General features: G+C 33.4%; 6 protein-coding genes and 2 pseudogenes across 9 annotated transcripts; 2 read left to right on the forward strand and 6 right to left on the reverse strand.

Moving 5' to 3' along the window:
* Positions 1-2,921: 2,921 nt before the first annotated feature.
* On the reverse strand, positions 2,922-28,766 carry LOC100781347 (UDP-glucose:glycoprotein glucosyltransferase). Of its 3 annotated transcripts, none has more exons than XM_006580159.3 (37): positions 28,454-28,766; positions 27,252-27,698; positions 26,993-27,146; positions 26,134-26,305; positions 25,046-25,119; positions 24,228-24,324; positions 23,994-24,106; positions 23,772-23,887; positions 23,256-23,313; positions 22,623-22,775; positions 22,382-22,480; positions 22,143-22,280; positions 21,961-22,029; positions 21,198-21,286; positions 20,901-21,063; positions 18,848-18,982; positions 18,659-18,758; positions 18,476-18,570; positions 18,222-18,334; positions 17,869-18,079; positions 17,539-17,607; positions 17,208-17,353; positions 16,297-16,398; positions 16,025-16,172; positions 15,117-15,173; positions 14,895-15,025; positions 14,234-14,322; positions 12,748-13,091; positions 12,531-12,620; positions 9,231-9,295; positions 8,619-8,721; positions 8,343-8,501; positions 7,911-8,051; positions 7,732-7,775; positions 7,545-7,659; positions 3,930-4,082; positions 2,922-3,805 (listed from the first exon to the last, which is right to left on the reverse strand). In XM_006580159.3, the coding sequence occupies exons 1-37, from the start codon at positions 28,606-28,608 to the stop codon at positions 3,629-3,631; spliced, it is 4,884 nt and encodes a 1,627-aa protein (XP_006580222.1). In that variant the 5' UTR covers positions 28,609-28,766; the 3' UTR covers positions 2,922-3,628. The 3 variants fall into 3 exon arrangements, with proteins under 3 accessions (XP_006580222.1, XP_014631216.1, XP_040871483.1); XM_014775730.3 differs by having other exon boundaries at positions 22,623-22,778; positions 28,454-28,756; XM_041015549.1 differs by lacking the exon at positions 28,454-28,766 and adding an exon at positions 27,951-28,081 and having other exon boundaries at positions 22,623-22,778.
* LOC102666033 (probable Histone-lysine N-methyltransferase ATXR5) lies at positions 6,622-7,527 on the forward strand (annotated as a pseudogene).
* Positions 28,767-31,413: 2,647 nt separating the features above from the next.
* Positions 31,414-34,832, reverse strand: LOC100781895 (probable receptor-like protein kinase At1g11050; annotated as a pseudogene).
* A 1,176-nt stretch (positions 34,833-36,008) lies between these two features.
* LOC100814706 (putative transferase At1g60990, chloroplastic) lies at positions 36,009-45,905 on the reverse strand. The gene is made up of 12 exons (XM_003524960.5): positions 45,573-45,905; positions 40,794-40,895; positions 39,908-39,941; positions 39,737-39,810; positions 39,543-39,608; positions 39,372-39,436; positions 39,139-39,226; positions 38,999-39,064; positions 38,118-38,283; positions 37,290-37,373; positions 37,079-37,206; positions 36,009-36,769 (listed from the first exon to the last, which is right to left on the reverse strand). Exons 1-12 carry the CDS (start codon positions 45,792-45,794, stop codon positions 36,593-36,595), a joined length of 1,272 nt encoding a protein of 423 aa, XP_003525008.1. The 5' UTR covers positions 45,795-45,905; the 3' UTR covers positions 36,009-36,592.
* An 825-nt stretch (positions 45,906-46,730) lies between these two features.
* LOC100815227 (kinetochore protein NUF2 homolog) lies at positions 46,731-54,598 on the reverse strand. Its single transcript, XM_003524961.5, has 11 exons — positions 54,360-54,598; positions 54,051-54,269; positions 53,881-53,974; positions 53,619-53,798; positions 53,183-53,272; positions 52,761-52,868; positions 52,027-52,080; positions 48,047-48,161; positions 47,579-47,736; positions 47,403-47,498; positions 46,731-47,129 (listed from the first exon to the last, which is right to left on the reverse strand). Exons 1-11 carry the CDS (start codon positions 54,527-54,529, stop codon positions 47,028-47,030), a joined length of 1,386 nt encoding a protein of 461 aa, XP_003525009.1. The 5' UTR covers positions 54,530-54,598; the 3' UTR covers positions 46,731-47,027.
* A 3,383-nt stretch (positions 54,599-57,981) lies between these two features.
* Positions 57,982-60,658, forward strand: LOC100815756 (11S globulin seed storage protein 1). Of its 2 annotated transcripts, none has more exons than XM_003524962.5 (4): positions 57,982-58,227; positions 58,742-58,951; positions 59,479-60,205; positions 60,357-60,658. In XM_003524962.5, exons 2-4 carry the CDS (start codon positions 58,756-58,758, stop codon positions 60,508-60,510), a joined length of 1,077 nt encoding a protein of 358 aa, XP_003525010.1. In that variant the 5' UTR covers positions 57,982-58,227; positions 58,742-58,755; the 3' UTR covers positions 60,511-60,658. The 2 variants fall into 2 exon arrangements, with proteins under 2 accessions (XP_003525010.1, XP_006580228.1); XM_006580165.4 differs by having other exon boundaries at positions 58,001-58,227; positions 58,747-58,951.
* Positions 60,659-61,887: 1,229 nt separating this feature from the next.
* On the reverse strand, positions 61,888-64,938 carry LOC100816293 (13S globulin seed storage protein 2-like). Its single transcript, NM_001254203.2, is given in 4 exon segments — positions 61,888-62,329; positions 62,776-63,502; positions 63,902-64,111; positions 64,899-64,938. Coding segments are annotated over 3 exon segments (1,077 nt in total). The 5' UTR covers positions 64,098-64,111; positions 64,899-64,938; the 3' UTR covers positions 61,888-62,175.
* Positions 64,939-68,835: 3,897 nt separating this feature from the next.
* On the reverse strand, positions 68,836-70,142 carry LOC100816810 (probable 3-hydroxyisobutyrate dehydrogenase-like 3, mitochondrial). Its single transcript, XM_003524964.3, has one exon. The coding sequence runs from the start codon at positions 69,925-69,927 to the stop codon at positions 68,998-69,000; it is 930 nt and encodes a 309-aa protein (XP_003525012.1). The 5' UTR covers positions 69,928-70,142; the 3' UTR covers positions 68,836-68,997.
* Positions 70,143-71,700: the final 1,558 nt, after the last annotated feature.

Raw genomic sequence — 71,700 nt, forward strand, 5'->3', positions numbered from 1 at the left:
TACCTACTTCGAAGGTATGGAACCGATATGTGCTCATGTTGTACAACAATGCTACCGCAACATCATTGTGAGCTTTAGATTAAAATCAAACTCACCATTTGATTTTTTTAATAAATTAAAAGTTTTTATCAATTTCACTAGTTCGATCTTGACCATTACATTCAGTTTTTAACTGGATCTTTGAGGCTCTGGTCTTGCTGATCATCTAACCAGTTCATCGAATGGTTCCATCAGTCCAATTCAATTTTAAATCAATCATTATAATATATCATCCTGTAGAGAAGAATAAGAATGAATATATCAACTGTGATCCTCAAATTAAACTTAAAATCATTGCGGCTTTTTTTTTTGTCCTTTTCATATTCACTAGAAACAAATGTCTAATGTCATATACTAATAAAAAAAATTGATCGTTAAGCTTATTCCCATTAATATAATTTTTAGTTAATTAAAATTAAATTGATCGTTAAGCTTATTCCCATTAATATATATATATATATATATATATATATATATTATTTTCTGATAAATGAATATTATATTAATGGAGGTAAGCTTAATAACTTTGTCTTTGTTAATATATGTAATGTTTTTGTAATGACTATTATGTTCGCATTATGTTCTTGCTATTGACGTTCACACTTTGAATAACAATTTAAGGTTGACTTCAATTTTCTCTGATTTTTTGTCGTGTAGATTTATTTTCACCAAATCCTTGCACACATTAAGAATAGCCATTTGAATGGCTCGGTTTTAACGAAAGGACAATGCACCAAAGCAAAATCAAACTATTCTATCCGAAAAGACAACACTTATATATATTGCTTTTTCCCACAGTTTAGCTGATTTTAAGGGTGCAGGAAACCAAATCAAATATTCATAGATATTAGTCCTGTATTAAGAAAATTTCCCTCACTTATAATCTCTTTTTCGTTCTGAGTATTCAAGTATATTAGTGATGTTATTTTTGATATTGACTCATCGTCGTTCTAGGTGTGTGGCTAGTTCTACGTATAATTGATTCGATTTTACACATAAATTAAGACCATATTCATTTTATTTAGATGATCTATAACAACATTCATATGTAGATTTGTTTTTGTTGGTGTCCACACAATTGGCTTGTCTAGATCTTATATATGATTTCTTTTCTTTAACATTGTGAAGTCTGTTGCCTGGTATTTCTTATTCTTGTAATTGTAGTTCATGCGCACATCATATATACCAAAAATTGCAAAATTAGATACTCACGTTTTCGATAGTAAGATAATCTTTTTCATTATACAAGTGAGAATGATAAATATTGACTATTAAATCTTATTATAAGTTATCAAGATCAAAATATATAAATCACGTGAGTTTTTTTATATAAAAAAAATCATAATTTTTTAACTTTTTACATAACATTAAATCTTAATCATTATAATTATATAATTCAGATTTACTCTTCTTCTCACTTTTATATAAACATGACTTTCTCACTAGATATGTTCCTATATATAGTCAACATTCATTTATATTTTTAAAAGTATACATTACACTAAATTTATATAATGAAGTATCAGATAATTTTTAAATGATATTAAAATTTATAGATTTGACCTATTGAATAAGAATTTTTAATTTAATGATTGAATTAATAATGTTTAATATGTACAGATATTTATTAAAATTACTCTTACAATAAGTTGAAAAAGTTGCTTTTTTATACTATGAATAAACAATAATCAATTTTTGATTATTCTTCAAGAGATTATATTGTTTCATTATGAATGCTACAGTTATATTGGGTCTCTTTTCATCTCATAAATAATTTCTTTATTAATAAAACTATGAATGTAAATTAAAGTATTTTAAACAGTGCGAAAGTATAGAAAAAGTAATGGGTGAGTGAATAGAAATAAAACTGTTTTTTATAAGAAAAAATTGCACAAATTTAAGTCCATGAGTACAAGATTGTTTGATCATGAATGAAAAAGAATTCGAATGGATCATGACATCTAGACAGATACACAAGTAACGGAAAGAAAAGATTTAGTTCGCAGTAAAATATTGACAAAATTGTAAATTTAGTCCCCGAGTTTATCTTTAATTTTGAATTTGGTTTCTCAGTGATTTAATTCATGAATTCGATTCTCCTATTTTGTAAAATCGTACAATGTTAGTCTTCCAAGCCACAATTGAGACCATTAACAAATGATGTTGACTGCCACGTCTCATGTTCTTATTAGATATGTTCTAATTGATCAATGAAAACAACAATGTATTTCATCTTTCATGGAGTTGACCAATCAGAACATGACACGTGATAGTCATCATCTGATAAGAACGTAACACGCACGATTTTACAAAATAAAAGAATCAAATTCGTGAATTAAATTACTAGAGGACCAAATCCAAAACTGCTGAGAGACCAATATTAGACATTAGTGAGCTAATAACAAAATAGTCTTGGGTTGATCAGAATGCTGCACTTCAATGATAGGTAGTATACCAAGTTAATTCTCAGACATTGTTAACGTAGAAGTTCACTTTATTATCCTATATATTTGTCTTGTTACTTAACGTGTTTTACAATACATAAAAACATTAAATCCATTTAAGTAATATAATAGCATATTAACGTCAAACCTTTTCATCTATCTTCAAGTTAAATTATAATACAATTATTGATAGAATCATTTAAAAAATTAAAATAAAAAATATTTATTGTAATTATCATAGGAAAACTAAAAAAAGTTATGAAGAGTCCAATTTTACATATTCTAATAAAAAAAATTTCTTTTTTTAGTTCCTTAATCAATACTCCAAATACATTGATTAGCAATTTGCCTTAATAATATGATGTGATTATATGATAATAATTGATTTTCCGTAAAAAATTGATAATTGACTGGATAAGAGAAGTTGACAAATTCCTGTAGGTGCATAACTGACAATTAATTACAGAAAAATGCTATATAGCTATACAAATGATAAAATAAGACCATAGAAATTTAGCAGAATTCAGTCAAAGTTTATCAAGAGTCGCAGTTAGTTATTGGACATAAAAGCAGGAAAAATACATTCTTAAAAGAATTAGGGGTGCTGAGAGACACAGAATTCAGTCAAAAGTAACATGATTCTCTTATATTCCAGTCTGTTACCAGTGTGGGAGACACAAGAATAATCACCAAAAATTATGTTGATGCTGAGAGCAAACTTGTAACAAGTTAACACAATCACTGTAATACTTGACATTCCCAAAATCCAGCATTCTTCCCCATTGAATTAAACAAGTATCCTGGAAAAAAAAGGTGAGGGGTTGATTGCTGGTATATAACATTAATGAATTTAGATGGCCTGATAGGTTACTATGTCCACAGTCATCAAATTGAAGGTATGATTCAAATTCACTCAAATTTTACTCTAATCAAGATCTCCTTTGAGACTTTGGAATTGGGCAGCTGAGAGTGCAAATCTCCATTGCACTCAGAAGTTGTCATATTCGTGTTTGGATATGAATGCCGATATATCAGATGGGCACTGGTTAGATGGAAAGAAGTCATGATGCTACATGGCGACAAACTGCTGCAAGGATCATAGATTTCTTGAATAAATTTCAACTTGCACAGCATCTGTCCCTTGTTCATAACTCAGCCCTGGATTCCATGTCCTCATTCGACGAATCTTCACTATTCAAGTTCTTGGATTGATTAGGGGGCAGTATTGATTCTGATTCTTGATCATCGCCCAAGATTCGTGCTGTGAATCTTCTTGCCTCAAAATCCAGGTCTGGCCACTCAGAAACTATTCGTCTAGCACCCTAATGTTCCGAGATAAAGTAGTAAAAAAAATGGCCATAGAAGACAAAGAGGAGTGCAAAAACATAAGTTGCGATAGGAAACAAGTTTCCATGAACACAAAACTTAAAACAGAAAAACATTTACCTGCAGTTTGGGTTCTTTTGTCATGGGATTGTTGCACAGATCAATGGTTTTTGCCTTGTATTTTGTAGCATTACCACACCATGATTCACACCATAGCCACTCTTGCGGCAAAGAGAAAATTGGCACGGTATGCTGAGCATAATTAGGAAGATCCTAGACCATTTCAGGGAAAATTTTAGCAAAAAGGCACCTCAAACCAAAATCAAAAGCATGCATTCAAAAGAGAGAAGGCTAATGGGAAATACATTGGAAGTACATAAAGATTAATCTTCATAAAAAATAATATGAATCTACGATACTAGTAACTTGATTTTACAGTCCTAAGTATCCAATTTTAGCCCTTCATAAAATTTATGTAATTGACTCTTTTTCAAATTCTGAAATATTTTTTCAAATTTCAAATGGTAAGAAGGAAGGACCTGATTCCAACTTGCGCAAAAATTATATTGATTCAACACTAAGGTAGTGTTTGTACCAGCTTATTTTGGCTTTTTTTTCTCCTTAAAAGTAAAAGCTAGGCCAAACACTCTTATATATATAAAAGTCCTTAAAATTATAAGTAGCTTATTTTTAAGACTAAAAGACGAAAATAAGGAGCTTATAAAAAGCTCCTCGGAGTAGCTTTTTTATAGCTTGTGCGGAGCTTTTCTAGCAACAACCATCCTTCGAATCCCATCTACCGATCTTTCATGTATTTCTTTTTCTAAAATAAATTCTTTTCCTCCTTTCTTATATGTTCGTGCCCCTGCAGCTTTTCTGTGGAATAATGATGCTGCTTTTTTTTATTGTTCCCATAACATTGAAATCCTTATGCTTAACAATATATTTTTGTTGTTGAGAAAGTTTCCATAAGTTGTACTTTAGTTTGCAAAAATTATCACTGAAATAAAATTTTATTAATTGAAGTAATTTCAATTTTTTAATATATTTATTTTAATATTTTATTTTAATTTAATTTTATTATCATAAAAATGATTTAATATGAATTAAATTAATTTAACACAATATTTTTTTTTGTTTATAAATATATTTTGATAATTAGTTTTAATAAATTACCATACAACTTTTAACTTAAAAAGAGATTTTAAGTTAGAAAAGATAAAAACTTCCAAACAACTTTTACCTTTTTTTGAAGTTCTTATTTTAGCTTTAGCTTGAAAGTAACTTTTAAGCCCAAAAAAAGCCTCCAAACATACCATAAGCCTTGCCAACAAGGACATGCTGTACATGAGCAGTCTTTACTAGTAAATTTTTTACGACAGGGATCACATAATGTTTCCAACAAATACGGAAATACCATCTTGATCAATGGGTATAAAATACTGAAATAATCAAATTAAAAAAATTTCTATTTTCTAAATAAATTATACAACCTGTTATATGATCACTCATCAATAGTCACCAAAGGCATTCAAAGAGCATATCATAAAGTTGCTCCCTAGTTTTCCTTTCATTTTTGGTTAATGGATTGCAGAGGCTACATATTCTTTAAGAATTCACTTTGATAAGGCATATACATCAAAAGTTAAAACAACTATTCTTTGGCCCTTGTTTAAAAGCATACTGTTTTAGGTTAATCATTTTGTTTAGAGCAGTGTTACTAATCCTAAGTGGTTTAGAGATGGTTCCTTATGCCTCCATCTTATGAAGTTGTTGGAAAGTTACCTTAATTGCGGTCATCCCTATGCCAAAAAGGGCTACCTAAGGAGGGGCTGACCAGAAAGGCTGAGTTTAACATGGTAGAGTGCAGCCACTAGGATGCGGCTCTTATGGGATTGAGATCCCACATTGACTAGAGATAAGGCCTAAGCAGTGCTTATAAGGCTTGGGTAATCCTCACCTTGCAAGCAAGTTTTATGGGGTTGGGTTAGACCTTAAATCCAAATTCTAAGAGAAGTGTTGTAGATACTACATCAACTAGTGATAAGGCCAAAATAATGTATATAAGTGGGGGACAACACTCACCTTACAAGCCCTGGTCTTGTGGGGTTGAGTTAGGTTCAAACCCAAATTGTTAAATGCTATTGAGTGTATCCTAACGATTATAGTTAGGCCTACCTAGCCATTTGAAGGGTGTGTATTGGAGATCCCACATTAACTAATAATAAAGCAAAATTGTGAGGTTAAGTTAGGTCCAAACCCAAATTGTGTCCCAATTCTATGGGAGGATTTTAGGAGTTGCTTATGTCTTTCACTTAGACAAAAATGATGAATTGGGTATTGATACTCATGACCATTATAATCGCTATAAAGCCTCTCTCCCTTGGAAATATCACTAGTATTGGAGTTAGTTAGACTAGCTGCTTTGTATTAAAATCTATAAATACCCTAGGTGTGTATAAGTTGATTTGATTTTTTCTTAATAATACAATTTCCTCCATGAATTCTCTCTCTTTAAACTCTCTCAAATCTAACAAGTAGCAACAAAAAAAAAACCTTGCATTTACCACCAACATTGTATCTCACACATCCACACTTCTGCTTCTTCCTACCTTCCTGTGTACGATTGTTAATGCCACCGATAAAGTGAGCAATGTTTCCACATTTATCAGCTCAGATAACAAGACTTTGAGAACTTTCTCTCGAAAGAAGATAATTGATTTCTTCGAGATTTGGAGGGAGTTCTGGTGATGCTAATGACAAGTATCCTTCTTAGGATGCTAAGTGTTGGAAACATTCATGACCTCTGATATTACATAAGAAACAGAGGAGACTGTTACCATTTGTTCCTACAAAAGATCCTGCCCAGACCTTGCTTCTGCTTTAACAGCATTAAATATGGAATTCAGTGATCACCTCACATACTTGCCGGAAAGGCTCCTAGATCTGTGAATCAAGCCACACTAAAAACTGGTGGCATGAAGATTCTTTCCAAGGAAGACATGGAGACCATAGAACACTGCATTGCTATCTCTAAAAGAGGTGAATTCCCTCCCTTTATGGTTGTTTATGATTCATGTGAAGGTTATACTGTTGAGGCTGATGACCTTATCAAGGATATGGCAATTACTGCTGAATACATTGGCGATGTGGATTACCTTGACAACCAGGAACGTGATGATTCTGACAGTATTATGTCCCTTCTTAGAGCAGAAAGTTCTCAAAGTGTTGTTAGCTGTGCTGATAAACGTGGAAACATCGCTCATCCGCTCCCTTTATGAGTGGCATAAGCAATCATACACAGGAAGGTAGGAAGAAGCAGAACTGTAAATGTGTGAGATACAATGTTGATGGTGAATGCAAGGTTTTTTTTTGTGGTTGCTACTCATGACATTTCTAAGGGAGAGAGGCTTTATTATGATCATAATGGTCATGAGTATCAATACCCGACTCATCATTTTCTCTGAGTGAAAGACAAATACCTCCTAAAATCTTCCTAAAGAATTGGGATGCAATTTTAGATCTTTGAGAAAGGATTCTATTTATATTCTTGAAAATTTCAACTCATTGTTGTTGCATATTCAACAAGTTTTGATATAAAGCAGTCATTAATAATGCAATGGTTTTTCATGTTATATTGGGACTACAAAAACCAGTCAAACTTGCTTAACAACACGCTCTTGTAAGTAAGGATTCGTTTGCAGGTAAAAGGAACTATTAACTTGAACCTCTTACCTGATCCAAGTTGGCTAGACTATTTGGATCCCTGCTTAGTGTTTCATAAATAACTCTAAGATTATCTCCAGCTGCAGTCTCTCGGAACTTCTTCAGATCAACAACATATAAAGCACTGAAAACAGAAATTGAAACAGTAAGCATTGAAATTATATTTAGCAATAGAATATAAAAAGTAGCTACTAACCTAATATGGTATGGTTTTCCCTGCAAATGATCATTCCAGAAACCCTATGACACAGGGAACAAAGGTTAACAAAGATTTATAGCCAATACTGCATTAAAATTACACGGGCGTAACGGAAACCAAGATTATCATATAGATTGGAATTGAACAATAATTAGAATTCTGGCAGTGACATTTACTTGTCTCCAAAACCTATATCCATCCATCTCCTTATTATTATCACAAAATGGGGTATATGCCAGGGGTTTTCCTCTTATATCCATGTCATAGAGTACTCCCATGTCTGCCCTAACAACTTGATCAGCATCCACAAAAATGACCTGCATATATTGGTAGATTTTAGACAGATTTTCTTGTAAGGGATTTTAATTCTTCATTATCTTTGTCACAACATTGTTATTGGAAAAAATCCAAGTCCCACATTAACTAGAGATAAGCCCAAGATAGAATATATAAGTGAGAGACAACTCTCACCCTATGAGTCAGCTTTTGGGATTGAGTTAGGCTCAAACCAACATTCTAAGAGTTGTGTAGTCTGACATTGAAATTAATTGTGCAAAAGACAAAAACCAAAAGCATGGAACTTGATGCAGAAGAAGAAACTGTGATACCTTCTCCAAAGAAAGGGGGAAAATGACATCTAGGAATAAGATTTTATATGCCCAAATTATTCGCTGCTTTTCTTTCTGCTTATGCAACCATGTGGGCCACTTGTACGTGACTAGTTCATATTCAAAACCATACTCTAGGGCCATGTGTGGAATTAAGTCCTGTATGTTAAGTCAACCAAAATGGTTCAGAATGTCAGGCAAACTCATCATTCTACTTTACATTCCAATATACAAATGAATTAAAATGTAAGCATATAACTTGGGTGGATATATAACCTTAAAAGGAGGAGAGAGGTAGTTCTTTATGAACCAGAATTTAACTGGACGATGAGTATTCTTTAGAACACTTAGAATCATAATCTTCATAAAGCGTTCATATCTGGCAAATTGACAAGAAGCACATAGTGAAGATTGCATCCCTGATTACAAATAAAATACCACCAGGCTCCAACTAAATATGAAAAAATATTATAGAATCCAAGTATGGAGTTTAATAGTTAGCATGCATTTGCAAGTGTATAATGTTTATTTGAAAGATTGTGCTCAGTAAAACTTGCACAAGAAATTAGTGTCCCTAAATTTCCTATTAATTACAGGCACTTGAACCCAAAATTATATTCTGCAATGGAACCCCAAATCCCATTCTACGAAATCAGAATCAACATACATGATTGACCCCATTCCATGAAGAAGCATAAAACATCAATAAATGATATTTTCTGCTGTACAAGACAATTTTTCCAACATGATACGTCACATATAGTAATCACTGTTTAAATTTCAAAATAAAGGACTGAACTTGAACAAACATATGTTAAAAGGCAAAACTAAAAGGAAAGACAAGAAAGGAAAATTGTAAGAACAACTTAAAATAAGAGAACCACTTACAGGTGCCCAGAAGCAATAGAAACCATATTAATAGTTTTTCCATGCCGTCCACCCCTTCCTTTCTCCTATATGGGAAAAAGGTTCTATCTATTACAACTTTGGAAATGATAGGTACAAAGATAAAAATTGAAGGACAAAGCACAAGGTAAACACTTAATAAGGTTCAATCTGTTAGGGTGTGTTTGGATACGCGTTGAAACCAAGTTGAACGGAGAAATTGTGCATTCCAGTGTAAAAATGCCAAATCATTAAATCAATTAAAGCTTTAAAGCATAAAAGCAACATCAATCAGATAAAATCTTTTTATATAACATTAACTTAATGTACCAAAAACTAATAAGGTTTTCAAGGAAATATAATAAATGATGATTTTTGTAAAATAGACAGGCAGAAGATGTTAGGAAGTCTCACATCGCCTGCCTCAATTCTCGGGGTGCAACTTATATATCTGCTGGGCAACTTCACTTAGTGCCAATTGATTTTATTTCTACTCTTGGTGACATTAATTCTGTCTTCCGAGATGTATTTCTGTCCCTGAAACTTGCTCCTGATTTAATTTCGGTTGGGTAGTTGGTGGATAATAATTGTAATGTTAATTTCTCTCAGACTAGTCATTTTGTGCAGGATCAGGTGTCAGGGAAAGTGATCGTGAAGGGACCTAAAGTAAGAAGATTGTTTCCACTCCAGTTTACTTCTCCTAGTTTTTCCTCATTTTCTTGTACAGCTATCCCGTCCTCATTTGAGGATTGGCATAATAAACTAGGACATCCAAATTCAGTTGTTTTGTCTCATTTAATAAAGAATGGTTTGTTGGGCAATAAAACTCTTGTTTCTGACTCATCCTTTAAGTGTTCAGTGTGCAAACTTGCCAAAAGCAAAAATCTCCCATTTCCCCATAATGCTACTCGTGCTAACAAATGTTTTACAATTATTCACAGTGATGTGTAGGGTGTGTCTCCAATCTTGTTGCATTCCAAGTATAAATACTTTGTGATGTTTATTGATGACTATAGTCGTTTAACTTGGATTTACTTCCTTCGTTCTAAAGATGGAGTTTTTCCTATGTTTAAGAATTTTTTGGATTATATTGAGAACTAGTTTCAGACAAGCATTAAGACTCTGGTCTCATGCCTTTCAAGAATACCTACAACAAAAAGGCTTCCTTTCTCAGCATTCTTATCCTTATACACCTCAGCAAAACGGCATTGCAGAATGAAAAAATCGACATTTGCTTGACGTCACACATTCACTACTTCTTGTAGCCTCTGTCCCATCCAAAATTTGGGTTGAGGCTCTGTCGACTGCTGTCTTTCTGATAAATCGTCTTCCTTCCCAAGTTCTCGGGTTTGATTCTCCTTTCTTTCGCCTCTTTCAAGTTAATCCGGATTATATTGATCTTCACCCCTTTGGTTGTGTTTGTTTTGTCAACCTTCCACCTCCTGAATGTCATAAGCTAGGGGCCTAATCAGTCATGTGTGCGTCCTTAGGTTATAGTACCACTCACAAAGGATTCCCCATGCCATCCTCATCCGGCCGTTGTTTGCCACATCATTTGTTACTTAAAAGGCACTTCAACTCGTGGTTTATTTTTCCTACTGGGAAGCCTCTTAGTTTGGTTGGCAACAGTGATGCAAATTGGGCCGGTTGCCCTGATACACGAAGATCTGTCACAGGTTGGTGCATGTTTTTTGGTCCTGCGCTAATCTCTTTGAAGAGTAAAAAGCAATCACGTGTATCAAAGTCCTCCACTGAATCAGAGTATCAAGCTATGTCTATGGCTTGTTATGAAATCATTTGGCTTCGTGGACTCTTAGCTGAGATAGGCTTCCCTCAAATAGCAGCCACACCTCTCTATGCTGACAATACTAGTGCCATTCAGATAGCTACTAATCCGTTTTTTCATGAGCGCACAAAGCATATTGAGGTTGATTGGCATTCTATTCGAGAAGCATTGGACGCTCATGTTATATCTCTTCCTCATGTCATGTCGCAACTTCAGCTTGAGGACATCCTCACCAAGGTTGTACCTCGTCCTCGACATCAGTTTCTTAGCAGCAAATTGATACTTCTTTTTTTTTTTTGAACAGCCAAAAATATAATATATTAATTTGAAGATAGAAGATACAAAGTACCAGAGGTACTATAACAGACCACAGGAGGTAGAGCCTCCTGAAACAAACCGCAATAAACAGAAGCTGCCAACCCAACAAAAACCAAACAACCCATCCCAATAAGACAAACATTACTTAAAAGCTACTGCCATAGCTGAGGACCATTGGTGAAAAGGAACATGAAAATCCTTTTCCCACCCCCTCATCCAGGTCCAAGAGAGGAAAATTGTATTATCCACCAATTTAGAGATGACAAAAGGTTTATTGTTGAAGATAATGTCATTTCTAAGATTCCATATTGATATTGTAGCTGCTATCCACCAGATTTTCCACTTTCTGTTGGTGTCTTTCAGACCTGCCGTAGAGAAATGCTGGATGAAATTATCCAAAGGTCTCCAATGAAGCACTCTAGGTTCCTTTACCCATGAGCTGAATTCCCACCATAGAGGCATAACTTTAGGACACAAGAAGAAAAGGTGTGAGGCAGATTCTGCTTTGTCCTGACAAAAAGGGCACAAGTCATTATCAATAGTGACATTCCTCCTAAGTAGATTATCCTTAGTGGGCAATCTGTCCCATAGAAGCCTCCAAGCAAATACAAGGGCTCTAGGAGGGATTATGATGTTCCATAAGTGCTGGAAGCCAAGACATTGATCTTCATTAAGATGATCAGCTTTAATAGAAAGGTAGGCAGAATTAGTGGAAAAAATTCCTTTTGAGTCAGCTCCCCATAACCAAGAATCTTTTAAAGCTGTAGAAGGCCTAATTGCAGCAGTTTGATCAATAAACTCAGAAGCTCTTCCCATTTCACTATCAAACAGATTTCGCCTCCAAGAAAAACTCCATTCCCACCCAGATTCACTGAAGGTTCCCATCGTACCCAGATTCACTAGCAAATTGATACTTCTTGATCAGCCGCATCAATTTGAGGGGGGATGTCAATAAGGGATTCTGTTATTATGTTGTTTCCTGTAATCAGCAAATCTGTCTATTCATTGTATATTATTAGCTTTCCTGATATAGGTCGTATAAATTAGGAAATAGAACCATTGTGTCTTAATGGCTGTAAATGGGTCTGTAATGACAGTAAACAAATCTGTATTATTTATGGATGAACAGCAGAATGAAGGGAAAGCATTTGAGACAGAAATTGACAGAAAACTAACAGACAAGTAAATAAAAGACATACTTGTGAACTTTTTTCAGCCTTTTTAGATAATTTGTTGCCACCAATGAAACCAGAAGCCCATTCTAAGAAGTTGGAATTCAAGCCACTTCCCTACAAAAATCTCATGAAGATATCTGTTATGGATTGCACTAGCTTTAGCCTTTAAATAATAATGTTTATCATTTTATGCTTCAAAACATATGTTTTTAAAGAACAATTTTTAATAGAAAGTACTCACTTTCTTCTCATCTTGTGCGTTGTCATCAGGAAGGAGTAATTCCTCATGCTCCTTTCCCTTTTTTTTCAGTACTTCCATATGAAATAGTTTACCCCGTAAATCATTAATAGTAATGAGTTTTGATGATTGTTTATCATAACTTCCTTCACCATCTTCCTTTAAAATGTAAAGCTCGGAACTTCTTCCAGGAGCAAGCTGCAAGTACCAAACTCCAGGTGAGACTTTCATTTGCCAATATCCCAGGTTGGCCATCACAAGGGTGTCAACTAAATGGGGAGCAGTTTTCGTCCCAAGGATCAGCTGAAGTCCCCGAGGAGGATCGTGATCTTTCTCAGAACAATGACCTGATTAGATTTGACAAGACTGACAATAGATTAGTACACAGTGCTCATTAATGATTGTTAACATTGAAGAGAGGACAGAATTAGGAATATAATAATTAGAGAGATTTTAGGAAAATTGATAGAGCCTCTCTTAGTTGGTTTGGGTATGTTTAGTGAAGACCGGTAGAAACACCAATAAAGATGTTTAACCAGATGGAACATATTTCATTAGTTAGAGGAAGAAGGAGACCAAGAAAAACAATCAAGTCAAACCCTTAAGAGAGATTTAGAGGTAAATGGTCCATATTTACAGTTAAACATATGGCAGTAATTCATGGCCTCATATGATCCCTTTAGCCAATCCCACCTAGTGGGAAAAGGCTTTGTTGCTGTTGTGTTTTGTAAGCTAATCAAGGAGAAAATAGAAGCTAATGTTATAGACATAACTACACATATTAAACATCATAATTGCACAGAAGTGTTTAATAGAAATTTAACCAGTGACATGCCGCAGGTTCACAGGCTACAAATGGCTCTATTCATTTTCCCTTGCTGTGTAATGAGCAGAGTAGGTTCCCCATTTTCTTATTTCTTAAGTTGTTCTGCATTTGTTTCTTCATGAAATTGTTTGTTTCACATTTCAGTGTGTTGGGTGTGCCCTAGGTCCATGGATTAGATTTTGTTGACTAGCTTTAATTGTTATGGTAGAAGTAAAGAAGCCAAATTTTTTATGGTAATGTGCAATCTATGCTACACTTTGATGATTATGCTGGAGCATTATTTTTGTCTTTAAGGGATCCCTTTGGACAAGCATATTCTTTGGGATAAGATTAGGCATTTGAATTCTAGTAGTTGTAAAGCGCAGGGACTTTTAAAAGTGGTGTCAATTACAGGAATTTCTTGGCTGTTCTTTGCTTCATTTTTTTTGTAGTCATTTCTTGGCTGTTCTTTTTGTTTTTATTTTAAGGAGGGCCTCTAAAAGAAAAAGTTCTTGTATAACTTTTTTTCTTAAAAAAAGCGTTAATTATGCTAATGAACCAAACTACTACACAAATAGATGTGGCCTAGCATTCTAACAAGTAGCAATGATTATTTAGTAACAATAATATCACTAACACCAGGAGTCATCAGCTTGTATTTCTGATAACAAGATGCAATGTTACCAGTGAGGACAAGAGCTTCAAGCTCAAAAACTGCTTGCAATGTGCTTGTGTCACCAAGGTTCTCAAGAAGAATGTTATCCAGGTCATGGCTGCAGCATGAGAGATATTACTAAGGACTATTAAAATTCACAAAAAGTAGTCATTACATATAAAAACTCAGAAATGTATTACATAGACCTCCCTCAAGGCAAGGAAAAATCATATTTATTTCCCCCATTCCCGAAATATCAAAGGGAATGCCTTCGATTGCCAGAAAAATACAAAGCATTCAGAGTTTATAATTTAATTCAACAATTTAACTTGATTATTTATCTACCAGAGTTGGTGTGTGTCACTAATTATGAGACTCATTCAAGTTTAGATGCAAAAACCTTTATTCTTTTTAAATGTTCACCCCATTTTTACGGTATTAATTCAAATTTATAACATGCTTTTTTATTAACAAAGACAAGGGTACATTTGGACTAACATATAAACATTGGCATTAGAATGGTTTAATGAGTCTAACAGCTACTTAATGGAATAGGTTAGGGTTACTATAAATTTGAAATGAGGAAGAGCAGTGTAATTTATTCTCAATAATTTACTCTTCTCCAGTTACATTCAAACAAAAAATTGATAAAAATATCAGTAAATTAACAAATTCTAAAATAATACATACAATGCAATAACGGGCTCAACAAGCCAAGACTCAGGAACATCAAGATTCATGGTGAGAGTCTTAGACAGTGGCATGTTTGCAAAGAGTGCTTGTGGGCCATTTATTGCAGAGTCAGTGTTGCTAAAATCATCCTGCAAAAATCAGAAACCCTGTGAGACCTAACATCAAATACCATGTCTGGAATTATCTTAGAGAATTAAGAGTTAAATAAATAAGATATACCATTGTTGGTACTACATATCTGTAGTAGCTCTTCAGAGGAAGATCAGCAAGAGAACTCTGTCATAAGATGAAAAACAGCATTCAATACAAATTAGCAAATGTATAAAGAACTTGGCAACACATTTTGCTGGAGGAAAATTAAAAGAAATATATCTTGTAGAAAATCCCGCAAAATTAATGGATTGGGCCTTCACATTAATGGATCTTGCAAGAGGGAGTGCGATGGATATCACACTAATCAAGAGCCTTCACCTAACCAGTTAAGCATTTGGGAGAGTTGGCTCTTGGCAGGTTACAAGCTAAAAATTATTTAGAGTAGGAACAGATGAAGGATAGACGAATTAACTTCTACAAGCCTATTGATCATAATGTGAATGGACTAATACATGCACATTTGGTTGAAGTGTAACTATTGCATCAAGGAGATTTCTTTGGATAAGCAGCTACTTTGGGATAAGATATGATCAGACAATTGGTTTCTACTTGGTGTAAAACCGACATGGTTTTTGATATTAAGTTTCATTTACAACTATGTTGAGGGATTGGGTAGATTTGCTTTCTTTGTTCTCTGTTGTCTGTATTTCCTTTTTATTTTAAGAATGATTTTAACCTCCTGATTCTTTGTAATCATATATTCTGTGTCAAAAATAAAAGGCCTAAAACATAAGACTGAATAACAGAAGGACTTATGAAAACCAAATTAGGGGGAAATTCACAGTTCCACAACACAAGGACAACACTTTGGCTTGTCTCATCCAATCACAATGAGAGAGAAACAATTTTTTCCATCTTCTTTTTTATTCCAAATGCCTAAAAATAATCTTAGTGAAGGAACAATTTCAGTTGCGGAAAAACAATTATTATATAATTATTCATGTTTGCAGAACTATAGATAGATTTGAACCAACCACTGGATTCAGTACAATTCTCATGCTGGGCTGAATGTATTTCCACAAAACTCGAAGAATTCCAGACAACCTCTGGCTGGTTGGACTTAAAGGATCAAGAACCGCATCAATATGAATACTTGAATTTACATTATTTAGAATAATGACACTGCACAGATAAATGATGGAAAAAGAAATACTGACATCATATAATACATATAAATGAGCAATCCAGAAATGACTAAATCATAAGGAAAAAAATGTTTGAGTGCATTGTAACTGATTAAAATAACCTATGCTGATCATTCAGAATCTCAAAACGAGCACTTTCAGAATTCCGCTCCCGCATGGCCATTGAAGATGATAAGGCCATGACAATATCACTAATGAATTTGCTGCAAACGACAGAAGGCAACGTTACAGAATTGTTAAATATTCAGTAAACAGAAGTGATTGAACAAAAAATCTGTTTAAGTTACTATAAATCAGAGGACTTTTGACACACCCAACATTCTCCAAAAATTCCTAAGAACTCAACAAATCAGTAGTAGCAGAAAAATGTAACAATAGATAAGCTTGCACAGCACATGATACACATTATGGGAGTTTGCTATGTTAAAAGAAAAGAAAACCATCAGCATATTGTACTGAAACCGTGTGTCTGAATACACCATGGATGAGAGTTTATATAGGCTTATAGTATTAATTGCACATAAATAGAAGATATTCAGTTTCCTCTAAATCAGAGATTATATGCCTATAAACTACAATTATTACAACGAATTCAGAATATTATATTCTGATTCCCAACATGCTTCAAGTGAGCTATCACCTATGCACTTTTTAATTCTTTACTTTCTTGTTTCTAAACTTACTTTCTATTCAACTGATTCCCATATTCATTTGCTTGAATATAAATTCTGCAGAAATTGGTCTACAGCTAGCATGGTTTCTCAATCAATCATTGGGAAACAATACTTATGATTATCTCATCACTTTATTCTTTGTATGATCTGTGCACTTGCGTTGTGCCAGCAATGTCATGTACCACCTCACTTTTAGGCTTTGGTTTCCCAGACCCTCCCTCCAACATATTTTAGTTAAAAGAAAGCATGTCATGGGAAGGTGATATATGTAATGATCTATAGAGAAATCAAGCAAAAATTAAAGTTGAGTCAAACAGAAACTGCAAAGTTCAAGAAACCTTGTTAGTGTGTCGGGGTCAACATCATGCCATTCCACCTCTTCAATAATTTCCACAATGTGCTTTGTCCTTTGTTTAAATTCTATTGATTCCAGAAGATGCAGATCAGCGCTCAAAAATGAGCTTTCATCTATTGGATAAGTTACCTATTAAAGATAGATATTAAGGAAAGAACACAAGATTAATAAGGAAATTTAAGTATTGGTGAAAATTCATCGGCAAATTTTGAGAGAGAAGAGCAAAATTATATTTGTAAGCAAGCAATGAAAACAATTATTCATCAGAAATCAGTTATACTATGAAATAGCTGAAGACACCAAAACAATATTACCCTTCCATTAGTGAAGACAGCATTGGCACCAGATTCAAGCCCAAGCACCCTATACAAAGAATTCTGCACCTGATAACAAGACATCTAATTAATACAAATTATCATGATTAACAGACAAAAAAATATTAGTGAAAAACTCTGAAATTGTTTAACATAGTACAAATTAAAATGAAATACATAAAAGAGGAGCAGAAATGGAAAACAAAAGCAGTGGACAACCATTTCCTTCAGGTATTAGTATCAAATAGAAAAAGTAAAAGTATGAGACACAGGATAGGGTTGTTAAGAACTAAAAGCAAATGTCCAAATGGCAAGATAAACTAGAAGTACCTTAGTCAAATGCTTTCTCACTTCACCAGCAGGAAATTCTAGGAGGGCAGACCTATAGCCCTTAGATGGTAACCCATTAGCTTCACCAAGCTCGCAAACCATATCAACAAATGCTTGAGTGCTCTCAGCTTCCATAGGAGGTGAAAGGATGTAATTCTTCTCATATAGTGAGCAAAGCTGATTCAAGAAGTCCAATACATTCGTCTTATGACTGCACACCATGCGTTCAAACATTTGATATAAAAATGGTGCTTCAACTTCGGAAAGGAATTGACTAAATCACAGAATTGAAATTAAACAATCTATTAAAATTCAACCAGCTTTTGAATTAAAAGCAAAATCCAAACACATACCTATACAAGGATGCAGTGATTTCAAAGACCTTAACAAATAGGAGGCTAAACAAATTAGGACTCCGATTGGCATTAAACAGAAGACCTACACGAGCATTTTTGGATCCTTCTATCTGTAGCATTATGTTCAAATAACAAAAACATCAAATATGCTTAAAAGCATCAAATAAATTGGTCCAACTCATAATAGGCATTAAGCACAATAATTTAAAAAGAACCAAAAAGATTTAAAAGAAATGCATATTGGTATTAACCAGATAATGTATGCCTTGTTGAAGTAATTTCATCCCATTCCTTGAAGTGATATCAACAGCAAGAAGATGCGTCACAGCCTTCGTATCATCCATTGCTGTTTGGATCAAAACAATCCACATGTGACGACAAAAGAAACAGACTGAACAAAAGAAATTAGAGATTCTAACATTTAAACAACTTACTTCCAGGAGAATGCAAGTAGACAATGTCATTTAGTATAGATTCCTCCCCAAAAGTAAACATTGACAGAGATATGAACCTTGGTTTGCTATCAGAAATAATCTACACCAAAGGATTAGCATTATAAACTGGTTAGTGTATACCATTATAAAGGTTCCCAAAATTTAAATTATTAAATTATTTAACTATACCTTAGGATTATAACGCTGTATACCAGCTTCTGATAGAAACTTAGCTAATACATCAGTGTCAGACATTATTTGTCCAAAATATACTTGTTCCTGTATTCTTGGAGTCTCATCATTTAAGGCATTTATAAGAGCTTCCTGGTAAACACAATTGCATAGAAATAAGTAGAGGAAAAATTTATTCTACTAACACTCTGATTAATACATCACAGTTATACTAGACAAAGAAAAATTGGGCACAACGCACATGAAACTAAAGTTGAGCACATGTAGACTATCCAAAGTTAAACAACACACAAAGGAAAACTACAACAGTTTGGATAAGTGCAAGTAGTCAACCAATGATAAATATATGAAGGAGATCTTACAAATTCATAGATAGCAGTGAGTTTATTAGTGCATTGTAAGAGACTCATCTGCATTTTACTACATAAAGTGTACCCTGTGCTATTTATTTTATTTTGTTTTGGGTTGCCATCATTAAGAAAAAACACATATAAAAAACAAAGACAAAGAACTCATTTTACAAAGAAGACCACAATATTACTGTTAGATATTATTACAGAAAGTAGTATTAGAGATCAACTCTCATGCTTGCACTGTAATTTTCTTTTTCTGTTTTGGGCTTCAGTTAATGGTCTGGGCCAAGCTTATCAGCTAGCCCATAGTCAGCTTCTATCAGTTGTAGCTGATTTTTACAAGTGTCAAAGATGATATATTTTAACTACAGCAGTTTAGTATGGGATTATTTCCATTATTACTCATTATTTCGTTTTCTTATTTTGTAAACCTACTTTATTATAAATAAGAGTATTTCGTATGGTCTGATACGACAACACACAACAGTAAATAATTCTTACATGGTATCAAAGCATGTTATTCTTAATAGAGGAATAATGAAAGTCGTTCTCCATCAGGGACCTACTGTCCTCGGAGGACCTTTCTGCTCACTGCCCTTCTTTTGATGACCCTTTCTCCTTTCTTCTACACACCAAACAGTTTTGGTTCCATTATCACTGCAGTAGGCCTTCATTCTTGTGTGAACAGTACCACAAGCTGCTACAAGCCTCTATTGGCAGTCATCGCGCCCTCCTATCTCTCCGATGTGACCATACCCCCGGAGTCTCCACCTCCTGGCAACCAGCGTGCACCCTGTCATGTCGCCGTTCTCCAGCTCGTGTGCATCACCCACCAGCTAAAGATCTGTGCATGACACCTACCGCCACGCCGTCCACATGCACAACCAACTCAACACCGCCAACGCAACCCCACGCAGGGCCCTTTTCCAGTGAGAGAAGTTCACACACATGACGTGTGACACATCACACTGGAACCACATCCTTCCACCTCAGGGCGTGCTTTATTCAAAGGTGAACAATACCCATCACCACTACAGGCTTTTGTTGGTTGCCGCCGAGGTTTATTTGGCGGAACCCCATGATCAGAACCGTCTTTCGTTTCTGTTGGGTTTACCCCATTTGTAACAAGCTTGGTTCATATGACATATATGCTCCAGCTTGAGGGGGAGTGTCAAAGATATGATTTGATATGTTTTAATTACAGCATTTTAGTATGGGATTATTTCCATTATTACTCATTATTTTGTTTCCTTATTTTGTAAACCTCCTTCATTATAAAAGAGTATTTTGTGTGGTCCGATACGACAACACACAATAGTAAATCTTACAACAAGAATCAATAATACAGTTTATTTTCAGTTGCACAAATCTTTTTCTCTTTCTCTGAATTCTATCAGAATTAATGTAAAGAGTGATTATAGGTTGATTATGTAATTAGTGATATCATGTAATTACAGTAATCATGTAACTATAAATCCTTGTACGGTACTTATTACACTCTGTATATATAATTTTCTCTTTAATACACAGCAATTCAGCACGTTTTTCATTTTCTCTTTCTCTCAACACTTACATCTTTGCCAACCACCTTGTACAATATAAAATATTGTGAATTGAGAGCAGAATTGTAGAAAAAGTACAAAAAAAGAGAGGAAATAAAATTTTAAGGCAGTGGAAAATGTTAAAAAAATCATTACCTCAGTGGGATCAATAACAAGGCCATTCATCAATAACGAACATTGAAGCTTAGACAAACCAAGCTTAAATACAAACTTAGAGCTTTCTTGTGACAATTCCTTCAACTTTTGATTCTTATACAGCTTTAGTAATATCTCTTGAGGTGGGGACTTTACCTTTGATCTATAGAAATACAGAGAATATTTAATTCATGTTTAAAAGTAATTAGAATTCAATGTTACTGCTAAAAAATTGAAGCACTATATTAGTCAAATGTCAGAAGTATACTAATCAACAAAAAGTACTATAAAACTTACAATATTGTTTCCACAAACACTCCTTCAACATGGTGCAGTTCAAGAGCATCATCCGCATTGCCATCTGACTCAATACGTAATTTGTTAACCTACAAAATTGTACAATATAGTTCCTTTAATTTAATTGAAAATAAGATTAGTTTTAAATGTCTCAAAACAACTGCTAAAATGTGTTCCATAAAAATCTTAGATATAATAGCATCATCTATTCATGTATGCTAATTCTAACAGCATAAACACTTTTATTTTTATCAATATAAATAAAAACCTCCAAACAAACCTTTGAGATTTATTTTTCCCTTTTTTGTCATGTTAATGGGGAAGAGATGAAGCCACTTAAGAGGTTGTCAAATGTTATGCACTAGGTTCATGATTTTTTTTTAAATAAATAATTGAATTCATAGGAAAGTGATTATCTAGAAATTTGCATAGTGATAGACAAGGGGAAAGTTTAAAAAGAAAAAAAGACTATTGAGTCATAAGGCTGAAATTTCAAAGTTGAGTGAAATAAAGCGACTTGGAAGGTTCAAATTTTGAACTTTAATGATATCAAATAGATATGTAGTTAGTTTCAAGATGGGTGGAGTAAAATGAAAGTGCAACATCACATATTAACTGCATCTGCCACTTTTCTTTCCTAATTTTGGATTTCAGTCATGTGCTTCTGGCATATGAAGTTTTAACTTTTAAACCAGAGGTAAGTAAGGTCATGGAAAGACATTGAACTGAAGATGACACTAATGACTAAGTATCACACTCATACATTGCTCAAAAACCGGTAAGCCATTTCAGCACCATAATTCTCGTTGATATAACTGAAGAGACATATAATCTGAAAAGAGAAAAAAAATTATGTCATAAACTTGCCAGTAAAACTAAAACATATAGAAAAATTTCTCTGGCATTTATCACACACATTCCTGAACAACAAAAGGTAAAAATTACCGTAGTCGAAATATCTTCATCGCTGTGCTCTTTTGTAGCATGATTTTCTAACTGCATAACAAACTTCGAAGAATACAACACAATCCCAAACCTCACAGGAAAATTATTTTCATACAATGATATGATCATATCAATGGACTGCAAAATTCCAAACAATAAAGCATGTGACTAAGATTTTGCTTGGAAACATATAAAATGAATAATGTGAAAATGTTAAGCTTGAGGAAATAAAAACTTGCCACCAGACCACAACGGGTTGCTGGATCAAGAACAAAGACAGCATGGAAAAGGTTTTTACGGATGTAGCGTAGCTGCCCAGGGAAGACTGGCATCAAGAACTAAGCAAAATAAATGTAAAATATGTTAGGTTAGGCCAAATTTTTACACAAACAGTACTTCAGCCAGAAAAATCTCTAGAACACTTTGATTTTTATATTTTTTAAATAAAAAAATAAAGCTAATCCAAACACACAAATTCACCTCATCTAAATTGTTCCTCCACCGTTTATATTTAGCATCTTCTTCCAAGTTGTTGAGATAATGAACATGACTAGAATGAAAATCAACTCGAAATATACTGGACTCTGAAGGAGGTGAAGTCGAGAGCAATTTCTTCAAAGTGCCTTGAGGAATCTGCTAATAGTGAGAATATCAACAATACAGTTCAGGTGTATGTACATATCACAACTGAGTTTTATAAAGAGAAAAAAATGGTAGCAATTAATAGAAGTTTAAAAAAATTAAGGGCTTGTCCAGTTTGAGAAAACATTTATGTTTCCATAAATAATTACAAAATGCCACCTTGGTAATTATTTATGAAAATAGGAAATGAAAACCAAAACATTTTCTTAATCTAAACAGGTAGTCGTGCCATTTTTTCTATGGAAAAAATACAATTAACTTCTTCACCTCCCATTCATCTTCCCTCCTTTCAATACAAATTGTTTTCTTAGGAGACTATCCAATGTTACTTTTGAAAAAAACATTTTCTTAGGTAATATGCATCAGATGACTATTTTTCCTCTGTCAATTAATACTAGTTCAGTGAATCAGTTAAACAGAAATTAGCGCAGTAGTAAAAATATGACATAATGAAAATCAGATGGCATTCACCTTCAATTTTGAGAACTGATCAGCCAACAAGAGATCCTGATGGATCAAGTCAATCAACCTAATAAAAAATAACAAGAAAATAGTATCAGAAATTCAAAAATTTCAGCACTGCCAAACCAGGATCAAACCACTGCTAAATATTTACATTCTTAGAACCTAAAAACAATTCTCCCAAACAATAATTAGTTGACAAAGCATTTACAACTATATATCGGAAATGACTTTAATCCAACATAAAAAAAGGAATTCCATACGATAAGTAAGATACTTTGAATAGGCTCAACTCAAATAAACACAAAACCAAACCATAGGTATATAAATAGACCTGGGTTTGGCTCTTCCAATCTTGTGCTAAGTGCTAACTAGTTAAACGTCAAAAGAACCATAAATATGAGACAGCAAAGTCTTAATGTGTTGGAGGGGATTGAAAAATACAAACTCTAGCTATAATAGCGGCACAAACATGAAATACCACAAGATAATGTATAAATTATCATTAGGAAAAAAAGTTATTACAGATAGAGGTCAACATCTTCAACATTGACTAAAGCACCATTGAGAGCCATTAAAGACTTGCCAGGTGGGACCATCCGCTGGTTTGCCATTATTTCATCTCGAATAGAATCATCAAGCTGTCATGAGAAGCAGTTCCGTAAGAATAATAGACCTTTTTTTCCAAGGAAAATGTCTAAAAATGTGAGTGCCTAACATAAATAACAATTAACAAGATTACATTACCTTTGTGCGAGACAAGGAAGAAACTATGCTAGGGAAGTTTTGATTAATTTCCTGCATTGACTGCAGAGGATCCGAAGCTCGGACAATTCTCTGTACAGTTTGATGTCCTAGATCTGTTACCATCAAAAAGAGGGGGAAAAAACTTAGAACACTGTTCATTGAAGCCAACTGCAATAGGATTCAGCTTCCAATCTTTCCAATTATCATAGGAAAAGAGAAAAATATTTTAAATACCCTTTAATTCCCAAACATCAAGTGTGTCTGATACAGTTGATGACAATAGATAATCCCGAAAAGCCATGACCTCAGATGTTAACTCAGTTTTACGTTCCTGTGATTAAACAAAAACAGGTAAATTTATTGGTAACACTAGTGTCTGGATAATTTTGAGGTGGGGCAATGATTATACATCACCATAAATATGAATATACTTTTATAATGTTATGAAATTAACCAAAGCAAATAATGAGTTGACAGCCATATGGAAGCAGAAAGAAAAAAAATTAATCCCACAATGATTCAAAACTATGCCCTCTTCTCTGTTCATAACACCACAAGCATGCAAAAAGTGGGCAATGCCAAAGGATCTTAGATTCCTTCATCCTGCCAAAACCTTTCATATTAATCAATAAAAATATATCAAGCTGCAAGGCAGTGAGAAGGGAAATGGACACAACTTTACATTAGATCTCGCAAAGCACATAACATTATCATATTTAACACTTTTTTTTTTTTATCAGCAAAGATAATATTTTATAAATATAGAATGGAGTACCAGAGGTACTAGAATACAGCAATATTAGTACCATACAAATGGTTCCAGAATCAGACATACATAGTCTGTGAGGGAACCATTCTATGGATGCAGATAAAATTTACATTTAGTAGCCAAAATGTTCTATCCTCTACTGATACAAAAAAGAGAAATGCTAGCAACATAATCTCTAACGCACTCTCTTGAACACATCTTCTATTATTGGTTGAAATTTATTAAAAATTACAAATTTATCGTTATCACGTGTATGTCCAAAAACAAATGTGAGTTTACACACCAGAATTTTAGAGAATATGAATCCTCTGACTTCCTGGCTAAGATCTTCAGTTCGAGGATCCTCCAAAGTCACACCTGCAATCCTCAACTGTGCTAATGAGAGAATCAATCATTTAATCACAAGTAATCTTTCTTGATTATAAATATGCAACCATTTTAATTGGATTAGCAATATACAAAACACCAAAGCAATTTGTGAATCCAGAAATAATTTAACACTAAGAAGTGTACTTTTCAATTATCTATTTCAAAGTTGTAATTAATAAAATCTTCAAACCCGAAACTCATTGCAGAAAAACAAGATGGAGAATCTTTAATGAATGTTAAACTGATAAATCAATGCATTGAGGTAAGGTTGGAGAAGGTCAATGCTAACTAACTCAAGTAACCAGATAGAAGGACCATAAAGGGTAAGGAAAACTTCTTTAAACAGAAGAATTAGACCTTGAGAATAGTACATATTACCATGCAAAATGAATGAAAGGACATTGTTGGAAACTGCAACAAATCTATTGGGAATAGCTGAATTTAAAGCTTGGATTCATGAAATTTTAGATTCATGCAAGGTGCTTTAATTCAAGTACTTAGGTAGTTGCACTTGTGTTTATTCTTCTTGTAAATGTAATATGCAATTAATTAATTCAAAAGTGTGTGTACCAAATCTGCCAGTGCCAATCACTCAAGCATGTCACAGGTTACTTAGTCCAAATCTTCAATTGACATCGTAAAAAAAAAAAAAACAGAAAATGCAAGTCCAAAGAAAACTTACATGAAGAGGATTGTCAGGATCCAATTGCCCAATACCTTGCAATTGGGTCCTAACAAGGATTAATAAAATTATCAAATCCTAGGAATAGCAATGCAAGCATGGAGGTCATGAAGTCAAAGAAAATTAAAAAAAAGAATACTTTTATAATTTCTCTAAAAATATGACATTTTAAAAATTACAAAAATTACAAAGAGTAAATGATTGGAAAGGATGATCAGGCAATCACTATTTCATGTACTAACTTTCTTCTACAATTGACTCAATATGCAAAGTTAAAGAGAACTAGAAGCCTTCACTCAACATGTGTCAATCATTCTAACCTTTTTTTACCGTACTGTCATCCATGGCCTTATATTCCATATTCTTCAGTGCAAGTTCCACACCATAACCACCCAAGTTCACTGATTCACCGGCACCAACAGAACCACAATGATTGATTTTTGATTCACATCCAGCAGGCAACACTGGCCGTAAAACATACTTAACTTTCCCCTAAAAATTATTCAGTCAACATATTAATATAGTTGCATGGGAAATATATTAGATAAGCATTACATTTTTTTTTCAAATTCCAATCTTAATATATGGGACAACAATATAAATCTGTTTAATGATTTCATCATTTCACAACTCCATGCCTATTACCATATCTTCAAAAAACATTAGTGTTGCATACAACTAACATATTAATCTAAACTTCACTTAAAGAGATATATAATATCTAGGATATTATATATCATAGAAGATGGAAATCTCATAATTCAGGTGCAATTCAAATAATTTACATTACTTTTATCAGTTTTACACCTTTTTTTTCACATTCTTCTCTCCATTGAAATCTCCTGGGGTTTTATCAAAAAATGATTATGTTTACATGATTTGATACTTGAAAGCAAATGCATTTTGGAGGCTTGTACAGCAGAAAGCTACAATGATTATAATAGCTGCCAAAAACTACATCACATTATATTTCTAAAGAGTTAGGCAAACGCTCAGTTAAGTAAACAAAACTAAAAAGTTTTTATAGGAAATGAAAGCTTTTATTATATTGGGAATACAAAAATCATTTTACATGTGCTTTTTAACTAAATAGAAGCATTTAGAAATGCCTACAGGGCTTTGGTTAGCAAGATCTTAATAGTTAATACCAAAACAAGAAATAAAAGTTAAGGAATGTACCTCTTTGGCAGCTTTAACTAAAGCAACATGAAACTCCTTAAAACAATTGGTTCCAAGTGCACCGTAAAGGATAGCAACTGGACTTCCAACACTTAACTCATAATAGATGTGATCAAAATCAAATATTTCAGGTCTCGGAAACGAATCACCTACCCTGAAGGAAAAAGTTTACAATTGACAACAACATTGGCAAATTTAAAAATAAAAAAAAAATAAAAATAAAAAAACAGAAGGGCACTAACGGTAACAAAGTACTCACAGCTCAACAGAGCCCTGAAGCCACGCCAGTAATTCATGAACATCCAAAAACAAGTGTTCACCGGTATCCACCCAACAACATTTTCCTCCATGGATTTTCAGGTTTACACCATGCAGGGGATCTAATTTTCTCCTTTCAATCTTCTTTTCTGTTAGCAACTTTTCCTCAGTCTCATCATCTGAGTAATTTTCATCGCCTAGGGGAAAAGATGCGAGAGATTCCTCCGCTAATTGCTGGAAGAGCACCAGTCTAGGGGATGCTGATCTCAGCATAAGAGAGAACTCAAATAATGATTTTAATGGTTCCCTTAGAAGAGGGCGCCCACATTCCAAAATTTTCTTCACACAATCTTTAGCTGCTTCAGATCTAGCTGCATCCTTCTCAGTATTAAGCCAAATCTCAATGAAGTCCCAGAAAAGGTCCTTTTTTTCGTTAGATAATAATTCACTGTTTCCAAACAATAAATGGAAGTTACAACATAGAAATTTTACAATTGGCCAAAAATTGTAGACAATTTAAAAAAAAAAAGAATAGTGTATGATAATGTAGAAGACAGTGTGAGCTGCAGTCGAGTGCTGCATATGAAGTAACAAGGGATTCAACTCAGGGTTGAAAACAGCAATATATGTTGTACATAAGAACAAGAGGGAACGACACAACTAAAGTATTTCACACTCATCCTCATAAGTCATAACTAACCACATGATGTAAAGATAAATCTAATTCCCCAGTTCAGCTGAATATTTCCAGATCATGCTTCTGAACTAAGAACTTCAATCAAGATTTCTCCACGTGCCACTAGAACAACATCCTCCTATATGAATCATAAGACGTGCACCATGTGTCAAACTTAATAATCTGATAATCTTTTTGTCATCTAAACAATCTCTTCCAACCACAAAAGACTTCAGAAAGCAAAACAATCAGGAAAGGATCACGTAATGCTTCAAAATTCCACCACCTCACCCCCATACACTACTAAAATTCAGTTGGAAATTCTAGTTTTAGACACTACAGTCCATTATGTCATGCCTAACTAAAACACATGACAATAATATCCCCATTTGACACTCCTTTACACGCACGCATTCGTATAGTTCAACACAATTTGAACAAAACATTAGAAACAAGACTAATAAATAACACCACCCCACATTACAAAAACACATAAAATGTTTGAAAAAGGAAGAACAAGGACATACGCAGCTTCCAAAAGCAGGGGAGTTCCAGACCACTTAGCACGGAGTGCAGTTTGAACATTCTTGGGTCTCTGAGGAGTGTCAGCAAAGGCTGAACCAATATTCAACAACACCAACACAATGAGAACCCAACATCGAGATCTCCAAAGGCACCCCATTTGAATTTGTGGAGCGAGAATGAATGTGGGTTCAGAATTGATGCCCCATTTGCACGTGCGACAGCTGAGGAAATGAGAGGAGCTTCCAAAGTTTCGATCTTTGTTCTCACTTCGAGGACTCGCAGGTTTTTTTTTAATAGACGACCAAAGGCGACAACTGCACTAAGTACGTTAGTGCCGCGATCCCGTGTTACATCTTGGTTACTTTTTTTAGATAATAATTACATTTCGGATAATGCAATTTTAAAAATAATATAAATTAGAAGTTATTCAGAAAAAATGTAGTATTATATTGTGTATACTTTATATATAATTATAATATGTCAGTTTCTTAATTACTTATAAATTTTTTCCATAAAAAACTATTTAGAATTTTTTAAATAAGCTTCGGGAAAAATAAGAATTTTAACTTATAAATAAGTTTCAATTGAACTTTTTTTCATCTGAGCGACAATAAAAAGTTCTTCATGTTAGTTGAGTGTCTGATTTTTTAATGGATTACCCCACAATAATACCTACGAAATTCTCTTAATTTTACTAAGTGACCATTTCAGAACATAAATTTGTATTCGAAGATCCATAACCATATGGATAAACTTACATTAATCCATCAATTTGGGAATCAATTTGATTTCTTAAGATATATTGAAAAATAATTTTTGGAATTAATAATATCATCACGTTGGTAAGTTATTGTCTCACCAATTAGCTAATCAAATGCAAGTCTCTCCTCATATATTTACCTTTTGCTCCTCGGTCTATGGGGTATTAGTGCTCCTTTCGAGTTATTGTTCCCCATTAGATTCTATTAAGTATAAGAAATTGATTAAAATTTTACTTTAATTTTGATATATTTTTATTTTAAAGGTTTTTATATTATCAACTAAAAAAATATTCTAAAATATGATTTTTTAATAATTACTATAAAAGTTAGACAATTTTATCATATGCAATAGATAAAAGGATAAAAACTTAATAAATTTTCACTGTATTTTAATTATATATATTTTTTTCAAATAATTCAAAAAACATATGAATCATGTCCCTTGAATCTTTATTCTCCATACTATTACATGCTCAACTCATGAGGCTGAACTTTGATTTCAATTGCAAAGACAAGAGAGAGAAAAACATAAGAAAATAAGAAAGAATTTAAATTATGTTTTTGAACTCTCTTAAACCCTTTCGAAATTGATCAAAAGCTTTTTGAAAAACTTTGCCAACCAATGTAAGAATGAAAAAAGGGTTTTGTGAACTAGGGGGATGATTCAAATGCAACAAACCTTTTACAAAGCTTTGTTTTTCAAGAAAAAATGTTTATTTCATATAATAACTCCTTCTTTGGTTTGTCAAAAAAGACAATAAAGATAAGAATAGAAGAAATTTAAACTAAATGATTCATGGAAAAACCTTGAACTAAATTTAATTCTTGATTACTCAATAATTCATTTATAAAAACACTAATAGGTAAGAATTTTAATTTCTTACAAGGTTTAAATATGTTTTAGGTTTTGATAAGTTAGTATTTTTTTTATTTTAACTCATGTAAGTTGACATTTTTTTAATTTTAATTCTTATAATTTTTTTTGTTCATTTTTAATCTTTATAAGTTTTTTTTTTTAATTTTAATTCCTTTGAGACTCTAATTTTTTTCATTATAGTACCCATAAGTTTGTTTTACAATAATTAAAATTAAAAAAACACAAATTTACAAGGATCAAGAATGAGCATAACATCTCCTGAGGACAAATTAAAAGAATATAAACTTACAAAGGATTAAAATTTAAAAAAAATACAAGGATAAAAAATTATAATAAAAAAAAACATAAACTTACCGAGAACAAAAACATCCTTACAATTCAAATATTCTTTTTAACTGTCTCATCAAGCACTTAACTCTAGTATTCTTCAAAGGTCTCTTTAGGCTTGGCTCACCAAGTGTTTTAAGAAAAATGAAACTGAGTAGTCATCATCGCAATATTGAAATAAATACACAAACTGATAGCTTCAATCTCTCAACTATAGATTTACAACAAATGCGGAGAGAAAATAAGAGAGTTTGCAAAAGAGTGTTGAATACAATTTTTCAAGTAGTTCGCTACCTTCATCCGTGCAAACTTTTCGATATTTACAACATTCATGCTTGATAGACGTCGAGGGAAAATTTAGTCTAAAGCGCTTCAGTTTTAATCTGAATATTACATGCTTGATATTTACATCATTCATCCATTGTGCTAGGACTGCAGACTGAAAAAGATGCTTTATAGCACAACTTTCCATTCCTATGATTGACATTTCCAAAAGTCCAACTTGTCTCATCTTTTCTTTTAGTGTTAGGTGTCGAGCCCTAGACAATTTCTCTCTTTTAAGTCTTGTTTTATATGCCAATTTGTCTCTATTTGGTATGACAAATGACACTCTCAATACTTCAATTCTTCAAGATGGTCTTAGGACGATACTCTTATAAGAGAATGTTTGTGTATGGTCTAAAGATGAAAAACTTGTAGGATGATATTAGCATTTCGTCAAATAATAGTGTAAATATGTCTCCTGCACATTCAAGATAAAAATATCAGTATTTTAAATGTATCTATTCATCAAATTGTATTGCTTGTTAATTATTAAAACCATAGGGCATATTGGAAGTTCAAACTAACTGATTCTTACAACAACCTTGAACTACATTCAAGGAGTTGATTGTTGGATTTGGTTGGAGGATTCTTCACTGAAATTCACAGTTAAATCTACATATTCGGCATTACATAGATTGCATAGTGGAAGCGAGGAGCTGGACATTTTCAAAAGTTTGTGGAATATCAAAATCCCGCCCAAGGAGACATGTTTTCTATGGAGGTTATTTCATAACAGACTACCAACTAAGGTAAACCTCAATAGAAGAAATATTCAAGTGCAGGAAATAACTTATCATGCCCTTTCTGCCAAGGGTCAGAAGAAATACATCACATTTGTTTTTCTCATGTAAAGCATCGCACCTTATTTGGAAGAGATGGTTCAATCTTTTTGGCCTTAGCTCTGTTCTCCGACAATCTCCGAAGGATCACTTTTGGCAAAATGCCTATGCACTGCAGGACAACATCAAATTCTGGTGGCCAGTTGGATGTGCTGCAATTGTATGGAAGATCTGGCAGCTAAGAAATGCCATTGATTTTTGAGGATAAAATGTTTGATTTGGTGCTATTGTGGCAGCAGATGATGTTCTTCATTTGGTCGTGGTTAAAGGCTTATCGAAAGGACTTTGCGGTTTTGTTCCAGCAGTGGCATATGGATCCTGCTCTGGGTCTGTTACATGGATGATGTTATCTGATGATCCTATCATGTAATAGCATGCGGCAGTTTTAGTAAACTAAAAACATATGCATTTCACGAGTGACTGCATAAAAGTTTTGTATCTTCTTATATGCATTTCACGAGTGTACACAAGCACCATAAGATCTTAAGATCTAATGTCACCATGGAGTGAAAAACACGAGTAGCCACACAACACACTCATAAGACTTGGAATCCTATCCTTGACATTTATTATAAGGTTGATCCTAGAACTTCTACTCTTATACAAGAATAAAATTATTTTTTCACTATTCTTGAACTGTATATATTTTTGAAGGGAGGAAAAATTATTTTTATTTGTTAGATTTTTATTCGATTTTTACAGGTTTTAATAGATTCGATCAATTTTAGTAGCTCAACTAACATTTACAAATAAAAAATTATAACTGCATATCCATAGAGCTGTACCTTGGTCTAACTCTTTTCTTTAATTCCCTTAATCTCCTCCAGGCAAATATCTGTCATACATATCCCACAAGCAAAACATTTCAGCAAGAGGTGCACTCTTGTCTCAAATGGCATGGCCCTTGGTATCTTGTACTTCACATCCTCCAGCTTCTCCCTCATGAATGATCCACATGTTCTTGTCCAACTCATCAAGAATGGATTATGAAACATTTAACTTTTCATGAGCTCACAAATCCTCATCCTGAGCTCATCCCAGAGCAATCACCACTGTACAACACATAGTGCCCATGAGTCAATGGCCTATCTGGAATTGGTGGGACCTCAATATCCCCTTCTAACATCTTCAAAGCATTCAAAATTGTTGGCCTTGAAGCAACCATTACATGAGAACAAAGAATTCCAACCAGCAAAAACCTCTCCATTATGTTTCTAGCACAATTTTCATCTCCTAACATAGAAGCATCCAAAGCCTCTCCTATGTTTCCAGATTTCATCAATGACCAAACCCAATCTGTGATCTAGAAAACTGGTGTTCCTGATGGAGACATCTCAAGGGCTTTTCTTCCACACATTATCTCAAGAATAACCACACCAAAGCTATAGACATCACTCTTCTCAGTTAGCTGACCATAAAATGCATATTCAGGTGCCACATATCCGTGAGTTCCAGCTACTTTAGTATTTAGATGAGACATACTTTCACTGCTCCGTTTGGCTAGCCCAAAATCTCCAACTCTTCCCCTCATATCAGCATCAAGTAGTATATTGGTGGCTTTGATATCTCTGTGAAAAACTGCAGGTTGAACTCCAAAGTGCAAATAAACCAAAGCATTTGCCACATCCAAGATTATGCTTTTCCTTTGAGGCCAAGTAAGGGACTTCTTTGTATTTTGGTTGTCTAATTTGGTTGGAAAGAGATGGTCTTCAAGGCTACCATTTGGCATATATTCATGAACTAGATACCTTCTGTACTCAAAATTGTGGTTCTCATCCTCCTCATCAACCACACAACACCCTTTTAATGGCACCAGATTACGGTGCTTCAAGTTGCTAACAATCTCCACCTCGCTTTAGAACAAAGCGTCTCCTTGAGAATCTGATTCTTCAAGCCTTTTCACTGCAACCATTGAGCCATCAGGTAGAATGCCCTTGTAAACCAACCCAAACCCACCTCTTCCAATGAAGTTCTGAGGTGAAAAATTGTTGGTGGCCATCAAAAGGTCCTCAAATTCAAACCAAGTTAACACTGCATTTGGCCTCAGCCTTAGGCTGAAGCTTTGTTCCTGTAGATCAGCATAGGCTAGCAAATTTTCAACACTTCTTCTCTTGGTGCACCAAAAACAAAATCCTAATCCTAACAACATGATTACCAGGAATGTAAGTGAAGCAACAATTAACCCTAGCACAAGAGCACGATGGCCATCCCTTGAATCAACTTGTGAATTAAGCATCAAAATTAAAATGCAAGATATAACACCTATGCTTGCAGGGCCAAGCTCATTGACAACTCCAGCCAAGTAAAGTTTTGTGAAGTAAAAGCAATCTAGGGAATGTGAATCGTTACCATCAATAGAAAGAAACCTCTGCTGAACCTTGTCCCCCTCAGCCACACACTTTCTGCATTGGTTAGGATCAGCGAGGTCTGGTCCACAGGCATTGTTGAGCTGCGCTGTAGGACCAAGCCTGGTGTGCCAATCTTCTATATTTTGAATGTGAGCACAGATGTTTGGAGTGATGACAAATTGAAATGGATCAAAGCATGAGGAGACAAGGTTGTTGGGAAGTGAGAGAAATGTGAGGTTGGATTGGAAGTGTTGAAGACAAGAGATGGAGGTAGGGAGGTTAGGGAGCTGGAAAAGAGAGTTTTTCTTGAGGTTTTGTGCAAGTGTTATTCCAAAGAGGGATAGAAGAGTTTGGCAACAAGGACTTGTTCTTGTTTGGTATTGTGATGCCAAGGGTTGGAAGTTTTGGCAGGAAGAGCTGTTCCAAGGGACTGTTTGCACATAATTCATGGCCACTGGGCATGTTCAATTGTTGTTAGGGGAAATGGTGGGAGAGGGAGATGGAGAAGGTGCTGCTGAGCATGGATTTGATGCCACCATAAAGATCAGAAGAATCACAAAATTGGACTCCATAATATTTATGAGTTTGGTAAAGTTGGAAAATTTCTTTTTTATTAATCTAACATTTTGTGGCATAACTCACTTATATGTTGCTGTTAGGAACAATATGAAACAAACAAGACCAAGTTGGTGCCTAAAACCAAAAGGAGTTATGACAAATTCTCAGGCACAAAGAGAAAAGAGAAATGCAGGAAGTATTTTCGAGATCAACAAACCAAAGGATAAGATGTGAGAAGGCTTTATTTTGGCTTTAAGCAGTGGAGAAGCCAAGGGGGGCATGGTTTTACTGTGAAAAAGAAAAGGTGTCAAGAAAATTTCTAATAATGTTAGGTGAGATGTAATTATTGATTCATATTACAAGTTTTAATTGGACCGAGAGTCAAGTCCTTCTTTTAATAAGCACTCAAATTACATCATTTTTTTTTATCATACTCTATGTGTCTTGAAGCATGCTAAATTTTATTCTTGTGTGTGTATAATAAAGTAAATCATTCAAAAAAATTCTTATAAACTATATAGAAACATAAAAAGATGTTCATTTTTAAGTTAAAACTAACCTTTCAAAAAGAAGAAAAAAATAAATTATATTGATATAACTTATATTAATTATTACATTAATTACAATTTTTTATTAATTTTTATTGATTCAAACATTAAATTATATTTATATATTATCTTGATATTATAAAATAAAATAAAAATTAATCAAATTATTCATATATATATATGAATGAGGTATTTAATAATTTTAAATAAATATAATTTTTTGTATGTATAATTTTTGAAATTTTTAATTCAGTAATTTTCATATCAAATTATTCAATTAAAAAATATTGAATAGTATAGGAAAAGATGTTTTCCGCATGCAGTTTTCAACCAAGACACAGCACGTGAAAGATCCCTTAGATTTGTCAAACATGACATGAAGAACCCATGGATTGGATATACACAACAACCCCCTTCGTTCTTTACTTCTGTATTTTTTAGGGAGAAAGTCAGCATTTCACCGCTGTCGTGCTTCATATATGCATCTACTAGTTTATTAATATAAAATGTTGTTCATAACCATAAAAAGAGAAAAGAAAAAGAAAAAAAGGTTGTTCATAAATTAACAAGTCGCAGTTCACTGCTAATGTGTTTAATGTGTCTCTGAATGGAATTGAAGTTCATCGAACCGAGTAGTTGAAAAGTTAATCTTCCTTTTTCAACATATAAAACATTAAAACTAAAGAGTTAAGAATCAAGTTTTTTTTAATGTCTCTTTCGGCGTCTTTTCAATTAAATTCTAAAAGCTCGTTAAGAAATTTAAAAATAAAGAACCTTTACTGAGATATAAATTTGTCATAAAGAAATATTTTATAGAATAATAAATATTTAATTGAAGAAATATAGAAGAGAACAACGACAAAAAATAATGAAATTAATTTCATTCTATAAAACTATTGTCGTGATAGCAAAGTTAATTTAGTTAACAAATAATTGTTTATCGCTCGTTTATAACAACCGACTTGGGTCCACATGTGACTTCTAAAATTGGTATTCAGGCAAGCAAGCAAGCTTGTCAACCCAAATTGATATTCTTAATTAATTCAAGGTTTTGGCTAAGAATAACGTAGCAAAATTTTGTATTCTAATTCTACAAGATAACATTCCAATTTCTAAAGAATGAAGAGAAGCAGGTTGGAGACAAGGAACAAACTGCGTGTCAAAGGGCTGCTGCTGTAGTCTTAATTGGCCAAATTGGGAAAATTAGCCAAATTGGCGAAACGAAACACCGTTGGTTTAGAAGACATGGTCACAAATTGGGAAAGTTATTGAGACTCCTATGTTGAATGGACTCAGGCTGCTTCATTCTAATTCTTCTGGTAGGACTGTAGAAAGGTCATTCGAGAGTACCCTGGAAAAGGAGGCAGCCTCCAAGAAGATAAGAACAGAAGCAAAAGATGTATTCTTATCCAAGATTGGTGCTATTCACCACAGATGTACTAATTCGCCACAAACATGATAAAGATAACAAAAACACCTTCACTAACAGTTTAACTAATTTACTAGTATTATGCATCTGCTTCTTCAACAACACCAATAAGCGCCACCACACAGGAAGCTCAACTACCAGATGGTGGACGCTGCTGCAAAAGAAAAGGTACTTCCACCACTGTTCCCTTGATGTTGTCACCGACAATTACAGTGTCTCCTTCCGAAGCAGCTCGCCTCTTGATGTAACCTAATCCAAAGTGTTCAGATTGCTTCCTTCCAGATGTGTAGCTGGTTAACTTTCCAACCTGCAAAACTTGCAAAAACCATCAATTTTCTTCCAACTCATTCAAGGAGAATGTTAGGATTACAGAACGCAACCCAACATCACAAGCACTAGGCTACTGACTCAGGGAAGGGAACCACTATTAGTTATCCATTTTTTTTACAAGATGGTTCTCCAGAGAAACATTGTAACTGGAGTTTTCACCACGTACCTGTCATCTGTAGTTTCAACTGGAAATTATGCTGTGCAAATTTCCATCTTCATCTTTAACAAATACATAAGGATTGAAGAAAAAAATAGTGAACATTTTTCAAAAGAAATTATATAGCACCTTTTTCCCATCAACTGTAATAATGCTGCCAGGTTCTGCAGCAGCAGAAAGATGAAATCCCCATAACCTCTGCTTGATTCCATCATATGTTATGAGCCTAGATATAGTCTCCTGACCTTTGTAACAACCTGAAAAATTCATAATCAGAGTAATTACTCAGCAAGTTTCAACTTTTATGCAGATGAGTAGTGGCAAAAGAACAGTTACACACCCTTGTTTAGAGAAACCGAGTTCCATAGACAGGCCTCCAGGACATTGAATTCATTTGTAAGCTCCATTCCGGGAGTGGGCCTTCCTAAGAAATCAAGTTATGATCAAAATTAGATAAAAGAATCATAGGGCGTGAAACTATATACACACACAAAAAAAGAAAAAATTACTCACACTTCAAAAAAATTCCCAGTTTCATTATCCAATAGAATATACCATTCAACCCAAAGACAAATATTAAATGCTTACAAATCTTCTAGTAGCTATTAAAACCAGTCATTCATTTTTTGGTTTTACACAAATATCCTCCATAGGAAGAAATTTGCTAGACACACGATCAAACACAAAAAGAAAACCTCTCCCAATAGGGACTGAAACTGTAGTTCACCACATTATGGGGGACTATCTTCCACTACTTCCAACCCTCATTGGTAATACTAGCTATTCTTAACAAGAAGGAAATTGCGCACTCCACAATTGACATCTAACTGCAATTGTATTCTTTCTTGCACCAAAAGTCAGCAAGGGCTTGAAGCATTTTTTACATACACCGGAAGAATTAAGTTGAAAATAACATGATGAGAATTCAAGTAATGTCATAATTCCTAATTCCAGTGTGCAACTGTGCAACCTCAATTTTCATCAGCGGAAAATCGGATCTTGGGGAAAAAGAACAAAGATTTATTTATGCCAGTATCATTAGTCTCCAAGACTACTACTAAATTACAACAGAAACAATATGCAGGAAATAAGTTAGTATGCTATATTATTCAACAGTAGAAACCAAAGCAGACATCAAAATATGCACACAATCTAAACAATTCAGTACCTCGAATAATCCGTAATTTATTCCATGCATTAGAACCCATTGGGATTGCTCCTTGACTAAGAATAGCTTTCCAAATGGATGCAGCAGCGGCTGGAGACATCAATAATGAAAAACCATCTTCCGAAATGATGTTTCCAACCCCTATAGTTATAGGCTGCTTATCAACCTACAAATTACAATACAAATATATTTGAGAGAATTTGTTCACGATAATAACAAAAGACTATGCAGGTCTTTAAGCTTTCAACAAAAGGGATAAACAATTGAAAAAAAAAATTACTAGGTTTTGGTATTGCAGTTGAAAGTTTACTACTTTGGAAGTAACACATATACACAAGAGAAAATGCTAACAATACACTCTCAAGCACACTCTTTTTAATACACTCTCTACTCTTGGCTAAAATTTAATGAAAATCACAAAAATTGTGTAGGTCCACTCCTTATTTAATGAAGTTCATTCGTAATTTTCTAGTTTTCCATAAATTTTAAACAATAAGAGAGATGTTGTTAGCACTCCTCTTCAACACATTCTAAATTTTGAAGTTATGTAAAAGATGCAACCACAATCCATGGGAACTTGTTGCCAAAAACAAAAGTTGCAATTACAAAAATATATGCTCATCAAACAACCAAAATATGCATTTGTGACAGCAAGAAAGTGATCCGTGAGAAACAAATACATGAAGCTTAAAAATAGCAAATAAGACATGATTGATCATGTAAGTTGTTTTTGGACAAAATAAATAAATAAAGCCATAAACTCATGCAGTCATCATCAAACACACAGGACCAGTTGTATCTTGTAGAGAGAAACAGGTGATGAGAAAGACAACTGGTAATTAGTACACATACTTCACAAAAGCCAGTTTCATCCAGCTTACATTAAAATGTAGATGTGTGCCATATGGTTTTCCAACAAGATCACCAAGGTTCAAGTTCTCCATCACCTGCCCATTCATTATACTGAAAATTACCAACTCTGTCATTCTCGACACAAAATAGGTATAATAATGTAACTTACTTGGCCACTTTTGGGTCCCACCAAAACAAAAAAACTGGTTTGCTTAGTTATGTCTTGAATCTCTACCTTATCAGCAAAAAATATGTACCTTAAAATCATTACATGTAAAAGATTTAGTTCATGTATTTGATAATATTCATCAGGAAAGACAACTATTTGGTTTCTCTCTTTATCCTTTTAGTTTTACTTTTGTTGGTAAATCCTTACATAACAACTAACAAGAAATTACCTACTTGTTCAGCATTTCAGTAATGGTTGTACAGGTCTCTGGTGAAACCACTAATGTTATCGCATTTTTCTATCAAAAACCAACAAGAGAAAGTGGTCAGCTACATGATAATTAATTATATTGTAGAAAAGACAAACAAATGAATTTTGTGAGAAGGATAAGAAAAGAAAATCACCATGAGCCATGCATGTGCGATATCTATCGTTCGAGCTGTTGGTGTTACAAAAACAGTGTCACATCCCTAAGGATTTCAGTTAGAGATCCAATTACTTAATCCTGTATTATAATATGAAATATAAAAAAGAAATTGACAAGAACTTGCCAATAACACATAATGCAGAAACAATGCTACTTTCTTTCAATACATACTTGTCCTTCGTGTAGAGATTCGAAGTTTGCAGTACTCTGGTTGTGAAGGAACTGAATGCGATCTTCTCCACTGACTTTGTTTCAGGTGAGCCAAAACATTTGCACGTAAAATTAAGAAAACATTGAAATATGTCAAGGACCAACTCTTAATAGCCTAAGAAAAGCAAGTACCTCTTATCCGACCAAAGTGTGAAAGATCCACAACCTATGCCATTAGATGTCATAAAGAATTAATTTAAGCAAACAACTAAATCCTACATTATCTAACAATATATTAATATACCTGTATAAATTGGTAAGCATGCAATTATAAGACTTCAAATTTGTATTAGCTTTTACAAAACTTGAAAGCAGGCTATTACATAATATTTTGTAGAAACTAGAATTACAATTCAATAATCTACAACCTTGAGCTAATCCAAGCCCACAAAAGTACAAAGTCAGAAATTGAAATAAAAAATAGTTTAGTGTGTTTAAGAGTCTACTTCAGTACTCCGTCTGAAAAAGAGAGTACTGTAATACTTCTATTTTTTTTAATTACAGACTGAATAAAAGAAGTTCGAGCGTAAGTAATAGAAGTTACAGGTTGAAAAATTATAGTCTGTAATTTTTATGAGTTTGTAACTTTTATAACTCAAACCAATAAATTTTATAAGATCGTAACTTCTATTACTCAATGTGTAACATTTGACATAAAGTCTTCAATTTCAAAAAATAATACAAAGCCTGTATCTTTTACCACTTAATTGTAGCATATGATATAAAGTTTACTGCAATTTCAAAAAAAAAAGAAAGTACATCACTCCTTTTTTTAGATGGAGCACCAAAGTAAACGAGAATTAAGAGCCAATGAAATAAGCAGTGAAGATTTACCATATTTTGTTTGGCCTATATCACAAAGCATCTCTAGAACCATAAATAAATCAATTCAAAGAAGTAAATAATTAGAATATGCATTGATTCTTGTGGTTTATATTGTTTCTACCAAATGAAGTTGTTCAAACAGAGCGAATGAGAAGCTACAGGCGTAAAAAAACACATTAAATAAATTACATACCACAACCCCATTGTCCACAGCAGCCAGTGCTTCATCATCATTATGAAATGTCTCAATGATCCCTTCACCAGAAATCTCTCCGCCTGCAGTTTTGACAGTATCCTGCAATGAGCAAAATTAATAATTTGGCAATCAAAAAATTGCACTTAGCCACCTGATTTCTCTTCTCCCGAGCAATATCATAAGAGTATTCCAAAAAACAAGAGTTATAATATATTTTTAGTCCTTACATGGTACACTCATTTTAATTTGGTTCTTATATGACATAAACTTTCAATTCAGTCACTACACATATCCTTTAAATTTAGTAATCACTGTCTGCTGTTGATATGATATTGTCTGTCGGAGGTATAACACAATGAAGTGTAGAACCAAATAAAAAATGTAGGGATCAGAAATACTATATTTTTTTGTAGTGACAATCATTTTCAACTCAATTCCTAGGCAAACTTCATCATAACTCCATACCAGTCTCAGTATGAAGTGGCAAAAAACAGCAAGAACAACATTGAAATATATTATACAAATAGAGACTAGATTGAAAGCCTTTTACAATTAGGAACCTTGTAAAAGCAAAATTATCTGTTTTTTCTTTTAAAAAAATTGTAAAATCGAGTTCACTACTGCCATAAGTTATCAATCCCAAATAACAGTGCATAGTGGCTAATTCCAAAATTGCTATAGCAGCATGGCCACTATTCTGAATTTTTTTACAGTTTATACAATATATATCCATATAAATTCTCAAAACTGATAAAAAAAATTACTCAAAATTCATGACATTCATAGTTAACAATAAATATTCATAGGAGTCTTAAACAAAACATACAAGAAAATACCAACAAAAGTCATGGTAATTAACCACTATCCACTAACCAGGCAGTTTAAGCCTCTGAGGTTTGAAGTAACTAAATTGTCTAAACGTATTCAAAATATAAGTTTTCTAGATATGAATTATCAATCATCATCTTCTAAATATGCAACATCTCCTCAGTCTTGTTTGATGCCTAGTGCATGTTGAAGTCTCACCCACACCAGCTAAATATGCAACATCTCCCCCAATCAAGTCGTTGTTACAATCAAAATCCAAATCATCTTCAGCATCCTCACCATCTCCTCATTTCTCTCACTAATCATTGTAATATTGACGTACATGCTCAAAAGTACTCCAATTACGCTCAAATCCCCATGAACTACAAGTTAAGCTCAGTACCTTTTTTTTTTTGGAAGGCAAAAGATATATATATTATTAATAATAGAAAAACTAGTACCAGAGGTACTAGAGATAGATACAAAGCACCAGAGTGCTGCCCTCCAAAAAACCCATCCTAAACCATGAGATTAAGGAAACCCATCAAATCTATCCAAAGAACTTCGAAATATTGGAAGACCAGTGGGTGAAGCTAGTATTGAAATCTTTATCTTTAGCCTTGAACCAGGACCAAAGAAGGTAAATGGCATGATCCATGACTTTATAGGGGTCGAACGGGCTTCCTTGGAAAATCAGATTGTTTCTATGGTGCCAAATAGAACTAGTCAAGGCAATCCACCAACCACCCCTAATATCCTGATTTACAGGATCCCCAAAGCCTTCACAGAATTGAGTAAAGTGGCACTTTGGATGACTTGGCAGGGGGCCTACTACCCGGATCCATCTCATGGATTCCCACCATAAACCTTTTGTCAAATTACAATTGAAGAAAAGGTGAGCCACATCCTCCAGAGCAGTACCACACAAAGGACAGTTTTGGTCCTGGATATTAATGTCTCTTCTTAGGAGATTTTCCTTGGTGGGGAGTCTATTTTTAAGGAGTCTCCAACAGAAAACTGTTGCCCGAGGGGGAATTTTCAATTTCCAGATTTGCTTATATATCTTCCCATCTGTGTTTGCTGTATTGAGGTTAGTGCAGACATTGTAAGCTGATTTAGTAGTGTAGTGACCATGGGGTTCAGCTAACCACACCATAGAGTCTTTACTATTCCTCTGAATAGGAATGGAGCTTATTTCCTCCATGAACTGCACAGCTATATCATTTTCATGATCGAAAAGATTTCTCCTCCACCTGAGGTCCCACTCCCAACTATCATTAATGAAGTTGCCCATGCTTGAGATGAAGGAGCTTTGCTGTCTACTAATCCGAAAAAGCTGATTATACTTTTGCTCAAGAGTGTAATCTGCCCCAAGCCACCTATCTGTCCAAAATTTGATACTTTCCCCACTCCCAACCTTCCAAGTCATATTCTGACTGAAAATATTAGGATCCGACTGCTGGTAAATCTTTCTAATATCCCTCCACCAGTGAGAATGGCCCCTCTTGTTAGACTGAAGCTGGAACTCTGACCAATCCCCATATTTAGATTTTAGGACTCTGACCCAGAGTTGCTGCTGACCAGAGGCAAAGGCCCAAATCCACCTTCCCATTAGAGCTGTGTTAAGCTCAGTACCTTAATGGCATGCTTTTGAAGATTTGGAGTATGGAATCCAAAGTTCCTCCACAAGTCAGCTGTAATGTGTGCAACACCTTATTTATTAGGGCCACTAACTTAAATGAATTGTTATGAAATTAAATTTTAAAATAAAAAGAAATGCAGTTTTGCACTTACCAGGAGCTACTGTAGTCCTTTGCCTTATTGCCACTTTAAACCCAAAGAGGCCTTCTTCCCTCTTATACATAGACAACTCGCTTAAAATCTTATCTACAAGTTCGTTATTTTCACTAAGCCTCTCAATGCACCTATAAAGTCCTTCCATCACTACAGGATCAAGATCAAGTCTTAGATTTTTGTAGAAGAACTTGGGTTTTAGAAAATGACCTGCTGCATGCAATGGATGATTGAGTTGACATTTCCATCTTCTATCAATGATTGCAAATATTTCTTTGTACTTTTCTTCGTTCCCTTGAAAGAACTTTGAATTGTCTCCTTGGCTCTATCCATTGCTTTATAAGGGTAACCCATTGCAGGCTTTTTCTCATTATTAAATAGCCTAAGCACATGCACAATAGGCCGCATAGCCTTAAGGATGTAAACAGCATCATTCCAAAATGAAGGCATAAGAACAATGTCAGCTGCCCTCTTCACCTCACAGCCTTTAGCAATATTAGTTTTCATCCATTCATCCAAAGTGAACATTCTTCTAAGATTATTTTTCTGATTATGCAGCCTCTGCAAAGTAAGAAATGAAGTAACAAACCTTGTCACTCCATGTCTAACCAATTCCATCTTGTTTGTGAACTTTCTCATCATCTTCAAAGCCAATGCGTGGTCGTAGGTAAAACTAAAAAGATAGATGCCTCTTTGTACTGCCTTTTTAACTTCAGCCATCTTCCCAATGTCCTTTAGCATCAAGTCTACGCAATGGGAAGCACATGGAGTCCAAAACAAAATGCTCCCTCTTGATTTCTAAATTTTCCCCAAGACCAAAATAAATAAACTTAAAATGAGTAACAAACTAACAATTAACAATTAAAATTGTGAAATTAATTAATAATAATTCTTACAAGCTAACATGAAATTACTTCAATTGTTCATGATCACTTGCACCACATTTTTTTCTCCAATATCCTCAACAAAACTATCCAAGAGCTCAAATAGTCACACCTGAGTCACCTCAGTCTTCATGCACCTAGAAGCATCAACGCTCCTCACAAACATTAATCCCCCTTGGACAATCAACCAAAAAATTAATCAAGGTTCTATTCATTCTATCTGTCAATGCATCTAACATAACTGAACATCCATACACTGCTCGTTCTTCTTCATGACTCTTAAGCAATCCCTTTGTGTATTCCAACTCCTTTTTAAGGACTGGACCTCTAAACACATGGCAGCTTGGAACCTTTAGGTAAGGACCATAATTTCCAATAGCCTCAATCATCAACTTGAAACTTTCCGATCTCACAACATTAAAAGGAATCCCATTTGTAACCAAGAATCGTACTACAGATTGAACAACTCTTGCTCTAGCTTTCCTGTCAGAAGCACCATTGGTTACAAACTTTGGCATTTCGGTCGCAGCAGGTAAAGAGACCTCACCTGCGGTTAGAGGCCTTGTCCCTCTTTAGAGATTCGAAATTTCCAACATATCTTCCGTCTCATGTTGCAACTCATTCCCAGCAGGTAAAGAGACCTCACCTGTTGTTAGATTCCTTTTCCCTCTTCAGAGATTCGAAATTTCCCGCATTTCTTCCAAGTCACGGTCCAGAAACTCATTCCCCGCAGGTATAAAGACCTCACTTGATGTTAGATGTCTTTTTCCTCTTCGGAAATTCCAAATTGCCCACATTCTTCCATGTCACGTTCATGCATCTCATTTCCAGCATGTAAAAAGAACTCACTTGAGGTCCTTTCCCTCTTCGAAGATTCCGAATTGCCCGCATTACTTCCATGTCACGTTGCATGCATCATCTTCCCCTTGTTGAGGGGAAGACGCTGATGCAGACCCTTCCTGTTGCGAGGACGTTGCCATGACTGAGAAGAAACAGGCACGAGTCGCCGAACAGAAGAGAAAAGCTCGCCGAGAAGAGAGGCAAAGCTAGGTCGAGGCTGAAAAACCTTTTTCGCCGGGTTTTATCAGCAACGGTGAAATCCCTAAAATAGCCACAAGAAACCCTAACGTGAGGGCTTTTTCGGAATGTTACGGGTGCGGCACGATAGCGGCGCTACACTCCACGATTCCGGCGACGCTGAATCGCGCGGCGACGGCGCTGTAGCGATGCTATTGAGAAGCGTGGAAAGCAAGAAATAAGTAAGGGAAGTTTACAAGTGCTGGGAAATTACCAGGAAGTCATGGTCGATGGGAGGAGGAGAGAGGTCGAAAGGTGAGGGCTGGGCACCAATTGACCAAGACATTAGCTTTTTCTTCTTCTCCTTCATGAGATGGTGGTGGGACAAAAACGCAGCGTTTCGGGGCAATACAGAGAGACGCCATGTTAATGCTTGGTTTGGAGGATGGTTCAACCAAGTTGCAGCTGCTGCCACCGGCACCACCGTTGTTGTCATTTTGGATTAGATAATGGACGACAGAACAGAGTCTCTCTCTCCCACAAACACTACTCTGTCGGGATTTTTTTCTTCTTGGAACCCGTGCACGGTTGTTTTTAGTATAAAAAAAAGAGCGAGGGAGAAAAAAAAACAATAATATAAAATTTATAAATTTTATAAAATATAAGGTGTCGGGAATGCAGTAACACATTTTATTACTTTTTTTGTGATTTTCTTTTAATTATTATGAGAAAGTACATCCAATTAATACTTGTTCAATGTCATTTATATTACTATGAAAAAAATTCAATTACAGACTAACACTACTAACTTGGTTGATTTTTTAATAATTATTTAAAGAATCATATTAATAATGATTTTTCAATTAATTGATAGTATGAATTTTTTTTTATGTAAATGTATAATTATTAAACTCATCTATTATTAACAAGTTGGCTAAAAAGAAAGAGATTAAGATGTCATGCTAATGCTTGATTTTGAGGAGGGTTCAACCAGGCTGCTAGTGGCACCATTGTTTTCATTTTGGATTAGATAATCAATAATAGGCTTTGTCTCAAACATGTATTCTGCTTTGCACCGTGGACAATCCAATTTTAAAATTAACAAAAAATGAAAAATACAAAACAAAAGTAAGCGCATGAGGTAGAGAAATTTGACGACGGAAGATCCATGTTCCTTGGAGTGTGTACCGTACAAGTGAGAAGAAAAAGAGTAAACAAGAGAGGATAAAGAGAAAATAAGTTAATAAATAAATATTTTAATTGCAAAATTAAAACCTTTACCATGTGAATTGCACAAAAAGGAAGAAAAAAAGTTATGTTTAAACATTTGTTTTTTTAGGAAATAATTGAACATTTAATAATCAATAAAATATATTAAATTCAATTAAATAGAATAAAGAGCAATAAAATAAAAATTAAATAGAATGATACATTACGCATGGCAAATTTTCATTCAATTAGAGGCATATTCACATATAGAGCAAACCATCACAGGAAACAACACATTGATTCAACTATTGGGCTAAGAATGGAAGAAACAGGGTGAACAGAATAGGCACTACACAATTCTGCAGCAAGATGTCGATGTGATTGAGGCATAACCTCTGCAAAAATTCTTCCAGATTTTTCATGCTAACATGTACTCAACTAAACTATGCACTCTAGCTGTGTCAAATAAATAAATAAACACTCTAGTATAATTTGATTTTTGGTAGTAGTCTATACATGATTAAACCGGATCTGAAATGCCAAATCCACCTCCTTTAGTGGCCCCGAGTCTTCTTTGCTCAGATTCAATCACGCGTGCAATCGGATTCGCATAGTTGTGAAACTGTGACAATTCACACCCAAAAATTCAACTATTTCTCTATAACAATAAGCAAAACACGCATCATCATGCAATATTTACAACCAACATTATAACGCTAAGAGCAAGGATTGAAGCAAGTCCATCAAAAAAATTAAACAGTAAACTAAAAGTAGAGTTCAAGCGAAAGTTGTATAGGCCAACTTTAGAAACTTTAATTTCTCCTTCATGGAGGAAGTATGGGTGCAATTTGATTAGATCACACAGGTTTCAAGAATAGGATAAATGGCTATTTACCGCTTCTACTAGCTCTTCACATTTGCGCACTAACAGTGCCACTTTAACTGCTCCAGCTTCTTTTACTGATATAATTTTACTACTTATGGCATCCACCTGTCAATTGCAGATAAGAAATAACAATTTATTCATTCACCACATATAATTGATATATCATGAACCTTAAGAAATGCCACCTCAGATAAAACAGCCTCAACATTTTTCTGCCTTGTTTCTGTAGCAGATCTCTTAGATTCAACATCTGATTTCGTACTACTTAAGTATTTAGTTGCTTCTTCCCACATAATATTGGACTCTTTCTCCAATTGCTTCCTCGATTCTTCCATCTGCTCAACTAAGGAAAAACAAGTCGAAAAAGTTGGAGGTAAAACATGCTAGTAGTAACAAATATTCATGCTTAAAGAGCAGTTCTATGTAGCATGAAAGTTTTCAACAAAAATCATTAAAAAATAATGTGGCGTACAAATGTGCTGGTTTTCAATCACCAAATGCTATTTAAAAGGAAAACAAAATTATTGGACAAAAATCATGCAGGTTACTTGTGAACAGGTTTTACAGAATGTGTTTCGTAAAAATTATCATTACTCATTCTTAAACCATGTAGCCAGAAATGGAGACACAGCAATGCTTGCACAAGAACATACCTTTACTCTGTTTTTCAACCAATTTGGCCTCAAGTGACTTCTCCAATATTTCTTCATCACTAAGTTTAGCCTTCAATGCTTTAAGATCCTTTTCAATAGATTTAGCAGAATTTACCTATAGAAGGCACAACTGACATCAAACAAGGTTTTGAACGGCTATAATCTTTGAAGTAATGTAAAGAAGTGCTTCTTGCACATGAGTGTCAATTGAGAAATTTCACAAGAAAAATGTTGTTTCCATTAATGTTGCAACAACTTCCTCTGCTCCACCGATTTCTAATTTGGACACTGCTCAAGCTAATTTTGTGCAACAGATTTTGGATTAGAATTCTATTTCTAATCAGAGTCAGTCCATAAACTACTCTCAAACTTAAATAAATCTGAAAGTAAATCTGAGAGAGAACTAAATTGAGGTGAAAGAGTATTGTATTCAACCCAAAGAGAAAAGGAGCAATACAGTTTATATAACAGTTACAGATATGTAACTGTCAACTAATTTGAGTGTCAGTCAATTTGCCAAAGATAATTCTGTATATTTTGAATTTCATCCTAATGTTTGCTTGGTGAAATCTCAGGTCTCCAATAAGATACTTCTCAAAGGAAATCTAGGTTCTGATGGACTGTACAAATTTCCCAGTTTGCTGTCAAGTTCTTCATCTACTGTCAAGACAAGCTCTCCTAGGCCTAGTTCTATTTTTCCTAATTCTGTTGTAAATTCTGTCTCTGTAAAATCCATTAATTCAAGCACTTGGCACTCTAGGTTAGGCCATTCTAGTGTTGATGTTCAGAAAATTGTAATGCAACTTTGTAAGATTCCATTTATCAATAAAACTGAGCTCGACTTTTGTTGTTCATGCTGTCTTGGTGAAGCTCACAGATTACACTTTCCCTCTTCTCTCACAACTTATAATCAACCTCTTGAACTAATTTTCAGTGACCTTTGGGGACCAGCTCCCTTTGTTTCCTCTACAGGGTATAGCTATTATGTTACTTTTGTTGATGCGTATACTAGGTATACCTGGATTTTTCTGCTTAAAACAAAGTCTGAAACACTATATGTTTTCAAACAGTTTCAAGCTATGGCTGAAAGGCAATTGAGTCTACCTATTAAAGCTGTCCAAACAGACTGGGGGAGAGTTCAGACCTTTTACTGCCTTTTTACAGCAATTAGGTGTAACTCATAGGGTTATTTGCCCTCACACCCATCATCAAAATGGTGTGGTAGGGAGAAAACATAGACACATAGTTGAGCTTGGTCTCACTCTTTTAGCTCAAGCTCTTCTTCCGCTTACCTATTGGGATCATGCATTCTTAACCAGTGTTTATCTTATCAATAGACTTCCCACCTCTTCCCTTAATTTTGATATACCCTTTGTCAAATTATATAAACAGCAACCTGATTTTCACTTTCTTAGAGCGTTTGGCTGTGCCTGTTTCCTCTCTTAAGACCTTACAACAAAAACAAGTTTCAGTTTAGGTCCCAAGAATGTGCTTTTCTAGGGCATTCACCTGGACACAAAGGATGCAAGTGTCTTTCCTCAGATGGAAGAATTTACATCTCTAAGGATATTGTTTTTAATGAATCTAAATTTCCCTATCCTAACCTATTTTCATCTTCTACTTCTTCACACTCTTCTTTAGAGTCTCATGTTCCAATCACCCCTATCCTAACCTATTTTGTGTCTGTATCTCCCACAAAATTATATAACTCTTCCTCTTTTGCTTCTCCAGCCAGTACCTCACAAATGTCAACTTCTCTTCCTCAAAATTCTCTTTCACTCACAGTCAAGTCAATCTGCCCCCCTCCTTTCAGTTGACACTCAATCAGAGTCTCAATCATCTACTGCTATTCATGTAGATGAGTCTCGATCATATACTACTGTACCTGCAGATTTTTCTGTTCCCAGTTCTGGCATACAGCAACTACCACTCCTTCCCTCTATTCGTCAAAATACTCACCCAATGCAAACCAGATCCAAGTCTGGAATTGTGCAACACAGAATTCATCCTACTCTTCTTCTTGCTCACATGGAACCTAAGTCTACCAAACAAGCCTTGGCTGATCCTACATGGCTAGCTGCCATGAAAGCTGAATATGATGCATTGATTAAGAATGGTACTTGGTCACTTGTTTCTTTGCCTCCTATCAGAGTTCCTATTGGCTGTAAGTGGGTTTTCAGGATTACAAAAATCCAGATGGTTCAGTAAACAAGTACAAGGCCAGATTGGTAGCTAAGGGATTTCATCAGCAATATGGAACAGATTACACTGAGACTTCTCTCCTTGGTTGCCACCTATGGTTGGCCTCTTCAGCAGTTAGATGTGAATGATGCTTTTCTTAATGGCATTCTTGAGGAGGTGTATATGCAGCAACCTCCAGGTTTTGAATCTTCCACTAAATCCAAGGCGTGCAAGCTTCAGAAGGCCATCTATGGTCTCAAACAGGCTCCTAGGGCCAGGTTTGATAAACTAAAGGAGACTCTACTGAAGCTTGAGTTCAAATCCAGCAAGGGTGATCCTTCACTCTTTGTTTACTCCAAGGGATCATCCACAATCTACATGCTGTATATGTTGATGACATCATAATAACAGGGAATAATACTCCTCTATTACAGCAACTCATTTCTAAGCTAAATACAGTATATTCTCTCAAAGACCTTGGATCCTGGGATTACTTCTTAAGGATTGAAGTAAAGCATTTATCAAATGGCTCTATTGCTCTCACTCAGAGCAAATATATTAGAGACTTACTCGCCAGAACCAACATGTCAAATGTCAAACCCATCTCTTCCCCTATGGTAACTGGTTGTAAACTCACTAAGAGTGGTCCTGATCCTCTTTATGATTCTTATATGTATAGGTCAGTTGTAGGAGCACTTCAGTTTGCTACTATAACTAGACCAGAAATAAGTTTCTCTGTAAACAAGGTCTGCCTGCCAATTCATGAAGGAGCCCCTTGAGCATCACTGAGTGGCAGTTAAAAGGATCCTAAGGTATCTAAAAGGCACTCTCTCATGGGGTCTTCATCTAAAACATGCTTCTGCCCCTTTTTCCATCAATGCCTTTTGTGATGCAGATTGGGCCTATGATCCTGATGACAGGAGGCCCACATCCAGTGCTTGTGTTTACTTTGGACCTAATCTAATCTGCTGGTGGCCAAAGAAACAGAAACAGTCAGTTGTGGCTAGGTCCAGCACAGAAGCAGAGTACAAGAGCTTGGCCTTGGTCACTGCAGAGGTGTCTTGGCTTCAGTCGCTTCTAACTGAACTTGCTCTCCCGCACAAGCTTCCTGTCATCCATTGTGACAACACAAGCACTGTATCTCTTGCTCATAATCCGGTTCTTCATGCTCATACCAAACACATGGAGTTAGACTTATTTTTTGTTCAAGAGAAGGTTCTGAACAAGCTGCTCCGAGTGGTTTATGTGCCAGCTATAAGTCAGTATGCTGACATTCTTACCAAGGCTTTATCCCCTAGCAACTTTGAAACTTTCAGGGCCAAGCTCACAATGTGTGATCCTTCAATCCTTCTCGGTCTCACCCACCATGAGCTTGTTGGGGAGGTGGGGGGATTATTAGAGTTTCTTACTCCACTAAGTAAAATGTATTGGTTTTTTACTTAGTGGAAATTGTCAACTGCAATCTGTTAGAAGTTTGAGCTGTAAGTTTCTGTTAGGTGGTTAGAAGTTACTAACTATAGGTTCTGTTGGTCCCTCTATATAAGGAGTTGACAAAGACCTTTGTAACTTGGCTTGATATTTTTCTAATCAATGAAATCAGTTTTACAATTTCTATCAGTCCATAATAGATCTCACATCTCTAACTCTAAGACAGCACTCCAATTATAAGTTCCATCCAGATTTTTAAAAAAAAAAAAGCTTCTTGCCACAGTATACATGGTGAATTGATAATAAAATTTCAATCATTATGATAAACGCCAGAGCAGAGGTCAACTAAGATAAGAAGAGTATGTTAATACCTGTTCTTGTATATCCTGCATCAGCTTGTTGTGTTTTGACATTTTCTTGTACACCTAAGAAAAGATAAAAGATAAAATGATCTACATTCAAGGACAAAACATCATGAATTTATCCATGAGTTATGGCTGTTTACATTGTAGCTTGCCTTCTGAAATAATGAGTAAAAAAATGTCCAGAATATCAGTGCATAAATTATTCAAGTATTGTAGATACGACAGAATGAACCCACAGTATGCATGGCAAATTCCATCAGTCAATCCACATTGGCATTTGATCTTCCAGTCAATATTCAAGGGAAAATTCAGCTTGCATAAGCCCAATCCAGCTTCAGCAACAGCACCAACTAATTGACAACTTAGTTCATACATGTGCCATAAGACTCAGTAGCTCAAGGCTTCACAAAATTTGAATTTATGTTGCAAATTGCAATTGCATCCTAAAGTAAATCTCAATGGAATGTTTGGTTGGAAGAAAACAAAACAGAGTGAAAGTAAATACAAATAACTACATATTTTCTTTTGTTTGATTAGAGAGAGAAAATGAGAAGAAAAGAAGTTCAAAAACAAAAATTCAAAACTTCCATTCCTTCCATTTTCCTTTTAATTCCAATTCAAGATCTCTAATAAAAAATTTGCATATATGTGTGATGATATAAGATCACTTTACCAAGACCAAAAAGGCTAAAATGCAGATAAAGGGGGGATAAAAAAAGACCCAGTCTTTGACAAAATACCTTGGAAAAAACTTCAACAAGGGCAGTCTTCTCATGAAAAGCTTGCATTGCTAATCTTTCAGCATTCCTTGCCTCCTCACGAGCTAATTTCTTTTCCTCTAAAGCCCTCTTCATGGCAAATCAGAGACAAAATTTACATAAGTACTGGCAGAGAAAAATGAGTCAATGTTTTCCATAACTAGTACCAAGTCAAATTGTGGAACTAACAGAAGGAAGATAGTCCAATAATGGCCAATATAATATTCACACAAGCAGATTGTTTGGAGAGAAATGCAAAGTACGCCACATTTTTGTAGCAAAAAACATAAATAAAACCAATTAACTTTGATTATGCCTACAACATAAGAGAAAAATAAACAACATGACTGAATTTGGATGGCTAACGACAAGGGAGAACCAAATAAAAGAGGGGGGAAAAATACCTGTACTTTATCAGGTGATTGACTGATTTTTGAACGTAGATTTGCATTTTCTTGGACATTTTGTACCAATGTAAATTCAGCATTTGAAATCTGGGATACAAAAAGGAATATAGAATGAATAAGAATTAACATAACCCATACATCAAGTAGTCAAATTTTCAGTAGGAAAGGGAATTGATGTTAGTTATTAGACCAAGAAAGGAATCTCAATCTCCAAACTAAAAACAGTGCTAACAACAGTCAGACCATAATGTAATATGCACAAGAATAAAGACCTACTCATCAAAACCAAAGCCATGTCCAGTGTCTACACGAATGAGGAAACACTAATATCCAACAAAATATAATTAATCTGCTTAAAACATAAATTTCCAATTGTCACAAGCAGAAAACAAACACCATGTCAATCCATTATTGGTGAAAGACAATCACTGACCTTCTCATCCGTTTCCCCGGTCTTCTCCTTCAACTTCCTCAAAGTACTTCTCAGAGAACTCTGGTTGCTGTTCAGCACCGCAATCGTTTGCTTGAGCTCTTTAACTTTGGCCTCCACCTCCTCAACAAGAGGCATCTCCCTCTCCTTCGCCTCATTGCATTCCGAAATTTCCGCTTTCAACTAAAATAAAAAAAAACAGACGCTCAGTTAAAACCTCAAAACGAGTTTGACATTGAGATTGAGATGAGATTCCAATACAAACCTGCAAAATCCTATTCTCCTCCAACTCCGTTCGCTGCGCCTCTAGAGCGTTCACTTCCTCCACAATTTCCGAGACGGAGTTCATTCTCGCGTCCCTGAGGTGAAAAAAAAAACGATTAGGTTTTCTCTCAGCGAGTCAATGATTAATCCAAGAGGTTAAAAGAGAGTGACCTATCGAGACAAAAATTGAGAAGAGAGCCAAGGAAGAGGTCGGTTCGGTGAGGATCCGGCATGAGAAGATCGGCGAGGGTGAATTTGCGCGGACACTCGAGTGTCGTGAGAACCTCGTTGATCTGGTTGTAGAGTTTCACGGCGCGAACGGAATCCAGGTGGAAATCAGGGTTTTCAAGATGCTCTAGGGCGTGGAACTCGAGTTGCTCGTTGTCTTCCCTGCGGAAAATGAAAAGAATAAGAATCTGAGCGAGGAATGTAGAATCGAAGAAGGTGCGAAAAGAGAAGAAAATAGAAAGAGAGAGAGACTCGAGGAGAATGTCGAGATGAATGAGGACGCGAGTGTAGAGATCGGAGATGAAATCAGGGTTAGGGTTGGTGAAGTCCTGCTCGGTCACGTTCGCGATCTGCAACTGCGCTAGGATTGTGACTATTTCCGGCCGCCGTAGCCTTGGGTACTCGTAATTCGACTCCGCCATTTTCTTCTTCTCCAAAGTCCAAACGCAACCTCGACTCGAGAGAATTCGGGCTTCGACTCATACGAGACGAGACTATATGTACAACCGCGAAATTGAATTAAATTGAAAACAAAATTAGTCGCCATTTTCCCGCCCAGGCTGATTCAACAAATTCTCCCAAAATTACAAGGAAATTACTAAAATTGGATTATTGTAAAATATATGGGAAATTGTATTGACCTCTTTTAAGCTTTTTTTTAAGAGGTAGAATACCACTTTTTTTATTCTGAATGAATGAGATAAATTAAGATATTGTATGATTCATAAAATTAAGTTTTTATATAAATAAATTTATTTCATTTTATTCATAATAAGATATGTAAGTTAAAATGTAATCAAAGATATTGATGTTAACTTATGATCTTGTTGACTTTGCAAGGGAGTTAGTGACATGATTTGTTAATCTTTGAATTAAAATAAGTCAAGTTACTAGTTAGAGATTTATGTCTTTTTAATTAAATAGGTCGAATAATAAGTTTTTAAAAAATATTAAACCTAATGGACTGACTTATTTAGTAATAATTTTTTTAATAAAAATATTATTATTAATATAATATATAATATTATAATTATTTATGAAATAAAAAATTATTTTACTAATATGACAATTTAAATGATTTTAATATTTAAAATAAATTGATTATTTTAATGTTTGTCACATTTTGTGGTTTAAAATTATCTTATTATTTTTAATAAAAATATTTGTTTTTATTAAAGAAAGAAATAAATGAAAATGAAATCCATCCAATTTTTTATAACATAGAATAATAATAGGTAAGTAGTTGTTTCACACTCTCATATTTAAACAAATACTAATTTTATTATTATATAATAAATTTTTACACTTTTTATATGAAATAGGCTAATGAGACAAGTTGAGGCAAAATTTAAACCTAAAAATAAGCTCAAGGAAAGTAAAATGTTCAAATTTTGGGTATAAAAATATAAAGTAAGTCATATCCAACTTGAGTAGATCCCAACTTAGCTTTCAACCCGTTTTCATCCCTTCTTGTCTCCTTACCAAACTAACCAGATAGTTTGAAAAATAAGAAAGCCTATATTTACAAGCTGAAATAATGGTGTCAAATTCAGTGCTGGATGGAACATCGCTGTTGAAAGCATCCATGACGGTCTTGCAATCTAACTCAATCTCAACGTTAGAGACTCCAAAGTCTGATAGCTAACTAATTGTCTCCATGAAATCAATATCCTTCGCCTTTTGAGCTGGGGGAACTCCATTGTACAGATAAATTTGAATCTTAGGTTATAACTCAGTGGGCAACCAAACCCTAATAATATTCGAGCATCCAAAGAAAACATGTTAGTCGTGATTCGCATTTAGGACAAATATTCGGGCAAGAGACACCCTTTGCTAAGGTAGACAACCCCGAAGAATTCTCCATAGAATTCTATAATTACCAGACAGTTTCATATTTCTAGTATCTATAATTACCTCCATGATGTTGTGTGGTATGCGGATTTGACGTGTAACATCTAGTTTGACTCAAGTTCCAATTAAGCTTGTCATTTTCTAATATAAAATTAAGTTGAACACTTATTTTAAAAATATTAATATTATAATAAATTTATGTGTGTAGTATTTAAATTTATGTAACATGATAAGATTCATAAAATTAAAATAAGCAAACCTATTTAAACAAATATATACTGTGAATGCTCTTAATATTTTTCTTTAATAAGAGTATTTTCAAGAATTGTCATTACTTTCATATTTGTTTTTCTTAATTGTTTATCTCTTTTAATTTATCCCTTTCATCTTTATTTTTAGATTTATCTTTTATATATATATTTTTTAAAAGATCAAATAGTTAAAAATCACGTTTTAGCACAATATAAATCAAGGTGTAATATGTTTTTAGTCTCTCTAAATTTTTAAAGTTTAGTTTTAGCATTTATAAAAAAAAATTATCTATTTTTCAGTCTCTAGTTTTGAATTATATGTTTTTTGTCTCGTGCTATAAAAGTGTTTTTATTGAAGAAAAAACAAGAAAAAGAGATAATGAAATTAGTATAAATATATGAAAAATATAGTAAAAATGCATTGTTGAAACCATTCACTTTTTAATTATCTCCTTTTTTATTTCTATTGTACCAAATAAATCCAATTTTATCCATTTCCTCTATTTTTCACTTCATTTCCTCCAGCCAAACAGGCAAAGGTGTTTAAATTAGAAAGAATATTGTGCCCATATATACTCAACTCAATACAGGTCTAAAATAGGTTAGCTGTAAATTTAATTTATAATAAGATCAATTTGCTTATATTTAATTTTATAGCTGTGAATAATTGTTGATTGTTCTGAATGTTGTGTCGTTTTATATATTATCCATTGATGATGTCACTATGACATTATTTATAATATATCAAATCTCTAAAAAAGACTATCAAAACAAAGAGTGAGAATTTGATTAGCTTCCAAATTTCTTAAAAAATTTGTCAACTATTAAAGATTTATTAATATAAAAAAGATCTGATATGATATGGTTTGCCCCAAAGGAGGAAATATTTTATTCCTTAATTAGGTAACTTTCATAAAAGTAATGTTTGGTGAAGACTTGTATTTAGGTAACTTTCGTAAAAGTAATTCATGTCTGATGAACACTTGTATGCTCATCTAATATCTCATAAATACTATTCAAACTTCATTATTCATGTTTGATGAACACTTGTATGCTCATCTAATATCTCATAAATACTATTCAAACTTCATTACCAAGCAGATCTTAGTGGATTAAATATAATATGATATATATAATTAATGCATAACGTAACAAGAAAAATAAACCCATATATATAAATTAGTGTTTATAGAAAAAAGTAGAAAAAAAGATATCCATGAATCATTTCCTATTTTATAATTAAGCATGTGTGCAGTAATGAAGTCAATCTGACAAAGTCAAAAGATATACCAATACGTTATCGAGAATGATACGTGAATATTACAATGAATACTATTTTAAGATTGGAAGACTTTTTTCATCTTTTAGCTTAGCGACTGGAGTGAAGAGATATTGTTTATGCTCGAATCAAAACAAAACTCAATCTGAAGACCACTGTTTGAAGTTGAAATAAATTATATGTTAGTTAATGTACATGAGATCTAATTTTTTTTGGATAAAAAATAATTTAATATTTTTTCAAATAAAAAATTATATAAATTTTATTTAAAATGGTAATAAAAAAATTAAAAACAGTAAAATTTATAAAAATAAAATAGGTAAAATTAGTATCAATTTATTCTCTCTTTTATCTTCTACTATTATTCATATTCATTTTATTATAAAAAAATTATCTTATAAAGATAACATATATTTTTTATGGAAGTGAAGAAAATAATTATTCAATAAAAAAAATATTTTGTGAGGACAATTATTTCCATTACCCATAATGTAGATCCGCCACTGTCCCTAGTTCCATATATATTTAGTTTGGTGTTTCCTTCGTTGGTATTTCTCTAACAAGAAAAGTGATATCCGTTTTCTCTTCTCAGCCAGGTCGTTGAGATGCACCTAAACCCCTTATTGCTGAGTTCGAATTCGCTGCTTGTTCATAGTTTCTTTCTTTGATTAGTTATCTTCAAATACAAAAGACGGATTGAGGGAAGTCCTCGTTGTATTTATTCTCCTCTAGATCACAGGTAAATACATGGCTTACTATGAATTTGTAATTATATGTTCTGATATTTAATTTGTTGTAAGATAAAGTGGTAGTAATTATATATATATATATATACATATATATATATATATATATATATATATATATATCTTTAGACGTGGAAATTTCTAATATTGATTAATGATTAGATTTGCATGATACAGAAAGTTAAGAAGCATAAGTTAAGTTCCGTAAGTTTAACTAAGGGAACTAACCATGTATCTTCCTAGCTTTTGAGATTATCAACCTAGCAATACTATTATAACTTTTCGTTTTTGTAGACACACAAGACATGAAATTTATAATTTTATGATGTACATGTAAACAAACCGCGGCTAAATATATACGTTCTAATGAATGCCTAATTTTATTTCAATTAGTGTTTAAATATCTATCACTTCTGTAAATTAATTTTTGTGTTGGAGTGGTTTATTTAGCATTACAATTTCTTTAAAATAAGTGACACTACTAATGTTTTATGATCATGAGCAAAGGGAAGATTAAATCAATGGAGTTGGACTTAACACCGAAGACGGCAGAAGCATTGTTTGAGGGAGATGGTGGAGGTTACTACACTTGGTCAAGTTCTCAAGTGCCACTCCTGGCTAAGAATAATGTTGGTGCAGGTCGCCTTGTGCTTCAGCCTCGTGGCTTTGCCCTTCCTCATTATGCAGATTCATCCAAAATTGGTTATGTCATTCAAGGTCAGACCCGTAGATATCATCATATCTTTTTTATTTTTTAATTCTAATTTCCCCTCCCATTTCTATTACAAGTTATACATACCAGTTTAATTTAATATTCACACACACTTATGACATACCAACCACCAACAAGTGGTTGGTGGTTTGAATAAATTTGGGCTTGATTTTTTTTTAGTAAGATTTTATTAATAAAAGAGATTTCATTAAAAATAATCTGACCAAGCGATCAAAATATTAGTTTAATTAGTCTCATCCATAATATAATAGTATTATGTATTTAATCATGTAATAAATTTAAATGACTCGGGATCTTAGAATCTTAGAATGTAAGTTTAGGTCTAATTAAACTTCAAAAATTAATTTAAGGTATAAAAATTGTTCCTAATTTATATATTTTAACTTGGTTCTATTTTTAGTTGAGATGAAACTTAGATTTTTTCTGAATATGGTGTTAGTTTTCTTATAACTTTGGTGATCATCGCTGTCTCCTATTAAATTCCTCAATTTTATGGCACACATGCATGCAGGGACTGATGGCGTAGTTGGGATGGTACTCCCCAACACAAAAGAAGAGGTGGTTTTGAAGCTTAAGAAGGGAGATGTTATACCAGTGCCTATTGGAGCTGTCTCGTGGTGGTTCAACGATGGAGACTCTGATCTCATCATTGCTTTTCTTGGAGAAACTTCAAAGGCTCTTGTTCCTGGCCAATTCACCTATTTCTTTCTAACTGGGGCTCTAGGACTTGTAGGAGGCTTCTCTAATGAGCTCACAAGCAAAGTATATGGTTTGGACAATGATGAGGTGGAAAAGCTCACAAAAAGCCAAACTGGGGTTTTGATCATCAAACTAGACAAAAGTCAACCCATGCCTAAGCCACAAATGAACATGACCAAAAAGCTAGTCTATAATATAGATGCTGCACGCCCAGAAAATGTTGTGGAAAATGCTGGATTAGTCAAAACCTTAACGGAGAAAGATTTTCCTTTTATTGGGGATGTTGGGTTAAGTGTGATGAGAGTGAAACTTGAACCGGGTGCTATTAAGGCACCCTCATACCCAACCAACCCTACGGTTCAGTTGATTTACATTGCCAGAGGAAGTGGCAAGATTGAAATTGTGGACTTTAGTGGAAAGAGTGTATTAAACACTCAAGTTGAGGCTGGTCATTTGCTTGTCGTGCCACAATTCTTTGTGCTTGCTGAAATTGCGGGTGAAGAAGGAATTGAGAGTTACTCCATCGTAATAACTACAAAGTATGACTTTATACAAAATATATTCATTTAAAAATCCAAGAAGTAGCACATGGCATGCAATGACATTAAAAATGATTGATTATATTACTTTAAAGTATGACACAGTATAATTAAGTGCTAACAAAATAATGATTGATTATCTTATTTACAGGCCATTGTTTGAAGAATTGGCTGGAAGGAGATCAATTTGGAACGCCTTTTCGCCTACACTGCAACAAGTGTCTCTTAACGTGGATTCTGATTTTCAAAAGTTTTTCATATCCAAGATCAAGGAATCTACCAATCTCATCCCTCCTACTGTTTAGTTCGATGCGTGTGATGTACGTACTACCGTATTTGTCTATGTATAATTTTCAGATGATGATGATATCGATTTAAGAAAATTCTAAACTTTTATCTTTCTAAAAGTTATGCCGTTGTATTGCTTTTGTTTTAAAGAAAATATTTTCGTCAGAATACTTCTTTAAGTTTTATATATCGAGCAATAAATGAATGGAAGGATATGAATGTGTTGACCCAATAACTAATTACAATCACAATTTCTTTGATTGAAACAACAATTATCAGGTTGAAATGTTGAAGTTTGTGGCCACTAAACTTTTTTTTCTTTCTTTTCTTTTCTTTTTCTTTATTAAATTACATGTAATTTTTATAGGAGATAATATTTTATTCAGTATTTCATACCTAGGCTTGCGTGTACACTATGTTTTGTTGTGAGGAAAAAAAGTAAGAGAATGAAAGTAAATATATAGGTGAGAAAAGAAAAAATAGAGTAAAAATTAAAGTTTTATTAAAAAGAAAATAGAGTGAAAATTAATTTTTTAAATTAATTGATTTTAACAAAATAAAATTATTTATTTATTTTATCATTAATATTTTATTATTATAATTATATAAGAGGAAGAAAAGTCTAACTTAATCGATTACGGTGGAAACATAATCGATTATGTTTCCTCTTGAGTCTATATATATATATATATTTTAATTTCAGACTTATTTGTGCAGATTTTTTTTTAAAATGGGTTCACATACTTTTAAAAAATTTGCCCTACACTATCACTCTTATAAGTTCCAAACAACCAACATTTCCTTATTTTTACTCTCTTCCTTTATCCTCCTCTCTATTTCCATACACTCTACCTAACACAACCTAAATCCCCCTTTGCTTCCCTCGAGCTTGTAGCTTGCTTCCGACTTCCCATTGTTCAATGTTCACCATATCTCCAACGGAGAAATGTTACACGAAAACCTAATAACCTTGCTACTACAGAAATTATTTCCCAATTGGACAATGACGCTGGGTAATTATATTGATGGTGACGAAACCCTATTACCTCGATAAATGAAGGAAAATATATTCATGTATTGACCCGGCCAATTAAATATATATTTTCAATCACAATAATTCCTTTGATTGAGACTATATATAGCTATTTATCACGTTAACGATTGATGTTTCTGGACCCCTCTTGATCAAATTATGGATCGATCAGATAGCAAATGTTCGAAACACTGAGTAGCCTCAAAACGATCAACTTACTCAGCTAATTGAATAATACGACAGGTTACCAAGTTAAAAATGTTTCTAGACTAGAATAAATATTTTTGACAACGATGTAATAATAATCAATCAAAATAAAAATCAAAACGCTTATTATAATATTCTTGAACAAGACGAAATAATTTAGGAAGTATCATTATCAACATACATTTAGCACAGTTGAACACGTGCCAAATTTAGAGAACAAAACCTATTCATCTGGCTAGTTTAAGACACAGACTTTTCTCCAAAAGCAACTCACAGCCAAATAAACACTCAACATCACAACAGATTTTTCTCCAAAAGCAACTCAGCCAAATAAACACTCAACATCACAACACAGACTTTTCTCCAAAAGCAACTCACAGCCAAATAAACACTCAACATCACGCACTGAAAATACATAAATATATGCAAAAACAAGTGCAAACTAAGTAGTGGGAGGAATGAGATTTGTGGTTTCCTTGATCTTGGATATGAAGAGGCTTTGAAATTCTGAATCCACGTTAAGAGATGCTTGTTGCACAGATGGTGACAAGGCGCTCCAAATTGATGTCCTTCCACCTAACTCTTCAAATAAAGGACTGCAAATAATGCAACCAATTATTTTTCTATGTACTTATAGTAGCACACAGTTTTTAAAGCATTATTAACTAATAGTTTTAATGTTATTAAATGTCACCTGTTACTTATTGTATTCTTGCATGGATTTAATTAATGAATTAAATAAGTTTGTTATACTTGTAATGTATCTATTTCTTAATTTATCACCTCAAAATTATTTTATTTATTTATTTTAATATTTTATATTTTTTAATTTTTAAGGTGATAAATTGAAAGAATGTTACATCATTAATTAAGTAATGATGTAACGAATTTAGATTAACGTTAAATATCAAAAATAAAAATTTAAAAATGTTAGGTAAATTATTTTAAGTGATAAACTTAAAAAAATATATCTTACTGATATATAAAACATATTTAAACTTTAATTAATTAAGATCATAAGATTTAAAATTTAACAACTTACTTTGTAGTTATGACAATAGAGAAACTCTCCATTCCTTCTTCCCCAGCAATTTGTGCAACCACAAAGAATTGCGGCACAACAAGCAAATGACCAGCCTCAACTTGAGTGTTTAATGCACTCTTTCCACTAAAGTCCACAATTTCAATCTTGCCACTTCCTCTAGCAATGTAAATTAACCGAACCGTAGGGTTGATTGGGTATGAGGGTGCCTTAATAGCACCCGGTTCAAGTTTCACTCTAATCACACTTAACCCAACATCTCCAATAAAAGGAAACTCTTGCTCCGTCAAGGTTTTGATTAATCCAGCATTTTCCACAACATTTTCGGGGTCTGCAACATCTATATTATAGACTAGCTTTTTGGTTATTTCCGTTTGTGGCTTAGGCAAAGGTTGGGTTTTGTCTAGCTTGATGATCAAAACCCCACTTTGGCTTTTTATGAGCTTTTCCACCCCATCTTTGTCCAAGCCATATATTTTGCTTGTGAGCTCATTAGAGAAGCCTCCTATAACTCCTTGAAGCCCAGTTAGAAAGAAATAGGTGATTTCGCCAGGAATAAGAGCCTTTGAAGTTTCCCCAAGAAAAATAATGACAAGATCTGAGTCTCCATCGTTGAACCACCACGAGACACTTCCAATAGGCACTGGTATAACATCTCCCTTCTTAAGCTTCACAACCACCTCTTCTCTAGTGTTGCGGAGTGCCATCCCAGCTACACCATCATTCCCTGTGCACCACGTTTAATCATAAATATTGTTATATAAGGTAAGTTCTTCATTCTTATAATAGTAATAATAATTACTTTAAAAGAAGACGAGTCTTGATGCATAGTAAAGTTATGCATTAGTGATCGATTGTTCATATATGAGATCAAATACAAAAACAGGCTCTTTACATATAATGATGTTCTTCCATACTTATTTCGCATGTAACGATTAATTTAAAAATTATCATTTTTGATTATTAATTAACACTTTATATTGGTAGAACATGAACATTTTAAAAAAAGTGGTCTTATACTAGCATGATATATATCGGGAGACTAAGTAAAGAATAATAATAATAATAATAATATATATATATATATATATATATATATATATTTATATTAAGATTGGGCTCTGACCTTCAAGCACATAACCTACTTTGGATATATCTGCATAATGAGGAAGAGCAAAGCCCTGAGGCTGAAGCACTAACCGACCAGCACCCACATTGGTCTTGGCCAGCAGTGGCACTTTAGAACTCCACCAAGTGTAGTAACCTCCACCATCTCCCTCAAACAACACTTCTGCTGTCTTTGGTGTCAAGTCCAACTCCATTGGTTTGATTTTACCTTTTCACACGAAAAGCATTTCAAATAAATAAATAGTGTGGCTTAGTAAAAAAAAAATAATTATGAAAGGATAAAGTAAAAGTGTGTCTATATATAGCTTTAATTTGTTTTAATAAGTTTTCTCAAATAACTCATTTAATACTAAGAATATATATATATATATATTATTACTTTCATTTTTTACTTTGTATATCTTCTTATTTAATCATCTTAGAGTTAAATTTTACTACATAAACCAGTTCAACACACCATACTTTGTTTGCTGAGTGGAACATTTTTTAACCAAATTCTCGAATTTGAATTTTATAAATTAAAAATTAAGAAAATATTTTATTATTTGAAAATGATTAATTATATTTTTTTGATAAATATTAATTATCAATAAAACTGATAAATTATTAATATTTCGCATTAATAAAAAAATTACTTCAACAAACCACAAAAATTTCCGAAATACTTGATATTTTTAATTACACATGCAAGTCATTAAGGTAAGAATATATCCTTGACTAGCTAGCTATCAGGACATTCATTTTTTTTTCGGTATTGATCTTGTGATCGAGCTAGCTAGCTTGTTTGGATTTCCATGTATCAAATTAATTAGAAATTTTCATATCTAGCTCAGAATTCCTACTATCAGAAAAGTTGCAGCGTGTGATCAGGGTAGAACTCACCATTAAATGTAAGTGATAGAGTAGTGTCTAAAAATATGTCGTGATCATATTGGAAAATAAAAGAAAGAAAGAAAGAAAAACCAAGATTCAGGGAAACGTGTATAAATACATACCTGTGATCTGGAAGAAAGGAATGGAAGGAGACTGATGGATATGCGATAAAGACATAGAAAATGAGGGCTATTTATAGAGTTTAGAATGACAGTGCCACGGTGATGGTCTAATGACTAATGAGTGCGTATCAATTATCAAATAAGAAGCGACAAAGCTTTTCGATTCAGAAGCTAACAGATGTTTTTCTATTTTTAATATGATATTCAAAAATATGAAATTAATAACGAATAATTAAAAATAATATTAATTTTTAAGGAGTAATTAATTGTTTTTAAAAATTTCTCTTATTTTATTATGATTATTTTTCTTTCAATAAAAAAGTTTAATGCATATCTATTAATAATGTAAAATAATTTTACATGTCTATAAAGTTACGGTCGATGATAATTTATGATAGATATATAATAATAAATTATCTTTGAATTATTTTAAAAATTAATAAATACATAATAAGTTGTTGTGATTAGATGTATATTTACAATTTTTTTATGCACTTTAAGTTGTATAACCTTTTTCGCAGTTTTTCTCCTATAAAAATCCGCCTTCCCCGTCTTTTCATCTCTTGTTAATTAAAGCCTTTTCTTTTTTCTTCATGTATGTATTATCACATTATTACTTGCTTATATTTTTTTTAATATTTTCTTCCATAGAGTAAAAAGAATTCACTTTAATACCTAAAAATAAAAGTTAAAAAAATTAACTGTAATAATACAATAAAAAAATTGTATCTCAATTTTTAAAAGATAGGTTATAAATGAAACTATTGTAATATTATTAATTTTTTTAATAATTTCAGAAAAACATATCTCATTTTGAAAATTACCCTAGACAACTAATGAGTCATGATCTAAATATGGTAACTATTTTATATTGTTAGTGATTTTTTTATTTAATTGAAGATATGGTAAAAAAAATATATACAATATAATCTTAAAAAAAATAAATTTTTATTCCTTCTACTTCAAATTCAATTTTAAAAAAATTCTTATTTTGTATTTGGAATCCTTGTAGTTCTACTCTGTCAATTAGTTTGGCATTATCGACGGATCTAAATAGATAAAGAATTAAAAACACAAATTTTACAAAAATAAAATTACATGTAATTATTTTGTTAGATTTTTCAATAATATAACAAGTCATTTTGGTAATTAATTTGTTAACCAATCCATTATGGTAATTTATTTTATTTTTAATCCATTTTGGTAAATAAACCATTGTTTACTATTACTCTGGTGTACTTTCAAAGCACAAATATTTTTTTATTTTAGGTTAAAAATTACATGTATCTCTGAATTCATTAAATAAAAAATTAATTTCATTCGCAATATTCGCAATATGTAACTGTTACTCTTTAAGAAAATTTTAGATAAGGTGGAATCCAACACAGGCATAGTAAATTATTAGGGTTTATACGGATCTACCAAAGTGGTACGTGACTTCCTACAGTAGGTTTTCTAATCTTTTTAACATTTACTTTAATTAAATCTTAAATAGATAGAACTTAATTTTGTAAATTTTATGAATAAAGGTGCATCAACACGTCATCTAATTTGTTTGGTATGAGAAGAAGAAAAAATGTAAAACAAGTGTTTGTGATATACACATATTCATATATCATAACCCAGCTTTTCAGTTAAATAATAATGAGTCACGATATAATTATGACAGCTTGAATATTATTCTCTCCAAAATAGAAAACCGCCATCACTTTCCTGCTAAAGTGATGAGAATAGAAAACCACAATGATGTTTTTTTTTACACAACCATAATAATTTTTCTTCCTACAGTTGGAGATTTTATAGAAAAAGGTTGTTTTAAGTAAAGTAGAATTTTAAGAAAATTATACTTACTTTTCAATTTTTAATAGATATGCGTGTGTTTTGAAACATGGTTAATTTATGTTGGAAAAATAGTTGTTTTATCAAGCAGCTTTTTGAAAAGAGTTTGAAAAACATTTAATTTCCTAGAATTAAACAAAAACAAATTAAAATGCAGATGGCAATATGTTATAAATCAAACTAATAATAGTACTTTGGTGTACTAATTATGAAAAATTATAAATATGCACTCATTTGCTCTTTCATCTGATTTTCACAGTGCTATATTTTATTTCGCTCCTTCTTTTTCTCTTTTTTACTATATTATTTATCACTTTCTCTTGTTATAAATCTTTTCTTTTTTCTTTTTATTTTTTCTCATTTCTTTCTATATCCTCTTTCCATCTTAATATACCCCAGAAATAATGTTCATTAGCAATATAAAAAATAAATACAAGCGCTCAAAACATATTTAATTTAAAGAATTAAAACCATATTCAAAAATAAATAAAGGTTGATAAGGATATGGCTTTCATCTTATAAGAATGTGATTGTAAATCTCGATGTTTATGAGACCTCGTTCGTCAATACTATAGATAATTTGTATATATTATTATTTAGCTTTGTAAATATTGTTTGAGCGAAAATCCTTCTGTGACTCTTGTGAGCACCAGACCCACTTTTCTAAACTTTTTTGTAAAAGAGAAAATGATTGTTTACTGTGTACTTCTCATAATTGTATACTACTACCACAGATTTGATCACTTTAATGGTACAACTGTGTTGACAGTGATAGTATATAATCATAACAGACATTGGGGCCATCCTAGTGGTCCTTTTATCTATATAGAACAACATCACACCGTCATATAATTATATATTATCACTATTAAAAAAATAGGTTTTTCACTTTATAAAATTGATTCTTTCCAAAACCTATAATAATAAATATAAAAATAATATCATTTTTATTAAAATTGATGTTATATAATACTTACAACATGAGTTTTAATAATGTATTTTTTACATACATGAATTTTAAATAAAAATCATAAATTTAATAATATATTTTTTTACATATATAAATTTTTATTAAATCTATGGTTTTTTTCTATTTATATATGCAAAAAATACATCATTAGATTAAAATTAATCGTTATAAAATTTATTATGTAAATTTATATGAGTATTAAATATACATTAGAAATTTTAATGTTATATATAGTGATATTAATTATTTTATAACATAATTGACATATTAGTTCAGTTGGTTAGAACGTCATATTAATAATGAGAAAATCACATGTTCTACATGGATCATTAATTTTAATAACTTTACGAATTGTCAATCCGTATGAGCTTTACTGAAGGACAATATTGAAATTGTCCAAAATCGGTTGGGTGTGCAAGAAAAAATTAGGTACACAAAGAAATAGTTGCAAGTAATTTAAAACACCAAAACCACTAACTAACAAAAAAGAGAATCACTCTCAACACTCCCCCTTAATTCAGATTTGCTAAAGATAATACACTCACTTTGTCTCTCAAACTTATAATTTTGAAATATAACTGCCTTTAATGGTTTTGTGAATATAACTGAGATTTGTTCTTCAAAGTTTGACAGTACTCCAACTCCCAATTCTCCACGTTTACTTGATGTCTCAAGAAATGAAATCGGGTCTCTAATATATTTACTCCTCCGATTGAACAGTTGGATATTTTGACAAATCCGTAGCTTCTTAGGTCTTACTGTTTCCAAATTCATGTCTTCCAACAAAATTTCAAGCTTGGCAGGAAGACAGTGCCACCATATACTACTTTTTGAAACACTAAGAAATGTATTATGTATCCACTGCATTTGCAGCACATGAAAACATAACAAGTTGTATCTCCACACCAACCAAAGTCCATACATCCAATCTTTACACTTCTACTTATGAAGCCAACTCCAAGCCAGAGAATGATCACACAGCATTCATCACATCAACTTCTTTTTTTATACATCACCAGTCCCACATATGGAGTAGGTTATCGATAACTGGTAACCACTATTAAAAGTAGGATCTTGTTAACCTGTGACATAAAAAAGCCTTGAAGACAAAGTGAAGGAAACAGAGGCTTGCATTAATTGCGACTATTCTAATTCAATAAAATGCATGTTGCTTCTGATACAAATACAGTCCCCCACCATCAAATGAAACTCAACCACACATACACACACCACTTTGTCACAAGAGATAATTTTATTCCAAGGAGAAAATATTTAATACAAGTGGGAATTTTATTGATTGATCCCATTGATCCTCTCAATAACAGAGATAATCCCTTGGCTGCCAAGCTTCCCCTGACCATTAGCCAGCATGCTAGAAAACAACTGTTTAGACAAGGAAGCCCCTGGCAAGACAACAAGATGAGCATCATCTCCTCCTTCCACAACATCAACCCCCATCCCCAAATCCTTAACCTGATACTCCGCAAAACCCCCTGGTCGAAAATCCCTCTCAATCATCCTCTCCCCGAACAATTCAAGCGCCTTCGAACCCGCAGCACCGTCTTTTATGGCTTCCACGAACTCCCTCAGGTCCAGCCCCGCACGCTTGGCGAACACCAGCCCCTCGCTCAGCCCGATCAAGTTCGCGCCAATCGTGATCTGGTTCGCGATCTTGCAGCTCTGCCCGCACCCCGCGGGGCCCATGTAAGTGGCTCTCCCGAGGATCGAGAACAGAGGGCTCAGCCATTCGACTACGGCTTTTTCTCCGGCGGCTAGGATGGCGAGCTTGCCGTCGCGCGCGCCGATGTCGCCGCCGGAGACGGGGGCGTCGACGGACCAGGCGTCGAGGGAGCGTGCTGCGGAGAAGATCTGGCGGGCGAGGTCGGGGTGGGAGCTGGTGGTGTCGACGACGACGGAGTTGGGGCGGAGGGAGGAGAGGACGGGGGAGTCGAGGAGGAGGGAGCGAACGTCGGAGGGGTGGCCCACCATGGTGAAGAGGACGTCGGAGAGTTGGGCCAGTTGGGCCGGGGATTGGGCCAGGGTGGCGCCTTGGGATTGGAGAGAGAGGGCGTTAGGGTTGGAAGGGTTGCGGGCGTAGAAAGAGAGGGTGTAGCCAGCAGAAAGGAGGCGAGAGGCCATGGCGAAGCCCATTACGCCGATGCCGATCCAGCCGATTCGGGTTTCGGAGGTTGAGATCGGAGTTGGGTACGGCGTTCCCATGGTAATGTTGCTGCGTGAGACAGACACTCAGTGAATTATTAGTTTCCTTTTTTTATTCCATGCCTCTTTCTAACCAAAAGAATCTGCTTTTTGAGCTAGAGAATAATAATTCATAATTTTATCCTCCAATTATTATTTTTTTCTATATTTTTTTAGAAAAAAAAATATTCAGACTCATCTAAAGCTGACCGATAAATAAATAAAATTTAATTAAGATTAAATTCGATGTTATCCGATTAATTTAATTTTATCCTCAACATATTAATTATGTTTAATCACTTAATTTATTATTTTCTTTCATATGTAGTTGTAGTAGTTTTTAAAATAATAAATTTGTTCAAAGCAATTTTTAAAATAATTAAATGTTTTATTATTTTTTTCTCTTAGTTAATACATTTTAGCGAAATTTTGGGATTGATTTTAAAAAATTTAATATCGAAAGGACTACTTAACATAATTTTTTTTAATTTTAAGAATTACTGTGAAGAGAAAGAAAAAAAAACCTGTTAAGCATAATAGATCAGCCTTATTAATAGTTTATTATTATTATTATTATTATTATTATTATTATTTACTTCCTACACAAATAATGTTCATGTTCAGAAATCAGAAGCGTACTAGTTCTGCCTACTTACATATATAGGTCCACTAACTTATTTGGGCTAATAGGTCTGTTGTATTGTTTGTAAACCTTATACAAAATTAGTCTTTGTTAAAAGGAAAAAAAAAAAAAAAACTTAGGGTCTCTATATTAAGACTTGGCCACTTAGGTAAAAATATGTTTTTGAACTTTCGGTCAAATTGATTTTAGCATGTGTAGTTTTAAACCCATAAATTTTGTTTCTAACTTTAAAAAATAAGTTAATCTTTATTTGATTTTTCGGTGGTCAGCACGTGAGAACTAAATTTACCTATTTTTTAAAAATATAAGAAACATATTGGTCGATTACAACTAAAAAACTAAAATTAATGACAAAACATATTTCATGCTTAAGATATTTAAATAGATTATGATAAACATAAAATAAAAGGCCCATAACTGGTGCATAAATTTAAAGAATGAGAGTTAAGTCCATCTTGGACCTTGCAAAACCTAACCTACCATTGTTTTCCTCTCACCCTTATTAAAATCTTTATTTTTTTTTAATTGTGAAAAGAAATATTGATAATAAGTAAAATATTTAGAATAAGAAACCTTATTTGTTTGAGAACAAACCGACCTAAAAGGAAGGCCTCCTAGGGAAACTTAATTTTGTAAGGTTGCAATGTATTTTATTTTATTTTATCAACCTACCAAAATAAATATTCAATAAGAAAAAAAGTACTCCACCTCTTAAAATTTCACTCTTTTTTCAAAATAAAAATCTTGAATTTTAATTTCATCTTAATTTATCCTTAAATTTTACCCTTCTACCAATAGATTATTTAAACCTTATTTTATACTATCTTCATTTAAAGAATATTTTATTTTAATTGTGATATTTTTACCGTGCATAATTTGTAATTTATCCTTGTTTATTTTAATTTATCTCTTAACTGAAATTTATTAATTTTTTAAAATAAATTATTGATATTTTAAAGTAACTTTATATTACAATTTAAATGTTTCATTATAAATTTAAATTATAATTTAGTATTTAAAGATATCTATTTATTATAAATTTAATTATATAAAATGCAAATTTATTTTATATATATATATACACATTGCTAAAATATTTCTTATACTAAAATTTAGAACACTCAAGTGTGAGATGTTGACGGTTTCCAATA

Source organism: Glycine max, chromosome 5 (genome assembly GCF_000004515.6).
Source record: "Glycine max cultivar Williams 82 chromosome 5, Glycine_max_v4.0, whole genome shotgun sequence".
Taxonomy (NCBI): domain Eukaryota; kingdom Viridiplantae; phylum Streptophyta; class Magnoliopsida; order Fabales; family Fabaceae; genus Glycine; species Glycine max.

Excerpts from the sequence above, each read along its gene's own strand:
- LOC100781347 (XM_014775730.3), bottom strand. The coding sequence starts at position 28,608 with ATGGGGTGCCTTTGGAGATCTCGATGTTGGGTTCTCATTGTGTTGGTG. Across the intron at positions 18,571-18,658 it reads CTACTTGCATTCTCCTGGAA|CAATGGATGATACGAAGGCT; the intron begins GTAAGTTGTTTA and ends TGATCCAAACAG. Across the intron at positions 15,174-16,024 it reads GAATTGTACTGAATCCAGTG|AGTTCTCTTGCTGATCTTCC; the intron begins GTTGGTTCAAAT and ends ATCTTATGACAG.
- LOC100814706 (XM_003524960.5), bottom strand. The coding sequence starts at position 45,794 with ATGACAACAACGGTGGTGCCGGTGGCAGCAGCTGCAACTTGGTTGAAC. Across the intron at positions 39,811-39,907 it reads ACACTTTGGTCGGATAAGAG|TCAGTGGAGAAGATCGCATT; the intron begins GTACTTGCTTTT and ends CCTGAAACAAAG. Across the intron at positions 37,374-38,117 it reads TAAATTACGGATTATTCGAG|GAAGGCCCACTCCCGGAATG; the intron begins GTACTGAATTGT and ends TTGATTTCTTAG.
- LOC100815227 (XM_003524961.5), bottom strand. The coding sequence starts at position 54,529 with ATGGCGGAGTCGAATTACGAGTACCCAAGGCTACGGCGGCCGGAAATA. Across the intron at positions 52,869-53,182 it reads AATCACCTGATAAAGTACAG|AGGGCTTTAGAGGAAAAGAA; the intron begins GTATTTTTCCCC and ends TTTGCCATGAAG. Across the intron at positions 48,162-52,026 it reads TGCAGGATATACAAGAACAG|GTAAATTCTGCTAAATCTAT; the intron begins GTATTAACATAC and ends TGCCTTCTATAG.
- LOC100815756 (XM_003524962.5), top strand. The coding sequence starts at position 58,756 with ATGGAGTTGGACTTAACACCGAAGACGGCAGAAGCATTGTTTGAGGGA. Across the intron at positions 58,952-59,478 it reads AATTGGTTATGTCATTCAAG|GGACTGATGGCGTAGTTGGG; the intron begins GTCAGACCCGTA and ends ACATGCATGCAG. Across the intron at positions 60,206-60,356 it reads TCCATCGTAATAACTACAAA|GCCATTGTTTGAAGAATTGG; the intron begins GTATGACTTTAT and ends TCTTATTTACAG.
- LOC100816810 (XM_003524964.3), bottom strand. The coding sequence starts at position 69,927 with ATGGGAACGCCGTACCCAACTCCGATCTCAACCTCCGAAACCCGAATC.